At 40.8% G+C, this 72,089-nt stretch overlaps 1 long non-coding RNA gene across 1 annotated transcript; it reads left to right on the plus strand.

The window, feature by feature from the left end:
* Positions 1 to 10,138: 10,138 nt before the first annotated feature.
* On the plus strand, positions 10,139 to 39,342 carry LOC145544645 (uncharacterized). The gene is made up of 4 exons (XR_014081502.1): positions 10,139 to 10,381; positions 11,897 to 13,623; positions 15,122 to 15,226; positions 39,008 to 39,342. It is a non-coding gene; the product is annotated as an uncharacterized LOC145544645 (long non-coding RNA).
* The last annotated feature ends 32,747 nt before the right edge of the window (positions 39,343 to 72,089 follow it).

The following is a 72,089-nucleotide window of genomic DNA, read 5'->3' on the forward strand; positions in this document are numbered from 1 at the left end:
GAGTGGACCCCACTTCTCAGTCCATCTTCCAGCTGCCGAGGGCTGACAGGGACAAGAAGAGCTTTTGCTGACGTGAGTGAAATGAGCTGAAGAATCTAAGCTTTTAGACAACAATAGTTCATATTTCATCTCAATCATTTGTGTGTGTGTGTGGTGTTTTCTTTTTGTTGCCTTTTTTCCCTTGTGAAGAAACTTGCCATGTGGTATTTAAGGTGACCTAACTCTGGCGCGGAGAACGCTCAGTGTGGTTTGTCTTCCCGCCCACGCGCAACTCGCCTTGCAGACTTGACGGGGATAGATCAGCCCCACAGAGGAGCAAACAAAAAACCAAAAATACCCTCCTCCAAAAAATACCCCACAGTGTGAAACTCTTTCTGAGAAAGAGTGGCCTGTTTCCTTAAAGTAGAAAAAAAATAACAAAAATAGACTTCACTTAAGCCTCTTATTTACTCAGATGATATCAATGCTGCTTCTAGCACAACACGACTGACTGTACCTGCTGCCCAGAGATTTTTAGAAAGTCGGAGAGAAGAGACAGCAGCGGGGCTTTGCTGTGAGTTGTGCCTCTCACGTTGCTCATTAGAAGGTAAATGCATAATTAAACGGCACACTCATTCAAGAGCAAGACACTTTACGGGAATATTTATAAAACAGTTATGTTTACATCAACGGTGCTATATAAGTAACAAATAATAATAACATTGTGAAGAAAATTAGCTGCTTAGATGCATAACATTTAATATGTAGTTCTGTATAATTAATATCTTGGCAATTTAATGTGTTACACATTTTCTTTTTTTTCCCCTCCCCTTTCTTAGGTAGAAAGAAACTGAATTTGTTTATTTTCATATACCATTTTCATGGTAGTACAGAGCTAAAATGTCTGACGCCGGATTAATCTAATTTCCTACCCCATAACTTCTAAACTGACCACTGGATTATTAATGCCCACTTAGATGACATGGAAATAACTATTTGCTCTTTGTTGTTACCTTTCACCTCTCTGCTAAATGTCCAGATAGAACCTCACAAGGCACAGGGCAGCCCTCAGGAAAAGAACTATTCGGCCCAAAATGCCAAGAGTGCTGAGGCTAAGAAAGCCTGAATTAGCTCATCTATCTTTACAACCATCCTGGAAGGCAGGGATCATTATTATCCCCTTCATTTTGTGCATGAAAAAATGTAACACACAGATGAGCCAAGAGATTAATCCAAGATAAAATTGCACAGCGCAAAGAGCTTGAACTCCAGGCTTGAACTCAGGTCTTCAGAGTCTAACCGCTGAAGCACTTGCCTCCCGCCCTCTTCTTTCACAAGTCCTGTTTACACTGAGAGCTTGGCATTGGTTGCAGCATACACATACATGCTGTACAAAAGTGTGCGTGTATGTGTGTGTGCATGCACATGTATTTTCCTGACATCCAGAAGTTGATCTCTGGGAGCCAGACATGTCTGACCCCAGGCAAAAAAAGACAAAGCAAGCCACATCACCTTTGGCCCCACTCCCCAGAGCCCGAAATCAAGTAGCCCCTACAGACCCCACCCCCTGTGCATCACTTCCTGGCTGAGGATGTTCAGTCCCACCCACCAGTGGATGAGGGGTCAATGAGCCCCCATCTCTGCATCAGCTGGGTCTCTTGGTCACGGGCCACTAGGGAAAGCCGCTGGGCCTCTCAAGGGATGTCGGTTCCCATGGAGGCCCGTCCTCTTTTCTGACGCATCACAACCACCCGTAGGACGGCTTTTCAGCAGAAACTTGACACCTTGCAGACTCAGGAGAAACTCTTCATTCTGCCAAATGAGCCTTCTGTCCTCCTGCAAACACATGCTTGTGTGAAGCAGCCCAGAGCTCAGGCGCAGAGGAGACAGTGACGGACCGGGCTGACTTCTCACAAACCGCTCCCCCTCGAGACCCAAGAGAAGGTCCATCTGCTTGTGTGCGGGTCCTCTGGCCCATGGTAACCACAGCCCCTCCTCTCTGGGTGCCACCCCTGTTAATGATGCGCTTGCCTTTTCACTGGAGCATCACGTTACCAGAACATGCAGGGAAAGGCCCTTCCTTGTCACTATTTAGCTGTCACTGTCACCGCTTAATAAACAGCTAAAAGGCAGTGACTCAGACCGCAGGTGCCAGTTTGGCCTGGTGATTGTCAAATGGACCCAGCCCCGCTAATTGAGGTCTTTAAGGCCCCACTCAGGAAGCCCACAGGGAGGCACGATGCCAACCTCCCCCTACCCCCCCACCACCGCAGCAAGTTCCAGGGATGAGCAGGGCAGGAAAAGTACTTGACAAGTGAGGCTGGGCTTCCTGACATCCAGGTGTGAGTGATGGCCTGGGGTCAGGACTCAGGAAGGAGGAACATGGTGGCTGAGAGTCAGTAGGTGATTTATGCTGGTTGCTCCTGGCATACAGTGGTAACCCTTCTTCTACAGCCTCGTGGGGCAGAACACCCGGCCTGCCTTGGAAGATGTCTAACCTGGCTCCTCCACACCTGCTGTGAAGACAGGGGAGCATCGGGGCATTCCCAAGGCTGAGTCACACTGCAGGTCAGCTGGCTCATTGGTCCTGCTCAGGATGAAGGGCTGCTTCTTTCTTGTAGTGACTTAGTTTATTCCAGGAACCTGCATGTGAGGTTCTGGGCCACATCCTGTTATCCCCAGTGGCTCAATAAGGATGTGGTGATGGACATCTGCAAGTAGTTTTATGAATTTTAATAAACCTAATAAGAACTATTCTACAACATCCAAACCACACAAACTCATCAAGAGCCCCTTATGTACCAGGCATTGTGTTTGGCTCTGGAAACATTCAAGCATCCTCACTGAGATCAAGAAGTTTCAGAGAAAATAGGCAACTGCACAAACGAGTTACATGATTAACTGAGACATAATAGGAAGATGATATATGTGAACCTTTAAGGGAAGAGAGGAAAGAATGTCTATCACTCGGAATTTGGGACAGGAGGTTTGGAGTTGGTAGCAGAGAACATGAATCACAAATTGTATGCAACAGAAGGTCTCCAAGTTGTGTGACTAGCAAAAAGATATTCTTGACATCCTTGGTGTGGAACATTTGTAAGCATTGTGCTCATCACATTCACTCTCGGTCTTCACATCCATGCCTTTATCTTAATTGCATGTTTATCTTATCCTGTTATTCATCTTTATCTTATAATACAGCATTACTCTGGCTCAGGTGACATGGGTTTGATCCCTGGGTTGGGAAGATGCCCTGGAGAACGGAAAGGCTACCCACTCCGGTATTCTGGCCTGGAGAATTCCATGGACTGTATAGTCATGGGGTCGCAAAGAGTCAGACATGACTGAGCGACTTTCACTTAATCACTCATTCTGGCTCTTGAGTTTCTTGCATGCCCTGATATGATATTCTTCACACCTGCCTCACATGCCAACTCCTCCAGGAAGCTCTCCTGTTTCCCTCCAGGATCATGTAGTCTGTGCAGAAAGATTGTAAATGTTTCCTTGTACCATTTTAATGCACACATTATTTTGTACTTTATTATAAGAATTAGCTTGATTGTTGTACAACCTGTTTCATCTAGTTGACATTATCAATCATGCAAAAAATAATTGCATCTAGGAGACTGAGAAACAAGCCAAAGTTAATTTTTAGATCCATCTTCAGTGAGATCTCACTAAAGTTTTCCATCATCTACACGCAGTACCTGCCCTGTCGCCACCCCCACCCACTTTAACACCTCCTCCTCCTAGGTGACCTGAGCATCCTGGATATGCATCTTACCACTCTGCAGCTTTTTTTTTTTTTTTTTTGTGGTTCTCTCTCTGATGAGACTGATTGAGTCCTGAGGAACAGAGACTGAATCTTGTCTGCTCAGCACCTTGCATGGGACCAGATCAGTAGGGGGAACTTAGCCTTTGTGTTCAGCTCAATTAAATGTGTGTGCGTGTGTGCTCAGTCACTTCAGTCATGTCTGACTCTTTGAGATGCCATGGCCTGTAGCCTGCCAAGGCTTCTCTGTCCATGGGGTTCTCCAGGCAAGAATACTGGAATGGGTTGCCCTGGGTTCCTCCAGGGGATCTTCCCAACCCAGGGATGGAACTCACCTCTGTTACATCCCCCGCATTGGCAGGTGGGTTCTTTATCACCAGCATCACCTTGGGAAGCTCCAGTTAAATGTAGGTATCTGCTAATCATTGAAACAAGAGCTCTGAAGGGACCCATATTCAATCCCTGAGTTGGGAAGATCCCCTGGAGAAGGAAATGGCCACCCACTCCAATATTCTTGCCTGGGAAGTCCCATGGACAGAGGAGCCTGGCGGGCTACAGTCCATGGGGTCGCCAAGAGTCTGACATGACTTAGCAGCTAAACAACAACAATAAGAGCGCTGAGGAGCCAATGCTCAATTCTAATATTAATCTTATGCAGGAAATCAATGAGAGATGCAAAAACAATCAAAGACAAATGAAATATTAGGTTCAAATTATTCATTACATTGGAATATCCTTAGCATGAGTACATTGTTGTTCAGTCAGTAAAATCATGTCCGACTCTTTGTGACCCCATGGACTGCAGCACACCAGGCTTCCCTGTCTTTCACTATCTCCCAGAGCCTACTCAAACTCGTGTCCATTGCGTCGGTGATGCCATCCAACCATGTCATCCTCTGTCGCCCCCTTCTCCTCCTGCTATCAATCTTTCCCAGCATTAGGTCTTTTCCAAAGAGTTGGCTCTTCACATCAGCTGGCCAAAGTAGTGAAGCTTTAGCATCAGTCCTTCCAATGAATAGTCAGGACTGATCTCCTTTAGGATTGACTGGTTTGATCTCCTTGCAGTCCAAGGGACTCACACGAGTCTTCTCCAACACCACAGTTTGAAAGCATCAGTTCTTCAGTGCTCAGTCTTCTTTATGGTCCAACTCTCACATCCATTCATGACTACTGGAAAAACCATAGCTTTGACCATATGAGGTTTTTCATAGCTTTACTTTGTACTAATTCATTAATTAAAAACAGTTTTGAATTATAACTGGTTGCCAGACATTTGTTATAAGGTCTAAATACAAGGAATCATAATCACAGGTGTAGGAGGGATGAGTAGTATAAAGCAATGTTGTGACACAGAGCTGGGCTATGCACAAGTAATGACTGTAGGGACATTTAACCCAGCCTGGAGGGCAAGATCAGGGAAAGTGTCCTTGAGGCAGTGACTGAGTCCTAAAGGATGAAGAGAATCCTTATCAGGATAAGGCAGACAGGAAGAAAGCATCTGAGTTGGAGAAGGCCTAAATGAAATAAAAGGGAGAGGGAACATAGACTGTGGAATGCTACAAGCAGATTCATGTTTGGGGGTGGGGCTTAACCTGCATGGGTGAAGCAGGAGGAAGAAACGTGGCCAGGGACTGGGGCTGTGTGGATTCTGAAAGAGCTGCTGGTCCTGTTAAGGTGCGTGCAGTTCTGCTGAAACCATGGTACACGTCTGTTGTGACGAGCAGGTGAAGAAAATTGCATTTTAGTTAAGTCATGTGAGCAAGTTTGCGGCATGTGTCAGTTTTTAATGGCTAAGAGCAGCAACAATAAAATGCCTTCAAAGGCTGTTGTCATCGTCCAGGCAAGATTTGATGAGCATGTAAACAATGCACTAGAACTTGGGATGGAAAAGAATTTGTTACAGATTTCATGCAATTCATAACTTGTCTTCAGTTTCATCTTTTCACTTAGATTAGCCAAATAATATCATTATCTGTAAGTATAGGCTCAAATTTTTATTTTTCAGTAGTTAGATCTGAAATATCTTATTTCAAGAAATGTCAGTACTCATGTGATAGACTGTCTCTTAGATGTCCTAACATGGAAGGCACTGAGGATGAGTTAATTTATAGATAATTTATGATAGAACATAACTATTTTCCAATTTTTTCTTTTATATTAGGCACATTTATCACCAGATTCATTTTTGTGTCAATTAGATAAAATAATCAGAGAGGGTGATGGCAACTCACTCCAGTACTCTTGCCTGGAGAATCCCATGGACAGAGGAGCCTGGTAGGCTGCTGCAGTCCATGGGGTCGCTAAGAGTCAGACACGACTGAGCGACTTCACTTTCATGCACTGGAGAAGGAAATGGCAACCCACTCCAGTGTTCTTGCCTGGAGAATCCCAGGGACAGGGGAGCCTGGTGGGCTGCCACCTGTGTGGTCGTTCAGAGTTGGACACAACTGAAGTGACTTAGCAGCAGCAGCAGCAGAGAAAATAATAATTTTAAATTTCTCCAAAGGATTATTAATCTTTATCAAGAAGTGTCTCGTACTGTTGGGTCAGTAGAGGAAAAAGCAAGTTTAATTATATATTTACTTAAGAGCTAGGAAACTTAGGATGTCTGGAACTTAGAAGGTTGAAATAGTGTTTTTTGAAACCAAACAATCAGATAGATTTTCTCTGCAAATACAATAGAGTAACTGAGATCTGAAATGACAGGCAAATAAAAAAACACCATTACTAGAGTCTAAAGTGATATATATATATTTTTGTTGGTGTTCTTGGCAAAGCCATATCCTTGGGTTAATTTTACTACTGAAAGTTTCTGAGAATAATACATTGTCTTCGCAAGAGACATTGTCTCTAAAATTTAAATTAAAATATATTGGAAGTATATTGAAAACACTTGAGTGTCATTTGGGTTCACACGTAATATAAAATAATTTGAATTTCCATCCAAAGTATATTTTCCTCTCTAATGTTTCATGGAATGCATGAGTGATTTCCTTTTTGTTAATATAATAAAATAATTTTGTTTTGAAGTGTGCTTTTCACTATAAAATTATTGTAACCACATTACAGGACATCCGTGAACCACAGAAACTTAGACTTGAATGTTCATTGCAGAATTTTGTCACGGGAAAATGACTGAAGCAGCTGAATGTCCAATAGTGGAAAGATGGTTAAAAAAAATCTAGGATAAGATATAATCTGACAACTAAAAAAATGAGGCAGACCTCAACATAAAGAGATGTATTAACACAGTCAATATAGAGTACAGAAATCAAGTAACACAGCAATCTACATAACAGTGTCATTTTTGTAAACACACAACAGTATGTGTTATAAATGCACACAGAAAGGACTTCAAGAAGAAGCACAGAAAACTGATGAGAAGTTACCTCTAGGGTGTGTGTTTGTGTGTGTTTGTGCATTTGTCAAGATGTAGGAATAGGTGGGAATAGGCATCAAAGAAGGTTTAATTTTATCTGTCATGTTTAAAGTCACATTACTATACTTTGTTTTAGTTGCATGAATAATAATAGAAAACAAAAGAATAGAAAAGGAGAGAGACTGTTGGGAGCCTCATGATTTCACCACCATTATACAAAATCCATGAAAATTTTGTGCATTTCTTCCAGTCTTTTTGCCATTTAAAAATTATAGATATGATTATAGTGTATATAAAATTTTGCTCATTTTTTCATTCAATGTTTTAGTATATTGTTACACAGTATCCATAACTGGGAATGTGCCATGATTTATGTAACAATTCTTTTCATGGGTATTTAGTTTGTGTCTTATAGCCTAATAAACTGCATGAACATTTTTCATACAGCTTGATTACTTTTTTTGAAGGATTTCTTTAAGGTTTTCTGAACTATTATCAGGTCAAAAACTATGTGTATTTTCGTGCTTTTTTTTTTAATAATTTTGTATTTCATGAGGAATTTAGTTGTGCTTCAAGTCAAAGATGGACAGAAACATTTCATGAGTTGTGGCTTGTTTCAAATCCTAAGAGAATTCAGTTAACTTACTTGTTTTTGTTTGCTTGGTGAGGAACACATTGATTCTTCACCAGCTGCCAACAACATAGGAGGACATCAGATCTGAAATGGTGGAACCAGAGTCAGGATCCTCCATTAACAAGCGCACTGTTTCTGTAGATGGCCAAAGGCTATTAAGGGGCCTTATACGGTGCTTGACCGAGAGTAGTGGATGCTCCATGACTACGTATTGAACAAAACTGAAGAAAAATGGGAAATCTGAGTCAAATCCTAGTGAAAACATAAAGATGAAGGATGCCACAGCAGCCCAAGGGACACTGCACAAGGCGGGGTGCAGTTACGTGCTGACAGCAGCTCCCCCTCCCCCAGCACCTTCTGGATCCTCAGAAAAGCTCAGCAATCCGAGCTGTGCATCTGGCCATGGTTCCAAAGCACCCGAGCGTGAAGGTCCATGCTCCATTCAGGTCAAGTCACAATGTGCTCACCAATCTGTGCATCTATGTCAAACTGTCTCTAAGAGAACAGAGGGGAAATCTATGTATTGCATTACAGCATGTCAATGTATCAGTCTAGTGTTCAGGAGCCAGTTGCCCTGCCCCCTCGACAAGCCTTTTTTTTTTTTTTAATATTTGTAGACTCACAGGAAGCTGCAAACTTAGTATAAAGGAATCCTGTATATGTTTCACCCAGTGATTTCTCCCAATGGCTATGTCTTGCATAATTTTAGTACAATATCCAAAGTAAGGTTTTATATTGGTACAGTGTGTGTGTATAGTTCTATGCCATTTTATCCACCTGTGTAGGTTTGTGTAACCACCCAGCCCAATCAAGATTCAGAACTACGGAGATTCACTACAGAGATTTCCCTCATGATACTCCCTTATAGTCTGTCCCCTAAGCCCCCTCCACCACATATACAACCTTGAAATCCTGGCAAGGAATAATCTGTTTTCCATCTCTATAACTTTAACATTTTGAGAATATAAATGCAATCACACAGTATGAGACCTTTACTCACGCAGAGATTAACTTTTCTCACTGAGCATATTGCACTTGAGATCTATTCAACTTAATGTATGTAAATAATAATAATCAGTTTGTTTTCTCACTGCATAGTATTTCACTGTGTACATATGCCAATTTGTTTAGCAGTCACCTAGGGCTTTATCATTTCCTAGTTTTAGCTATTACATATAAAACTGTTATGAACAATCACATTCAAGTTTTTGTGCTGATATAAGTTTACTTCTCAATTAAATATCCATTTCTGAAACTACTGGTAAGTAATTACATGTCTAGTTTTATTTAAAAATAAAAGTCAAACTGTCTTCAGAGTGGCTATATCACTTTATATTCCTACCAGCAATATAAGAGATTCTATTCCTCTCTGTCTTTACCAGTATTTGTTATTGTCACTATTTTTTATTTTATGCATTTTTATTTATGTGTTCTTTTTTTCCCCAGTCTGCTTTGTTTTCTGATGTTAGCATTGGGCAACTTGTGTTGTCCATATTCAAGTTCATCGATTTTTCAGTCTCCCTAGTATGCTGTTATAACCCATCTGTTGAGCTTTTTATTTTGGCTACTGAATTTTTTTTTCAGCTCTGTAATTTCCTTCTAGTTCTCCTTCATAGAATCTATTTATTTGCTGATATTTTCTATATTTGTATTTGTTACAACAGTACTCATAATTGCTTGGTGAAGCATTTTTATGCTAATTTCTTTAAAATACTTGTCAGATAATTTTAACGTCTGCATCAGCTTGGCTTTGGTGTCTTATGATTGTCTTTTCTCATTCAGTTTGCTGCTGCTGCTGCTGCTAAGTCACTTCAGTCGTGTCTGCCTCTGTGCGACCCCATAGACAGCAGCCCACCAGGCTCCCCATCCCTGTGACTCTCCAGGCAAGAACCTTGGAGTGGGGTGCCATTTCCTTCTCCAATGCATGAAAGTGAAAAGTGAAAGTGAAGTCGCTCAGGCGTGTCCGACTCTTAGACTGCAGCCTACCAGGCTCCTCCGTAAATGGAATTTTCCAGGCAAGAGTACTGGAGTGGGTTGCCATTGCCTTCTCCGCATTCAATTTAAGATCTTCGTATTTCATAAGATGACCGATGATTTTCTATTGAAGTCTGAACATTTTAGGCAGGACATTGTGTTTTGAAACTCTGGTTCTTATTTACGTGTTAGATTTCAACAGACTTCCTCTTACAGAATCTTTTTTAAAATAATGTCATTTATTTATTTATTCACTTTTGGCTGTACTGTGTCTTCATTTGCTGTGTGGGGCTCTTCTCTAGTGGTGGCAAGTGGAGGTGCTCTCTAGCTGCGCTGTCGGCCTTCTTATTGCGTGGCTTCTCTTGTTGCAGAGCACAGACCCTAGGGTGCATGGGCTTCCGTAGTTGTGACTCCTAGGCTCTAGAGCACAGGATCAGTAGTTGTGGTGCATGGGCTTGGTTGCTCCATGGCATGTGGGATCTTCCCGGATCAGGGATCGAACCCACATCTCCTACACCAGCAGGTGGATTCTTCACCACTGAACCACCAGAGAAGCCAGAAGCTTGATTGGTTAAAAAGCCCCACACTGCCCGGCGGAGGTGGAAGTCCCGGTTGATCTCAGCCTCCACTGACATCCAGTAAGGTGAGGGGGCTTCCTGTTACCACAGTGAGAAGGAGAGCTCATTCTCCCAGCAGGTCTCTGAGACACCACCCAGGGTGGAAGGTGGGGGGCAGTGCTGCTGCTTTTCCCCACGTGGCCTCCACTTGCATGGGGTGGGGAGCGGCCTTTTTCCAATAGGTGATCCTGAAAGAACTAACTCTCCACTAGGTCCTCTGCAACCACTGCAGTGACGGTGGAATGATGCCAGTTTCATTTTTACTAGAGGTATCTAGGCCCCCCAAGTGGCCTTCCCTGACACCCAGGTGTCTGTACAACAGTCATTTCATGAAGACTGTGTCCTTTTTAGGTAAAACTTTACTTTCTTTCAAGGTGAAAAGCCAGTTACATGTTTGTTAAATCGGAGGCAATTTCGCACAGACATAGGCTCCTCACCATTTACAGGACAGAGTCCACTCTTCTAAGGGTACCCTCTGAGGACTCTTACAGTCTGTGCCTAGCAAAATTCTCCCTTCCTTCCACTTCTCTTTGCCATGTGCTCTGTACTGCAGTCAGGTAGGTGATTTGTGGAGATCCACCTGTGTCCAGCCTCTGCCTTCTCTTTGCTGACACTGTTTCCTTCTCCCCAGAGAGCTCTCTTCTATTCAGTCACTCCCTTCACCCATACAAGCCTTGTTTGAATATCATTTTCTTGAAAAGTCTTGCTCAACCACAGAAATCTGTCACCACTTTCAAAATCTATGCTATTACAAGCATACTTTTATAAAGCGTCTGCCTACAATGCGGGAGACCCGGGTTCAATCCCTGGGAGGAAGATCTCCTGGAGAAGGAAATGGCAACCCACTCCAGTATTCTTGCCTGGAAAATCCCATGGAGAGAGGAGCTTGATAGGCTACAGTCCATGGGGTCACAAAGAGTCGGACATGACTGAGCGATTTCACTTTAGCATGTAACATGGTACCTTATGGGCTTCCCTGAGAGCTCAGTTGGTAAAGAATCTGCCTGCAATGCAGGAGAGCTTGGTTCTATTCTTGGGTCAGGAAGATCCCCTGGAGAAGGGAAAGGCTACCCACTCCAGTATTTTGGCCTGGAGAATTCCATGGACTGTATAGTCCATGGGGTTGCAAAGAGTCGGACATGACTGAGCAACTTTCACTTTCACTTTCATGGTACATTGTAGGCTTCCCAGGTGGCGCTAGTGGTAAAGAATCCACCTACCAACACAGGAGTTGAGTCGTAAGAGATGCAGGTTCCATCCCTGGGTCAGGAAGATCCCCTGGAGGAGGCCATGGCAACCTAGTTCAGTATTCTTGCCTGGAGAATCCCATGGACAGAGGAGCCTGGTAGGCTATAGTCCATAAGGCTGCACAGAGTTGGACACAACTGAAAGACTTAGCGTGCATGCATGGTACATTACTAGTTTATTTTTTCATTTGTGTATGTCCTGGTACACAAACTATCTTATAAAATTTTTACAGAGTGTTGTGGAAGTGCCTTATTCAAGAAAATGATTTATTTTGGCTCTACTTATTCTTTCAGGTCAATCATTTGAGTGATGGGTAGGAACTGAAGAAACTCAATGAGGAGGTGATGGGTTAGGACGTAATGAAATTGAGTGATCAGGTAATCATTGAAAATGATTTCTAATAATGCGGGCATCAGTGAAAAAGAATGCAGAAATACGTTGTATGAGTGATTAGAAAATATGAAGATATCCCAAAGTTCATTTTCTTATACAATTGCAAGAAGACATTCATTGCGGGGTGCTTCTTTGGTGGCTCAGTGGTAAAGAATCCACCTGCAATGTGGGGGTCCCAGGAGATGAGGAGTTGATCCTTGGGTTTAGAAGATCCCCTGGAGGAGGGCATGGCAACCCACTCCAGTATTCTTGCCTGGAGAATCCCATGGACAGGGGAGCCTGACAGGCTGTAGCCCATAGGATCACAAAGAGTCAGACATGACTGAAGCGACTTAGCACAGCACAGCACACATTCATTGCAGGACAAAGTTTAAATTCATTTCATCATTTCCTTTATTATTATAGCTAACAGACAGCAATGTCCAGTCAAAAGTTTATACACCAGAGTAAATAATATAAAAGAAAGGTGTTCATTGTAATTACAGTTTAAACACTAATTTACATCCCTTCACTTATCAGAAATGACTACTTACACTTTGACATACTGAACATTTTAATTTGGGTTTTTTTCGTGTTTTTCTGTCGGTTTATTCATTTGCTTGTTTATTTGCTTTTTGCGCTGGAGATACTCCATAGAAGCTGCACTCTCTTGTAATTCCAAAGAAGGCATTTGAATCTGAAACCTAACTGAGGAGGCTCTTTTCAGCACAATTAGTGGTATTGGCTTCACATCTTTCTGTCACAATAGACAGGCTCCTTCTTGCTTTCTGCACTATCATCATTATCTGTGGCTTTTATCTTCCTGATTGCCTCTCAAGGCAAAAGGAATGCTCTGGCTCCAGCTCACGCCCTCATTCCAGGAAGATGATGAAGGAAGGTGATGAAAGTGACAATAAAAAAGTGGCGGTGTCTATTCCAGGCAAGTAGAATCTTCCCAGAAACTCCTGGCTCACTTACACTTACTTCTCCTTTGCCATGAGCTGTCACCCTAGCTGTAAGAAAGGTAAAATATAATCTTTGTATTTTTATCCTGGCACATAGCTGCTCCGAAGAAAACCTGTGTTGGGAGAAGGAGAGATGGATTTGGGGGTGAGAACTAGCAATGTTTGCATAATACATCAGAGTTCTTATGGTATTAGTACATAAAAATCTACCCAAGCCTTTAAGAATGAGCTCCCAGTGTCCCTGTGCACCTTGTAGAAATGTGTCTGAGCCTCTTGCCAAACCCTCTGAATGTCCAGTAGCCAACAGACCTCGGCACCCATGAGGACCTGCTGTTCTTCAAGGCTCCTCGTCAGGAGGGCATGTGTCCACACTCCTGTTCTTGGGCATCACCCTGACATCTGCATCTTCTGTTCGTGGCAAGCGCAGGACAGATGTCATATTCTCATCTGCTGTTTGTGCCACACTTTGAATCCAGGAACCTTCTCTTTTATGTGTGGATAATGATATCCATCTGCCTGCCAGTGCAGGAGACACCAGAGACATGAATTTGATCCCAAGGTCAGGAAGATTCTCTAGAGAAGGGAATGGCAACCCATTCCAGTAATCTTGCCTGGAGAATTCCATGGACAGAGGAGCTGGGCAAGCTACAGTTCATGGATTGCAAAGAGTTGGACATGACTGTGTGAGTAACTTCCTTTTTTTTTTCTTTAGCGTGTCATAACCACCCTGTAGCACATTACTACACTCACGTTGTATTATTGCATATTACAGGCAAACACATTTCAACACGACACATGAATTTTTAAATTTTAAGATAACGACAGATCGAAGAGGGAAAGACAAAAACATAAAACACAATCAACTTTTGCTTCCTTTGAAACATTTAAAGTTATGTGGTTGTGGCTGATAACCAATCTGCATTAGAAATGTTTCCTTTTGTCAGCATTCTGGCTTTTGTTTAAAAAAATAAAATAAAAGGAGAAAAGAAGTTTCTCAAGTTAGCATAGCAAAGCCCTTTTCTAAAGGACCTATAAATAAATTTAAATTCCTGGTGCTGCCTCAAATGTAGCTCTTCTGAGCTGCAATGTCGGCTATTTCTCTGAAACTGGAGTAGTCATTCAAAAATAGTTTCACTCAATTTAACTGCCTATTGAACCCTCTAAATTACAGATATTAAGCCTTTGGTTTCACAACAAACTTAATGAACAGTTCTGACAATCTATAAGCAAGGCCACTGGAAATTCATGGGCCAGATGGAAGCACAGATTACACCATTTTCCTACTGGCCTGCAATTTTCTGGCACCTGGATCGACATTCCAGGGATACATACCATGTCTGGTGCAATGGCCCCTGTCCCTAATAACTGAATTTGTGTTTCACAAAAGCTCATATCAGGCAGAGAAATGCCTGCTAACTGTCATTCATGATGCTTTGAAATATCAGGGTAAAACTCATTTAGAAGATGTAGATGATATTGATAACACAAGGTAATCTAAGGAGGGCCTTTGAGAACAAATTCACCCAAGGAAGAGGAAAGACTATGGGGACAGGCAGGGTAAAGTCATAGTAATGCAATGAAGAAAGAAACCTGCAAAATCAGCAGGGGGAGATACATAAAGCTTGTAGTAATGCTTCCTAAGGCCCACTTGACTTCACACTCCAAGATGTCTGGCTCTAGGTGTTGCAGGATGGTTGTCTCAGTCATTAAGATCTTTTGTGTATAGTTCTTCTGTGTATTCTTGCCACCTCTTCTTAATCTCTTCTCTTCTTAGGTCCTTGCTGTTTCTGTCCTTTATCGTGCCCATCCTTGCATGAAATGTTCCCCTGATATCTCCAATTTTCTTGAAGAACTCTCTAGTCTTTCCCATTTCTATTGTTAGTTAGTAAAGGAAGAGAAGAAGACAGTTTGAAAGTCAAGACGTCCTCCCCCTTACCCACCCAAGAATCTCTGAATTTCTTCCTGGGAAAATTAGCATCTGTGACACATATTTTATTCGAAATATCCCACACATCTGCTCAATTGTGATTTTGAGGGAAACGTGGTTCTTCACGGTTCTTCACTCTGAGATTCCTTTCCGTGACCTGAAACATGGCCAGGTGCCACTATAGGACTGGTTACAGTGGATGGGGTGATGCTGAGTGAACCGTCATCACATATTCCCACACTCTTATTGCTTAGGAACTGACCTCAAGAGGCCCACGCCTGCAATGGCTTGGAGCAGGGCTTGGAGATTGAGCTGGGTCACGACAGTGAGAGCACCAGATCCTGGCCACTAGACCAGCGGTAAGTGACAAGGGCCCTGGCCCTTGAGCTTTGCAGAAAAAATTCCCACAAAGATGAAAAGTAATGAAACAGATAAAGTATTTACTGAGAGGAAAAAGAGTACAGTACGTGTGGATAGAGACAAGGATGGACTCAGAGAGAGCCACTGAGTTGCAACCTTATGACGGTTTGAATCACTTTTATGGGGCATTTCGTCCAGATTTCCTTTGGCCGATCATTTTGATTTTCCTGGTTCACCGTTCATATTTGGTATATCTGAGGATCTTCCCACGTGTGCCAAGCATCTCTTAGCCAAGATAGATTCTACCCAAGAGGCCTGTGGGTACATCATCCCTTGACATTACACCCCCATTGACATCCAAGGAGCCTTTCTGTGAAAGTGTGTTCTGGGAGGTTTCCTGACTTTGGGAATGAGAAATATGTGGCCTGGGCAGAGCTCAGCCTCCTTCCTTGATTGTCCTGCTCTTCTCGTCTTGAAGTTTCAAGCAGTAGAGAAGGAATCTCCAATTGCTTAACCCAGAGGGGCCCTACCTACTGCTTCAGAACCACAGCACCTATGCCTGACCTGTTATAAAACTTCCTGCTTCCAAAGATCACACATCACTCTTTTCTTTCCCCATCTTTATATTTCTCATGCCGTATGGTTATTGTTTTTCACCAATTTTTCTTTCTGAGAGCAGACAGTGCCCTCCTTGGGAAGATTTATCTCATTTACCTCCTTATCCCTGTGTTCACAGGAGGCCTGAGACAGTGAAATCTTATGAAGTGTGGGTTGAGTCAATGGAGGCTCCGAATTCCTGGGGCAAATTGAATGATTTCCTCTTACAAGCAACAGAAAACACTGAAAATGTGGATTTTATTTAAAGGACAGAAGGGTGTCCTAAAGTGAAGAAAGAAAGACATGACTTCAAATAGTCAAGTTTGTGAACAGCAAGGAATAGCAGGGTGTATTGTCAATAGAATTGGGCACTGTTTTTTTTTTTTAATAATTTATTTATTTATTTTTGTCTGTGCTGGGTCTTCGTTGTTGCCCTTGGGCTTTCTCTAGTTGCAGTGAATGAGGGCTGCTCTCCAGTTGCGATGCTTGGGCTTCTCCTTGCGGTGGCTTCTTTTGTCGTGGAGCACAGGCTCTAGTTGTTCAGGCTTCAGTAGTTGCAGCATACAGATTCTAGGGCATGCGGGCTTCAAGAGTTGTGGCACACAGGCTCAGTAGTTGGGGATCACCAGCCTCAGAGCACCTGCAGGCTTCAGCAGTTGCAACCCTTGGGCTCAATATTTGCCGCTTGTGGGCTCTAGAGTGTGGGCTCAATAGTTGTGATGCAAGGGCTTAGTTGCCCCAAGTCGTGTAGGGTCTTCCCGGACCAGGCTTCGTACCTGTGCCTCCTGAATTGGCAGGCAATTCTGACCCACTGCACCATCAGGGCAGTCCCCTTGAGCACTGCTTTTGGAGGAATTTGTCAGCGTCATCTCATCTGAAAGGGGTTGGCTTCACTCACTGTAGATATCAGAAGTGATTCATCTGGCAAGAAGCAGGCATAGATCTCCTGGGTTTCTATGGAATCAAACACTTTGGTGGAGGTCAGGGGAAATTCCATCAGCATTATACACTCCAGACAAAAATTGTTATTAAAAATAACTGTAGAATGGTCTGACTTTAGAGGTTGAAGGGTCCCTAGAGTATGTACTATAAATACCTCATTTTACAGATGTGGAGGTGAGGACCAAGTCAGAGAAGGGACTCAACTCTATCAGACAGCTTGGGTCATCACATATCTAATGTCCTGCTTTCCAACCCAGATTCCTTGCAACCCTTGGAATGCCAAAAATTGGCAAAAAGTATATGAGGGCTTGGAGAAAGCAATGGCAACCCACTCCAGTACTCTTGCCTGGAAAATCCCATGGATGGAGGAGCCTGGTAGGCTGCAGTCCATGGGGTCACTAGGAGTCGGACACGACAGAGCGACTTCCCTTTCACTTTTTACTTTCATGCATTGGAGAAGGAAATGGCAACCCACTCCAGTGTTCTTGCCTGGAGAATCCCAGGGACAGGGGAGCCTGGTGGGCTGTTGTCTATGGGGTCGCATAGAGTTGGACATGACTGAAGCGACTTAGCAGCAGCAGCATATGAGGGCTATTATCACTTTCTCAGAAAGACTAATGGAAATCAGACTGCTGGTATTCATCTGGCAGCCAAAGGAGCTAAAATTTAAGTTGTATTGTATATGAGGAAGGAGCTGATATTTCTCAACTTTTGGTTGAAATTGCAGTGACACAATTTAGTCAAATTTATTATTTGGTGGTAAACTGATAGGGGATGATGTGTCAATAATACCTAAATTGTGAAAAGTGGCATGCATTATTTATTGAATATTCTCTTTTTGCTTTTAAGTCAACCTTAACTTTTTTTTCCTAAACAGTACTGAAGGGAGTTCTTCATGAGTGAAAATTATCATGGCCGAAAGAATGGTCATCAAACGCTCCATCTTCCCTCTGATCTCCTGGCTGCTAGGCAGGGGGTCAAAGGACTATGTTGTGGTGACATGTGTGCTCAGTCATGTCTAACTCTTGGCAGCTGACCATGTAGCCCACCAAGCTCCTCTGTCCGTGGAATTTCCCAGGCAAGGTGGGTTGCCGTTTCCTACTCCAGGGGATCTTCCTGACCTTGGGATTGAACCTGCACCTCTGCACTGGCAAGTGGATTCTTTTACCGCTGAGCCACCTGGGAAGCCCAGCTGCAACAGGAATGGGACACAATTTCTCCAGCCCCCATTGTCCATGCACTTTGCACCATCCATGCATGAGGATGAACAGATAACATCTACTGAAGTAACAGAGTCCTCCTGAGTTCACATCCACTACCCTGTGGCGGTTTTGCTTCCTAAAGCTCTGCATTTCTGCCCTTTGGGAGATTCCAGTCTTCCTAGGTCCCCAGTTTGTCTTCTGTCTACACACTGAAATCAAGACTTGAACCAGCTCTTTCTTAGAGGTTCAAAGGGAACATCCACGGTCATCACCACTATTGCCATGAGAGATCAACTAATACTTTTCTCATCACAAAAGTAACACATAATAGATGCCTTTTCCTACACTTGACCTTCAGTTTTATGTCAAGCCTATCAATCACAGTGTTGACTTTTACAGAGGAAGGCTAATGGAGTGTACTGAGGCGTTTTCTATGACGTGCATCACATCAGATGCAAAGAATCAGATTTGCATACGTTTTGCTGATTATCGAAAGGGGTTTTTCCTTCTCCTCCCACATCTCCTGTTCAACTGTGTCTGTATGTTCTTTTCCTTCAAGGAGGTCAGGTATTGCACTGCAGGTGAAAAGTGGACGTCAGCAGTGTCTGGTAGAGATTCGTCTGGAGATGAGCATGGTCTGTGCTGTTCTCAGACTGATTAAATGATGGATGCCATGGGAGCAGAAGGAGACGGCATGCAAGCTTCAGTAAACGAAAGTAACGCATTAGAATGTAGCTTTAGGGTCTCATTTAAAAATATAATTCAGGCATCAGCAGAAGCCTTTAAAATATTGGCAGATGTCTCTATGCCATATTTCATATAGAGGACAAAGTGGATTAAAAGACAAATGTAATCCACAGTATAGTGTAGCTTTTCTTATGTTCACTAGTGCTTTAATTTCTTTCCAATCCATTTTCTTTAAAGAGGATTTTATGTCTATTTTTTCCTATGCTACTGTAAAATTACTATAAATTAACCTCAGAGATAATATAAAGCTATTAACTCATGTATAAGTTGTCCCTTCCCCCATCCTTTCAGTTCAGTTCAGTTCAGTGGCTCAGTCACGTGTGACTGTTTGCAAACCCATGGACTATAGCATGCCAGGCTTCCCTGTCCATCACCAACTCCTAAGCTTGCTCAAGCTCATGTCCATCGAGTTGGTGATGCCATCCAACCATCTCATCCTTAACGTCTCCTTCTCCTCCTGCCTTCAATCTTTCCCAGCATCAGAGTCTTTTCAAATGAGTCAATTCTTCACATCAGGTGGCCAAAGTATTGGAGTTTCAACTTCAGCATCAATCCTTCTAATGAATATTTAGGACTGATTTCCTACAGGATTGACTGGTTTGATCTCCTTGCAGTTCAAGGGACTCTCAAGAGTCTTCTCCACCACCACAGTTCAAAAGCATCAATTCTTCAGCACTCAGCTTTCTTTATGGTCCAAGTCTCAGATACATTGCATAACTACTGGAAAAACCATAGCTTTGACTAGAAGTACTTTTGTTGGCAAAGTGTTATCTCTGCTTTTTAATATGCTGTCTAGATTGGTCATAGCTTTTCTTCCAAGGAGCAAGTGTCTTTTAATTTTACGGCTGAAGTCACCATCTGCAGTCATTTTGGAGCACAAGAAAATAAAATCTGCACTGTTTCCATTGTTTCCCCATCTACTTGTCATGAACTGATGGGACCGATGGCATGATCTTAGTTTCGTGAATGTTGAGTTTTAAGCCAACTTTTTCACTCTCCGCTTTCACTTTCATCAAGAGGCTTTTTAGTTCCTCTTCGATTTCTGCCAGAAGGCTGGTGTCTTATGCATATCTGAAGTTATAGATATTTCTACTGGCAGTTTTGATTCCAGCCTGTGTTTCATCCAGCCTGGCATTTCTCATGATGCGTATAACTTAAATAATCAGGGTGACAATATACAGCCTTGACGTACTCCTTTCCTGATTTGGAACCAGTCCATTTTTCCATGTCCGGTTCTTTCATCCACCATTTATTTAGAATCTACTGTTTGCAGACTGTGGAATGGGGATCATTATCCTCAGGGGTGGGATTCCCAAGTGACTCAGTGGTAAAGAATCTGCCTGCAAATGTAGGAGATGCGAGAGATGTGGCTTCAGTCCCTGGGTGGGGAAGATCCCCTGGAGGAGGAAATGGCAAGCCACTCCAGTATCCTTACCTGGCAAATGCCATGGATAGAGGAGCCTGGAGGACTACAGTCCATGGGGCTGCAAAGAGTCAGACACAACTAAGCACCTAAGCATGTGCCTGCATGCACAACACACACACACACACACGCACACACACACATCTTCGGGGGAGAAATGGAATGATCCTGGAAGCTTATCACCCCTTTGGAATCTCATGGCTTCATCCAAGGGGTAGATTCTGGTAAACATACTTCCATTTCCGTCTTGAGTTGATGATGAGGTGACAAGGGCAAAACAGCTATTGTTTTCTGCTTCTAGCTTTAATTCCCTGCCCCCATTTCCCAGTGCTATTTATCAGGCTCTCTATTTCTGAGTCTGTTTCTCTTTTCCCTGATTGTCCTGTTTTGAAGTCAGTTCAAACGCCAAGCAAAGTGCTGATTCAAGCACCATCGTGCTATCTGTTTGGAGATGAATTTGGAAGATTTATCAGTTGGGGAGGTTTTTGTGATCCTTAAGTAAGGAAACTGTTTCCAGAGCTACCTATTGTGTAACATTGAGATGGAAGGATTGCCAGCCTTTCCCATAGAGTGTAATTCCTGCTGACTGAAGGGAAATATTTAGAGAGAAGATCACTGCTGACCTGAGGATTTAGGGGAACCATGGCCCCCTTGGACACATTACCTTGACTTGTGATGAGGTTTTTTTTCTGAGACGTTTGTAGGATGAGGCATCTTGAGGGAGTTTGCCCCTAGACAAATCTGACTGGGCATGGTGTTCCTTAGCAATCTCCAGCTGCCACTCACGTATTTAGGAGAAAAAAAGTAAAACAGAAAAGTCACTTTGAAAATTTATTTCCTCCTAACCTCTAATGTCTTAAGTGTAGGAAATGCCCTTAGTCTGTTTCCCTTAAAAATGAATCAGCAAGCTAAATGGAAAACTGTTGAATCTAATTCTGAATGGGATTACGGTTCAATCCATGGAAAGTATAAGGAAGTGGTTGTTATTGAAAGAAAAAACCTAAAACAAGAGAGCCAGCCTCACTAGGCCACCACCTGCAAACCTGGAATGGCCTTAAACATGATGGACTACGTCTATTTCTCATTTTGAAGAGACATCGCAGAGAAAAGAAGGGGCAGGCCAGAGGTAGAAGCCACAGAGGTGGGATCAACACTTTGTCTCCTGGTCCCTGGTCCCCTTCCTCTGCTTTTTTCAGACCTTGGAAATCAATAGATTCCTAGGAGCATGACCTTTGTCACAATAAGAGCGACTGTTAAGTTCTATCAAGTACTCATCAGTGTGTAAGCCCTGAACTTGAACGTTATCAATCAAAGTTTGAACACACAGGAAATGCACACTTCCATGGGGCAGTGAATATTTATAGAACTTCACCATCTGCAGAGAAGGAGAGAGAAAGACTTCGCACAGTCACTCATCTTGTCTGCCTCTTTGTGACTCCGTGGATTGTAGCCCGCCAGGCTCCTCTGTCCATGGGATTTTCCAGGCAGGAATACTGGAGTGGGGTTGTCATTTCCTACTCCAGAGGATCTTCCCGACTCAGGGATTGAACCTGTGTCTCTGGTGTCTCCTGCATTGGCAGGCAGATTCCTTTATCACTGAGCCATCGGGGAAGTCCATCAGCAGAGGACCATGTAATAAATATCACTTGTGACTCCTCAGATGGGTACATAAGAAATATTTGTCCATTCTCTGCATCTGGTCTCCATTCCTTCCCTGCAAATAGGGAGAGAGTGAGACTAAGGGAGAAAGTAGCGTCAGTGTATATACACTTTCAGGTGTAAGATGGATAGCTGGTGAGAAGTTGCATTGTAGCACAGGAAGCCCAGGCTGGCGCTCTGTGATGACCTGGAGGGGTGGGGTGGAGAAGGAGAGGGAGGCTCAAGAAGGAGGGATGTGTGTATGATTATGGCTGATTCTCCTTGTTGTATGGCAGAAACCAACACAACATTGTAAACATTAAAAAACAAATTAAAATGCAAAGAAAAGAAATACTCTGATAATAAAATAGAATTGCCCTCTGAGATTTATTTTAAAAACATATATTTGGGAAAAACATTATTGTGGAAATGAACAGACCTTTATTATTTTTCTTGGAAACCTTTGTTTAGAGGTCACAATATTTTATGAATTGAAAAAAATATACTTGAATTTCTGTTGCTGGCTGCTTCTACCCTGACTTTTCTGAATTATCAAGAAAGGCGGTAAAACTATCTGGCCTCAAAGTTTACTATTGTTCATGTATATTAGGGTCCCACTGCTTTCTTTCTTGGTCTCAGGAACAGAGAAAAGAGACTACCCATTTAATTATTTAAGAGGTATTTTTCAATGGATCTGTCTGTCAAAGATGCAAAGTGAATTTCCCTCTTGAAACTTCTGCTACTGAAGGAGGATACCTGTCCTTTCACACGTTCTTACAGTTGCATGAGGAAATGCAATGTCAGGACCAAAAGCACTAAGAACAAGGTGGTTATAAAATACAGAAAGCAGTGACCTATAGCTGGAGCCTACTGGGGGTGAGTGGGGGATTATTGCTCTATCTCCTGATGGGTGAAGCCGCAGAAGGTCAGAAGAGGGATGAATTCACTTCTGTTCTTTCCAGACAGGCTGTGAGCTAAATTTGCTTTTAGTTGTATAGATTTATTTATTTTAATTAATTTATTTATTTTAGTTGGAGGCTAATTACTTTACAATATTGTAGTGGTTTTTGCCATACCTTGATATGAATCAGCCATGGGTTTACATGCGTTCCCCATCCTGAACCCCCCTCCCACCTCCCTCCCCATCCCATCCCTTAATGTTTCTTTAATATCAGGACCCAAAATTGCTTCTACTTACATTTTCTTATAATCTTCTATATAAAAGTTAAAAATAAGCCAAAACAACTGTTATAAGTTTAATTGTGTTCGTCCAAAACTCCTCTTAATTAGTGTTAAGGTACTAATCCCTTTAACCTCTGATTGTGACTTTATTAAGAAATATGGTTGTTGTGGATGTAGTCAGATGAGATGAGGTCATATGGGGCCCCTAATCCAATATGACTGTTGTCCTTAGAAAAAGAAAATGTGGACACAGATACTCACACAGGAAAAGCATCACGAGAACATTAGACAGAGATCACGGTGTCCTACAAGCCATGAACACCAAGGGTTGCCAGAAATGAGGTTGTTCTAGCCCTCTGTACATTTCAGCCCCAGAACAAATGCATGGTCACATCACAAACCTACTCTGGAGTGAAGAATCATCTTCTCTCTTGTGAAGACTTACTATGTTACATCTTTTCACTCTTAACCTATTGCCTGTACTTTTAATATTTTCCCCTTTGTTGTTGGAAAAGCTTCTCTACTTCATAGCTCTGCCCTTGTCTGTAAGAGCAGGTTTTGCCATTCGAAACAATCCCCTCCTCCCATATTTAGGGAACAAAGACTATCTTCCAACCAACTTCCAATGGTCTAGGCTATCTCCTTCCCTCCCCTAAATAAGTGGGAGCCACTCATTCCATGAGTTGTGAGTCTCAGAGCAAGAATTGCACTGGGAATAGAAAGTACATCAGAAAAGAGTTCAGAAATATTATCCCCATTACGTCTTGTTCTTGTTTTGCAGAGGAAGGTTGAAGGAGGCAGGTACAGGATTGTCCTAGCAACCTTAACCCTGGGAATGCTGCCAAACCTAGGGCAACTGGGTTCATGTATGAATAGTCATTCTGAGAGTCACTTGTTTGACTTCAGCTCTCTTGTTGCAAAGGGATGAGCCCTACTGATCTCTCTGCAGTGCCTGGGCCTCCCTGGAGAGGGGCACAGATCTGGGCAGCTGGTGGGAAGCCCTTTAATGTAATCTGGAACTCCACCTGAGCGCAGGTATGGCAGGTCCAGCTGGGACTCCCAGGGCCCAGATTGAGAGCGCTAAGAAGCTGGGACCGTGCTGTAACATGGCCAGGCTGGAGGGTCACACAGCGACTTCCTTCTCCCATCTTCCCTGAGTGAACCAAGAGAGAAGCAAGCTCAGGTGAGGAGTGCCCCAGCCCTTCAGACTGCATATCTGACCGGAAAGGTGACAGAACCCCTGAGGAACAGCAGCAGGGGGTCTCCTGACTCACCGCTCTTGACCAAGAGAAAATAGTAGCAAGTGTATCAAGGAAACGTTGATAGCGTTGGTTTATTTTTCAAATAATTAATTTATCTTTTACCCCACAGAATAAACTTTGAAAACCATGTATAGGACCTAGAAGCTCCTTGGAAATAGGTTGAAGGAAAATAAATTATCATTAATTTGGGTTTTTGAGTCTCTCCACATCACAGTAACAAAATATGTAAATAAAAAGCCCATCCTCTAATCCACTTTCTATTCTACCAATCCTGGATTCAAGAGTCATATCAACCTCGACCCTCTCACATGTAGACAGAGATGGAGTGTAGTTTCAGAAAGTGTTTTATTTTTTGTTTTTACAGGAGGACTCTGTAATATTTTTTTCCAGATTTATGCCAACTATTGGAACTCTACCAAATGAAAAGTCAAGTATTAGAAGCCCACAAAATAAAAAGCCAATACACTAGTTTCCTTTCCTTAATTTTATAAATCTTGAAGTGTCTTTCACTAATTTTTTCCCCTTATTTACACGTGATCTGCCTTGATTAACCTGTTTTTTCACAAAGGCAGCATATAATAAAAGAACAGGCATGATGAACACTCTTAAAGACAACACACTACATGAGAAGAAAGAGAATAAAAACAAGAAATTAGGGATGAAGAAAGGATGATGAAGACAGAAGCAGAGTTACTGAGCTTCCTATCAACCATGGCAAAAGATAAAGTTCCATGAACTATGTAACATTCACTCTTTTTAAAAAAACTTTTTATTTTGCATTGAGGTAGGAGAAGCATCAATAACCTCAGATGTGCAGATGACACCACGTTTCTGGCAGAAAGCGAAGAAGAACTAAAGAGCCACTTGAAGAAAGTGAAAGAGGAGAGTGAAAAAGTTGGCTTAAAGCTCAACATTTAGAAAACTAAGATCATGACATCCGGTCCCATCACTTCATGGCAAATAGACGAGGAAACAGTGGAACAGTGGCAAACTTTATTTTTCTGGGCTCTAAAATCATTGCATATGGTGATTGCAGCCATGAAATTAAAAGACACTTACTCCTTGAAAGAAAAGCTATGACCAACCTAGACAGCATATTAAAAAGCAGAGACATTACTTTGCCAACAAAGGTCCATCCAGTCAAGGCTATGGTTTTTCCAGTAGTCATGTATGGATGTGAGAGTTGGACTATAAAGAAAGCTGAGTGCAGAAGAATTGGTGCTTTTGAACTGTGGTGTTGGAGAAGACTCTTGAGAGTCCCTTGGACTGCAAGGAGATCCAACCAGTCCATCCTAAAGGAGATCAGTCCTGGGTGTTCATTGGTAGGACTGCTGTGGAAGCTGAAACTCCAATACTTTGGCCACCTGATGCGAAGAGCTTACTCATTTGAAAAGACCCTGATTCTGGGAAAGATTGAAGGTGGGAGGAGAAGGGGACAACAGAGAATGAGATGGTTTGATAGCATCACTGACTCAATGGAAATGAGTTTGAGTAAACTCCGGGAGTTGGTGATGGACAGGGAGGCCTGGTGTGTTGCAGTGCATGGGGTTGCAAAGAGTCGGACACGACTGAGCAAATGAACTGACCTGAACTGATAGCCAATTAACAATATTGTGATAGTTTCAGGTGAGCAGGGAAGGGACTTAGCCCATAGATGTGTATATATGTATACATGCACATTCATACATACATACATTCTCCCCCAAACTCCCCTTCCATCCAGGCTGCCACATAACATTGAGCAGAGTTCCATGTGCTGTACAGTAGGTCCTTGCTGAAAATCCATTTCAAATATAGTAGTCTGTACATCTCCATGTCAAACTCCCTAACTACCCCTCAGCCCCATCCTTCCCCCACCCCAGCAACCATAAGTTTGTTCTCTAAGTCTGTGAGTCTCCTTCTGTTTGATGAGTTCATTTGTGTCATTTCTCTTTAGATCTCACATTAAGGGATGTCATAGGATACTTCTCCATCTGACTTACTTCACTCAGTACAACATTCTCTAGTTAGTCACTCTTTAATAAAGAATGCATTCCATTTCACAGAAGAGAGAAATTGTATCAGTCCCAAAGTCCTGGGGATAAATATGCCATGCAAAAATGTTTAGAATATGATAGAAACAATTTTCACTAATCATTCTTCAACAGTGCAGACAAGCTTCATGGGTCTATTTCTTAACTGGCCTCCAGTGAGAGCCGATGGACAATGGTCAGGGCACAATGACCCTGTCAAGAAAGTTCTGGAGCTGGTGCTGAAGGTGCTCTATGTTGGGATGAAGGGTGTGAAGGTAGCTAGGGATGTCTGCCTCTGGAGGGTAGTTGTTTCTCTCAAATGACTTAAGTTACACAGAAAGGCTAGAGAATCTGGAAGAGTGGAGTCAATGTGATTCTCAGATGATGCCTTTGGGACACCAGTTGTCTCAGATGGGCTTGTGACAAGAATAGCATGCCAGACTCCTCAAATGGCTGTCACTTGGGAGAACCAGAAGGGCAGGCATTTTGTGTTATTGATAGAAAGAAGATCAATATGCTCTCCCAAGCTGAGAGAAAACAACTCGTTCTTTTTGTGGAAAATGGAAGATTCTGACACACAGTCTTGCTTGATGGAAGGTTGGGAGATGGAAGCTTTGCGGGGAGGGATGAGGGTGTCGGCAGTAGAACCAGATGGCTTCAAGGAACAGATATCAAGACCTTTCACCCCATAGCAAAGCTCCTGCGTTGAAGGGAGGGTGAAGGTGAAGACACTGTCAACCTCTGATGCTCAAGCAGAAGGGGAAAATAAACCAAAAGCCAGGGCAGTAAAAGTAAAAGCAGACACTATTTTATTTCTCTTTGATTTTTTAAATGAAAAGTCTAGCTTAAAAGAGGAATACTAAGCCTGTAACAGAGTATTTACCAAAAACCAAGACCAGCTATGGTATTAAATGGAGAATTGTTAAAAAAAAAAAAAAAGGCTCCATTAAAATCAAGAAAAATAAAAGAACACCAATTATTCAAGATTACATAGAAGTAAGGCTTGTCATTCTTGTCTTCTTTGTATTTCTCAGTAAAATATGTTTCATTTCAAATGGTAGGTACACAATTGTTGTACTTTAATAAATAATTTTAATAATTAAAAGTAGCAATAAATGTGTACCTCTGATTTGAAATAAAATATATTTTATTGAGAATACAAAGAAGATGAGGGTGACAAGTCTTACTTCTAATTAAAATGTCAATTCTCCAAAGGAATATAATCTAATAAAAATTTCAATCATAACATTAACAAGGGTGTATTTGGGAAATAAACAAATTGAATATAAAACTTAGATGGAAGAATACATATGTGAAGGTTGCCAAGAACAATGTGAAATACATGCATAATTGAGTTGGATTTGTCCTATCAGATATTAACATATGCTAAGAAGCTACATTATAACAAAATGTGATTATTTCAGAAGGACAGAGGATAGACCAAGTTATCTGTAGTTCAGCTGGTTAAGAATCCGCCTGCAATGTAGGAGACCCTGGTTCAATTCCTGAGTCAGAAGATCCACTGGAGAAGGGATAGGCAACCCATTTCAGTACTTTTGGGCTTCCCTGGTAGTTCATGGTAAAGAATCTGCCTGCAATGAGGGAGACCTGGGTTCGATCCTTGGTGTGGCAAGATCCCCTGGAGGAGGGCATGGCAAACCACTCCAGTATTCTTGCCTGGAAAATCCCTATGGACAGAGGAGCTTGGTGGACTACAGTCCATGGGGTCGCAAACAGTCGGACATAACTGAGCAATTAAACACAGCCCAACAAGAATGCATAGGATTTAATATATAGTACCTTACGTATTGCAAATAAATCAGAAGAGAAACAGGCTTTTCAAAGTTGATGTGTGAAAATAGGCTGACTGTCAAATAAAATAGGAAAAGTAAGTTTTATACTTATTTTATACGATACATAAACAAGTTATAAAAATTAAACTATTCAAAAAGTGGCATACTGCAGCTCATGGGGCTGCAAAGAGTCAGATACAACTTAGCAACTGAACAACAGTGAACAAAAATAAAAGTAATATATGAGATTATTTTAAAGAATTTGTGGGAGTTTTCCTAAACACAATAGGAAAACCGAAAGCTATTGAACAAATAATGGCCGATTTAATATTTATACATTAAAATTTCTGAAAATCAAAGCACAGCAAGAACATAATCAAAGATAGTGGTAGAGAAAACGTTCATAACATAGGGGATAAAGAATTAATATCCCTAATATATGTAAATTCCTAAGATTAATTTTAAAAATGCAAGTATAATTGGGAAAAAAGCGAGATAATATGAGAGGCGTTTGATGAGAAAAGAAATCAAGGTCTGTAAGTAGCCAAGGAAGCTCAGCATAGTGAGAAAGCAGGGAAATACAAATGAAACCATAGGTTTGGTGCCATTGTCTGCCTCCCAGAAGGAAGCTCAGATGATCGGTACCATCCAGTGAGTGTACAAGGAATCAGCATTTTCATACACTGTGGTTGTTGTCGCTCAGTCGATCAGCTATGTCCAACTTTTTATGACCCCATGGGTTGCAGCATGCCAGGATTCTCTGTCCTCCACTGTCTCCTAGAGTTTGCTCAGATTCATGTCCTTTGAGTTAGTGATGCTATCTAACAATCTCATGCTCTGCCACCCCCTTCTTTTTGCCTTCAATCTTTCCCAGAATCAGGATCTTTTCCAATGAGTCGACTTTTTCCATCAGGTGGTCAAAGTATTGAAGCTTCAGCTTCATCATCAATCCTTCCAGTGAATATTCAGGGTTGATTTCCTTTAGGATGGACTGGTTTGATCTCCTGCTGTCCAAGGGACTCAAGAGTCTTCTCTAGCACCATAATTCGAAAGCATCAATTCTTCGGTGCTCAGGTTTCTTTATGGTCCAACTCTCACAACCTTACATACTACTAGAAAAATGATAGCTTTGCACTACACTACGGAGGGGAGTATAAATAGCCTCACTTCCTCCTTGCTCAGCCCCTTACTTCTCTAATACATCTTCAACTGTACTGCACCTTCTACTTTTGTTGTATTCTCTGCTGTAAACCTAAACTGAACTTCCCATTAAGTCCAAATCTGCCTTGTCCATGGCTGCCCCTGTACAGATGGATTTTGTTGGATGAAACCCGCATGCACAGACACACAGACATCCAGAAACAGAGGTATACACAGACACACACCACACAGAAACACGGAGACATACACAAACATGCACAGAGATACACATGTACATTTTGATGGATTTTGTTCTCACCCTCTGCTTCCTCATCCTTTTTTCTGGCATACTACCCCTCTCCAGTAAATGACCTCATCAGCTTTCACCATTTGTCCCACTCCTTATTGCCTCACTTCCTTCCTTAGAGTCTAATGTCCATCATTATAATTACTCCATTGACACAATTTCAAAAGTCTCAAGAGGGTCCCCATCATCCTCATGGTTTAGCAGTCATATTTACATTACATTTTCCTAGGTAATTTGTTCTAATACTCTCCAGGAAGTGTTAACACTTAACACTCAGGCTTCCCAACACACATACACACACACACACACACATGCATGCATACTCACAGTAGTTATGGTTCTACATAGAGGAAATAAAAACAATTAAGCAAGAATCTTCACTCACTATGTCTGAAACAAATCTACACTTAAACTCTGTTTTAGTTAGGGTTTTCTAGAAAAAAGAACTATCAGAGAAAGAGAGATGACTATATATTTTATATATTACATGTTGTATATATTATATACAATATATGTGAGAGAGAGAAAGATTGGTTATATATTGTATATAGTACATAAGACAGAGAGAGGGAGGGAGAGACATAATGATGAATCAGCTCACACAATGGTGGATGTTGAGAAGTCACATGACCTACCATCTGCAAGCAGGAGACCTAGGAGAGCTGATGGTGTAATTTAGTCTGAGCTCAACTATAATGTAATATGAGGACACTTATTTAAAAAACTAACTAAACTGATCACATTGACCACAGCCTTATCTAACTCAATGAAACTATGGGACATGTCATGTAGGCCACCCAAGATGGATGGGTCATGGTGGAGAGTACTGACAAAACATGGTTCACTGGAGAATGGAATGGCAAACCACTCCAGTATTTTTGCCTTGAGAACCCCATAAACAGTATGAAAAGTCAAAAATATATGACACCAAAAGATGAACTCTCCAGGTTGGCAGGTGCCCAATATGCTACTAGAGAAGAGTGGAGAAATAGCTCCAGGAAAAATGAAGAGGCTGAGCCAAAACAAAAACAAAGCCTAAGTCTGGATGTGACTGGTGATGGAAGTAAAGTCTGAAGCTGTAAGGAAAATATTGCATAGGCACCTGGAATGTTAGTTCCATGACTAAAGGTAAATTGAAAGTGGCCAAAAACGAGACAGTAAGAGTGAACATTGACATTTTAGGAATTAGTGAACTAAAATGGACTGGAATGGGCAAATTTAATTCAGATGACCATTATATCTACTACTCTGGGCAAGAATCCCTTAGAAGAAATGGAGTAGCCATCATAGTCAACAAAAGAGTCCAAAATGCAGTACTTGGGTGCAGTATTAAAAACTATAGTATAATCTCTGTTCATTTCGAAGGCAAACCATACATCACAGTAATCCAAGTCTATGTCCCAACCACTAATGTAGAAGAAGCTGAAGTTGAATGGTTCTATCAAGACCTGCAAGACCTTCTAGAACTAACAACCCAAAAAGATGTTCTTTTCATCATAGGGGACTGGAATGCAAAAGTAGGAAGTCAAGAAATACCTGGAGTAATAGGCAAGTTTGGCCTTGGAGTACAAAATGAAGCATGGCAAAAGCTAACAGAGTTTTGCCAAGAGAACGCACTGGTCATAACAAACGCCCTCTTCCAACAACACGAAAGATGACTCTACACATGGACATCACCAGATGGTCAATACCAAAATCAGTTGATTACATTCTTTGCAGCCAAAGATGGAGAAGCTCTATAGAGTCAGCAAAAACACAGAAACACGGAGGAAGCAGAAGGTGAGAACAGAATCCATCAAAATGTACATGTGTATCTCTGTGCATGTTTGTGTATGTCTCCGTGTTTCTGTGTTTTTGCTGACACTTGCTCCCTGGAAGAAAAGCTATGATGAACCTAGACAGCATATTAAAAACCAGAGATATTACTTTGCCAACAAGGTCTGTCTAGTCAAAGCTATTGTTTTTCCAGTAGTCACGTATGGATCTAGACTTGGACCATAAAGAAAGCTGAGTGCCTTAGAATTGGTGCGTTTGAGCTATGGTGTTGGAGAAGTCTCTTGAGAGCTCCTTGGACAGCAAGGAGATCAAACCAGTCAATCCTAAAGAAAATAAGTCCTGAATATTCACTGGAAGGACTAATTCTGAAGCTGAAGTTCCAATATTTTGGCCACCTGATGTGAAGAACTGACTCTTTAGAAAAGACCCTGATGCTGGGAAAGATTGAAGTTGGGAGGAGAAGGGCACAACAGAGGATGAGATGGTTGTATGGCATCACCAACTTGATGGAGATGAGTTTTAGCAACCTTCAGGAGATTGTGATGGGCAGGGAAGCCAGGCATGCAGCAGTCCATGGGTTCACAAAGGGTCAGACATGACTGAGCGACTGAACTGAACTGAATTGATCATATTTCTGCAACATCCATACTTACTTTAGTTCATTTTCTGTGACTTTCCATTTCATTCAGACTAAAATCCTACAAAATCCTTCATGATCTCAACCCATTGCCTCTCTGATTTTATTTCCACTTTCTTTCTCCCCTCATTCTCTTCCAGATATCAGCATGACTTTCTTCAAGTCTTTACTCAACATGTCATCTTATCCATGACCTCTATATAACCATATTCAAAATTGCACACTCAATTCAAAATTGCCTATTCTTTCCTGGGTAATTTATCTCTTTAACACTTACCAGTAGCTAATATGCTTTATATTTTCCTTTTTATTTTGTCTATATGCCTTCTCCCTCTAGATTATAAGCTCCTTGAAGATAAAAATATGCATTTGTTTGGTTGACTATATCCCCAATGCCTGGAAAAGAGCCTGACCCAAAGAGACAAGTTTGTTAAGTATTTCTGAATTAATGTTGTTTAGAAGAATAGTTGCATGAAATGCTTTTATCTGTATGTTCAGAGGGACCCAGGGCTAAATAGTATGTGTATCAGCACGAGTTACTCAGCTCAGTACAGCTAAATGGAATTTCCTGTTTTTCTGACAAGCATCTATAAATTAGGAGCCCTTAGGAGACTATCAGCTTGACTGTACATTGGTAAAATATTTTCACAAATTGGCTTTGACACCAAGTGGATTGTAGACTGAATGTGAAGCTTTAAAGTATAAAACTTCTAGAAGATAATAAGAAGGAATCTAGATAAACTTGGGTCTACCAATGATACCAAATGCATGATCCATGGAAAGAATGAATTGATAAATGGAACTTTACTAAAAATAAAAAAAAAAATAGTTGGAAAATCACTCTAAAAAATGGGATAGATGAGTCCCCTGGGCAGAGCTGCTGATGGTGGACAATGATGCTATTGCTGAAATTGTCTCCATCTGCTTATGCACCCAATGTTGCCATTGCTGCTGCTGATGCCATTTCTGCCAGATTGAAACCTTCCCTCTGCTTGCTGTTGTTGTTCAGTCACTCAGCCATATCTGACTCTTTGCTACCCCATGGACTGCAGCACCCCAGGCTTCCCTGTTCTTCACTATCTCCCAAAGTTTGTTCAAATTCATGTCCATGGAGTCGATGATGCTATCTAAACATCTCATCCTCTGCCAGTCCCTTCTCCTTTTGCCTTCGATCTTTCCCAGCATCAGGGTCTTCTCCAATGTGTCAGCTCTTCACCTCAGGTGGCCAAAGTATTGGAGCTTCAGCTTCATCATCAGTCCTTCCAATGAATGTTCAGGGTTGATTTCCTTTATGATGGACTGGTTTGATCTCCTTGCTGTCCAAGGGACTCCCAAGAGTCTTCTCTAGCACCACAGTTGAAAGTCATCAGTTCTTAAATGCTCAGCCTTCTTGATGGTCCAGCTCTCGCATCCATACATGACTACTGGAAAAACCATAGCTTCATTTATACAGACCTTTGTAGTCAAAATAATGTCTCTGCTTTTTAATACGCTATCTAGATTGGTCATAGCTTTTCTTTCAAGGAGCAAGCATCTTTTAATTTCATGGCTGCAGTCACCATCCACAGTGATTTTGGAGACAAAGGAAATAAACTCTGTCTCTTTGCTTGGAGAAGAAAATGGCAATCCACTCTAGTATCCTTGCCTGGAGAATCCCATGGATGGAGGAGCCTGGTGGGCTGCAGTTCGTGGGGTCACAAAAAGTTGGGCACAACTGAGTAACTAACACACACACCCTGCTTGCTTCTCTGCATTGCTCTGTCCTGATTTAAATTCCTGAGTGGCTGTGTCTTGTTGGCTAAACCTTATCACATGCTCCTACCATTGCAACAAGGAAGTCCAGGAAATTGAGTGTAACAGTCGCATTTTCTACAGAAAGACAAACTCTACCTCCCAAACAGATTGACGTGGTAGAGAATTTTGCAACTTAGAAAATAATTCAGAAACAAATCAATAAACAAAAAAATGTGACTATCTTCACAAGTGTCTGTCACTTCCTGTCATAATAAGGTTTAAATATATTATTTAAATATGTCATTATAATATATAAATATACTTACATATTTATATGTAATATATGAAATAAATATATAACATAAAATTATTAATAAATTATATAATATAAAGAATGCAAGAAAAGAATAGAAATAATTCCCAGATGGGAAAATCCAGGTCCAGCTTATTTGGAAATTTAGATTTGTGTTAAAATTAAGTGTAAGTCACATCTGGTCATGCATAAGAGGGTGAGTCTGGGTCTTTGAAGATAAAGGCAAACTGTATGGACAGTGGTTTGGTCTTTAAACATATTAACATATATACTGAAACGAGCCAAATAATTTTTCCAAAATAGATCACTCAGGAGATAACTGAAAAAAGTGAAAATTGAGTCTGGAAAGATAACTTGTAGCCAAGTTGCAGGATATCTTTAATTTTATATTAAGGACTTAAGGAACTTTTCAAGGATTTTAATTTGGAGGTGGAATTGAGGACTCTTATTTAAAAATATGCAGCATATCCTGAGAAAAAGTGGCAGACTCTTTAGTGCTTGTGTGCAATTTGGGGGAAAGGGACATCAGAGAAGACATTTAAGCAACTGAACTCTGAAAACGACCTTACAGCAGGACCATGCAGAATCCCCATCAGGGCTGTACTTTCACTACATCACTGGGTCATTGCACAAAGGCTCTAAGGTGGATATTAATGTGCTCACCTGCATATTAAGAAAGTGAGGCTCAGAGAGGACACGCGATTTGTCTAAGTCATTCATCTTGCATGGATTATTTATTAACATTCTTATTAAGCATCCAGTTTATTCCACAGTGGGAAGATAGTATTTAGAGAAATTCAGGATATAGCAAGTTGCCTGGGATTTGAAAAATAAGGAAAATAATTAAATAACAATAATAAAAAAAAAAAAAAACCCAGAAATGACCCTTAAAATTAAGTTTTAGATCATTATCTCAGATGATATATCTGACTTTATTGATGTTTCTGGACTCAGATTTTGTTGCAGTCTGACACACTTTCTTGTTTCTCTCCTGCAGAGGATAACAAGGTAAGGAGGCAGAGGAGAGGAGAGGAGAGATGAGCCTAAGGACACTGAGATTGTGGTTATTAAAGGTAGTGGATATGAAATACTGTCTCAGTAGCTGGTAAACACTGGCTGTAGAGCCACAGAATTTCCTGAGGTCCTACTTCTTTTAAACACTGTAACCTATTAAGACTACAAAATTTCTGTATCGTCTCTTAAGCAAAATCTCACAAATGCCATGAGCCACTATTTGAAATTTTAAAAAGCAGTATCCATTTCTTCTCAAACAGTAGGAGGTGTCAGGATCTCATAGATCTTGGGAAATCAGGTACTTTTTCTATTTGATTAAAACTCTCATGCCCATGTCCAGTTTGGTATGTATACCAGAATGCAAATGTTTCCTTGGCACTTTCTAAGAAATCTGGAAAGATCCAAATGAACATAAGAACTGGTGGGTGATAAGTGTGTCACAACCAGAATTATAGATTTTAGAGCTGGGAGGAAGCAGAGTTGCCTATTTTTAAAATATAAATTCCAACTGTTCAAAACCCTGTGGTTTCCAGGATTTAATTAATGCTCTCTTTGAGGGCCCGTTAATGAGGTGTAGAGACTTCTGGGTTAGCCTTTATTGGCACTCTAATAGAATGTAGTACATATTTAAAGACTATTTTGGAATATGTCATTCCTTCCAACTTCTGCAAAAGTGTGACTACAGGCACAGATCATTATCCAGTCCGGATGGTTCTAGGGATGGTTCTAGAGAGGGCTTTTTCTAACAAAAGTCCCTGAACAGCCACTGTGTCCTAGAGGCAAGGGGTGCCCCTGCCTCTCTGTACAGATATGCCAGGGCTGGTGTAAAGAAGAGCCATGGTCTGGTTGGCTTCAATATTAGAAATTTACCCCCTCACAGTCTGGAGACCAGAAAGCAGAGATTTAGGGGGTCCTTCAGAGGTTGTGGGGAGAGCCTGCTTCCTTCCTCGCTCCTACCTTGGATGGTTTGCTGACCATCTCTGGTTTCCTGGACTTGTAGAAGCAGCGCCCAGTTTCTGTCTTCATCTGTATATGGTGTTCTCCCTGTCCAAATTTCCCCTTTTTATAAGGACTTTTGTGGTGGTTGTTCAGTCTCTAAGTAGTGTCCAACTGTTTTGAGACTCATGGACAGTAGCCTGCCAGGCTCCTCTGTCCATGGAATTCTCCAGGCAAGAATACTGGAGTGGGTTGCCATTTCCTTCTCCAGGGGATCTTTTTGACCCAGGGATCAAACTGGTGTATCCTGCTTGGCAGGCTGATTCTTTACTGCTGAGATACCTGGGAAGCCTTTTATAAGGATATCAGTCATATTGAATTACAGGTCTACCCTATTCCAGTAGGACCTTCTCTTAACTAGTTAAATCTACAACAACCCTGTTCCTAAATAAAGTCAAATTCTGCAGTACGGGACATAAGATGTCAACATGTGAATTTTGAAGGATCATAATTCAACCTATAACAATTCCAGTGGCTCCCTGTCTCTTGCTAGCTCGGTCTCTTTAGCTAGACTGCCCTTTCTAGTCTTCCCTCCCCCCTTTTCTCCCTGCTTCTTGTCATGTAGAAAACCACGATTCTCCTGAAGTAGGTTTCCTTATAATCTCCTGAAGCCTTTCCAGAAAGCTACAGATCAATATTAATCTCTCCTTTTTTTTCTGTCCGTTCATTTCGTTAATGGATTTAACAAATCTTTATCATTACGCATCTTTAATTCTTTATCTCAAAAAGTTGCTTATATCTCAAGAGTGGCAAACATTATGTTTTTAATCTAGTGTGTTCTGTGCTGTGTTCCATAGATGGATTTGTGATTCTGGAGCTCAGGAAAATTTGACTGTTCTACAGAAGAGAGTATGCATTTGCTGTCTTGATTAAAGAGAAAAAAAAAAAAACCAGGAGAAATGAAGAGGGGGAGAAGAAAAGAATAGAAAAACGAAAACACAAACTGTTTCTCAAGCGAAAGCTAAAGAAGGTGCTGGACATATGTTCTTTTGGAACATTCTGCCTTTCAGTTGAGAAGGTGGTTGCATTGCAAATTAACATAGATATATTTAGCACAAAGAATACACTCTGATACAAGAAGCCTTCCGTGACAACCACAGCTCTTAGCCATTGAGCCAGTTTAGAGGGCAGAGGTGTTGTTCATTCAGCTTTGCTAAAAGCTTTTGGTTGCTAACTGACTTTCCGTTTCTTGCTATATTTGCAGCCCTAGATTTTCCAAAGGAATCTCTGCATAGCAACTAAGGCATCTTGGGTGATGAAGTTCTAGGTAGTATTGCTGTAGAGAGAGGTTTGTTCTGAGTAATACAGCCAATATTCTGGAAACTGGAAGAACAGTGAGTGGCCAAAGAGTGTTAGCTAGATTCTCCAGGGTACAGAGAAAGGCATGTTACCTTTAAAATTCTTCATCAATCTCTTGCTTCAGATAGTGAGTAATCTTCATTCCTTTTATTCTCAGCCTTGAGAGCTTTCAACCAGAGTCTTATTTTAATATCGTTTTATACTATGCTTATTGTACATGTCTTCCCTCCAGACTGCAAGCTCTTTGAAGCCAGGGGTAGACTACTTTTTTTTTTCCTTTGCATCTTCATAGATCAGCATATTCTTGGCATATGTAAGTGCTCAATAAATATTTGTGAAGAAGTGAATGAATGAAAGTGTTTAAAGAGAGTTAGGTAGTATTTTTTAATTCGGTGCCAGTGTATACTTAGCAATGTCACAGAGGAAGCGGTTTGCTAGGAAAACTAATTTGAAAATGTCTTATGTTCAAAGATTAAGAGTAAAATGACATTAAATAGTTTTCACTGGTGAGTCTCTGGAGGTGGTAGGTGAGCCTTGCTAGTTAAATTGTCTGAACACAAAACATTACAGCATTAGACTGGAGCCTGTAAGCAGCCCTTGCTGGAAGCCCGTATCAACATTTCTGTGTTTCTTGCCAATTCCTTGCCAATCCTTTAAAAGGGTGGCTTAAAAACAAGGCCAATGTTCATATTACGTAGGATCATTTATGGATCCCAGTTATTCAGATTTCACTCTACATACTGTGCTTGCCAAAAAACTTTAATTTCAGAAATGTTTAATTGATTGATTATGCTGTAAAGCATAGATGGCTGAAAAGTAACATTCTATTAGAATAGGATTGTCATTGCTGAGTTACTAAGTCATGTCCAACTCTTTGTGACCCCATGGACTGTAGTCTGCCAGGTTCCTCTGTCCATAGGATTACTCAGGCAAGGATACTAGAACGGGTTGTTATTTCCTGCTCCAGGGGATATTCCTGATCCAGAGATTGAACCCATGTCTCCTGCATTGGCAAATAGATTCTTTACCACTGAGCTACCAGAGAAGAACATTAGTACACTATATATTATTAATAGATATGCCAGGTTTCTTTTTGACAACTATGATGATTTTGACTCAAAACTAGTCTTTTCTTTTATTCTTTTTTTTAAAAAAGTTGTTGTTGAAGTATAATTGCATTATAATCTTGACTTAGTTTCTGCTGTACAACAAAGAGAATCACCCACATGTACATCATACTATAACCTTTACGTATCATCTTTCATTTCAAAAATAAGATAAGGTTTCAGTTATTGACCCCAGCGACAAAGGCATTTAAGGGTAGAAAAGTGGTCCCCATTAGCCCACGTCCTCCCCCATATCTTTCAGTTGTGACAGAAAATGTTATGAACTTTGATAAAGAACTTGAAACATTCACTACCAAGCATAGATTTTGAGATAGGCTTTGAATTTTTATTCTAGGGTCACCTGATCACATTAATAGATTTTCCAAGTTGATAAATGGCAAGGTCATCATCATATCAACTAAAAATATAATGGATCATTTTTGAAACTCTTAGAACATTAATAAACATTTGAAAAAACCTCTGGCAACAAATAGAACACTCTGTTGTCTCTTTATCATTGGAAATAGAACTCTAGACCCTTGAATTGAATTTATAAATTGATGTACATGAGCTAATGAGGGGATTGGAACATTGAAAGAATGATTTTTGTTTTCATAATTGATAAAAATAATAATGGTGCATTATTTTATTTATTTTTAGTTGGTAAGATAATTTCAATGCAATGAGAATCCATTGCATGAATCATGAACCAGAATCCTGGGGAATGACTTCTTCATGGAGCTACAGTCATTTAGGAGAGGAAGGCAGAAACACAGAGAAGAGACGCCAAATGTTGTTTTAATATTTTTTTTCTTTCAAACCATAATGCTCATGAGAGAAAATTTACAAGAATACAAATAAATATCAAGAAGGAAATATGAGATTATTTCTATGAGAGATAATTTTTATTAAGGTGTTCATATTTTGGTTATATACATGTGTATGTGTGCCTGTGTTTGTGCAGAATAAAATACGTTCTTACTTTTTAACTTAAACTCATTATTTTGTGGGTTTATCATGTGTTATTGGGCTGCTATTGGGCTTCCCTGGTGGCTCAGCTGGTAAAGAATCCACCTGGAATGTGGGAGACCTGGGTTCAATCACTGCGTTGGGAAGATCCCCTGGAAAAGGGAAAGCTACCCATTCCAGTATTCTGGCCTGGAGAATTCCATGGACTGTATAGTCCATGGGGTTTCAAAGAGTTGGATATGACCGAGCGACTTTCGCTTTCACATGTTATTAGATTTTCATTTCCATGGTGGCTCAGATGGTAAAGAACCTGCCTACAATACAGGAGATGAGGGATTCAATCCCTGGGTCAGATCAGGAAGATCCCTTGGTGAAGGGAATGACAATCCACTCCATTATTCTTGCCCTGAGAATCCCATGGATAGAGGAGCCTGGCAGGCTACAGTCCATGGGGTTACAAGAGTAGGAAACAACTGAGCGACCTTCACATACACATGCACACGTTAGATTTTCATAAATACTTATTCATGGATGTTTAATAATTTATTTTGCACCCATATCAGAGTTTATTTAACTGTTACAGAAAAGTTTCAAGATAAGTTAGAATTCAAGTATGTTTTTTCAGGGTAGCAATGTGCTGGATTAGGCTCTTCAGGAGTTAGTGGGTTACATGCAACACGTTGTTGGTAGAGAGATCCATTTTCCTTCATTGTGCAGTGGTATCTGCCTGTGATTTTCATGGGAGTGTTGTCAATGCCTGGCATAGGATACCAGGACTTAAATGTTCCTTGTGACACCCGAGGTCTGTTGCGACAATGGCAGCACTTGTTGGAAGAGTGTCCATCTCATAGGTGCCAGGTGAGCAGTATCAGCTCCTTCTGAGAAACTGCACCCTCATTCACAGAATTCCTGGGGGACTGGTGGTATTGCTCAGTGGAATAGTGTTTGAAAAAACAGTGGAGTATAGACACCAAGTAAATGCCAAAACTCATTTAAGTTAACAAAATGGATAAGCATTACATGTAAGAGGCAAAAGATGAGATAGAAAGTGAGTGGTGAGTGTACTGCTTGCGGATTTATTGTTATTCAGCTCCAAATTCAAACTTTTTGCCTGCCTTGTGAAAAATGAATCTGGGCCCTTTAATTTTTGCTTTTGCTGGCTGGCGTGGTGCTAAGCTTTTTCTGTAGAAGGTGTTGAGCAGATATTGCAGGAGGAAAGGACTTTGCTCTCTGGTCCTTGTGTTTGCTGGGCAGCCTCTTGCAGGGCACCTGGCTCACCACTGGGTCCTGCAGTGCACAGGAGCTCATGGCTTCCCCTGGCACCCCCCCCTCCCTGGGCATGTTTTAGCAGTGTGCCTCTGCTGAGCAGTTTACCACAAACAGCTTTCTCCTACAACCCAGTGGGTGCATGCACGGCAAGTCCCTGAGGACAAATGTCCAGCGAGTCCTGCCAGCACAGCATCATTGTGAGTCTTCTGTCACCCAGTGGGCCACAGCTATGTCCTCTCTAACAAAGTCTGCATCTCAGCCTGGGGGAAGGAGGCACTTTTCACTGGACACTCAGCCTAAGGGTCAGAAATGGTTCCCTGTACCTTCTATTTTTATATTCTTCTGAGTCCTCTTTATCCCCAATTGAGGGCTTCCCAGGTGGTTCAGTGTTAGAGAGTCCGCCTGCCAAAGCAGGAGATGCAAGGCAGGAGACCTGGGTTCGATCCCTGGGTTGGGAAGATTCCCTGGAGGAGAAAATGGCAACCCACTCCAGTAGCCTTGGCTGGAAAATTTCAGGTACAGAGGAGCACGGCAGGCTACAGTCCATGGGATCTCAAAGGGTCAGACACCACTGAGGAACTGAACACACATACATGCATTATTCCATGCCTTTATTATAGTTAATAATTCTTTATATTATACTTCTCTGTTCAAATTACAATGTGACTTTTCTTATTTAATCTTTACTAATATAATGAGTCACTAGGGATTCAGGAAAAGACATAACAAGAGCAAGCAAAAAAATAAGAAAACAATGCCTCGAAATGGAAACTGAAATGGAAAATTTAGATCTTCTTGTGAAATAGTAAAGAACATATAAAGCACAACATAAAATCAACATTATAAGATGGGCCACATACAAGGGAACCGACAGACCCATCACCTACAGAAACTCAATGTGAATTAAGATCTGCCTATGGTTGAACAAAACAATAAAAATCTTTAATGAGTAAATTATTTATTTAGAGATTAATATTTCACTTTTCATTTTAAAATTTTTTATTTATTTTTATTGATGGATAGTTGTTCTACAATATTAAAGCAATATTGTGAATTATAGGTATACAGTATGTTTAAAATTTTTTAATTTTATTTTAAATAAATTTATTTCATAATTATTAAAAGTTATACTCTATTTATAATTATTAAAATATTTCCTTGTATTGTATAATATATTCTTATAGCTTATTTTCTACCTAACTTTTTGTGCATCTTACTCCCCTACCCATATATTGCCCCTCTCTTATTGCCTCTCCCCACTGATAATCAATAGTTTGTTCTCTATAACTGTGACTCTGCCTCTTGTTCTGTCATATTCACTGGCTTGTTTTTTTTAGATTTCCCATATAAGTGATATCATACAGTATTTGTTTCACTTCTTTCACTTATAATAAGTAAATCATTTTACATCAGTGTCAGAAAGTATCTTATGCATAGTAAAAATAAAGCTAAATAGTGTTTAATAAAATTCATATTGAGGCATGCTTAAGAAATTATAACAGCCTGATTTTGAAAAGTATATTTTTTCCAGCAAAAATAGAAGTTAGAGAGTCAAGATATTTATTTTTTATTTGTTGTCCTAGAGCAAGGGTGGACAAACTGTGACCTAAAGGCCAAATCTGACTTCCGTCTTCTTTGTTAATAAAGTTTTATTCGAACACAAGCTCTCCTGTTTGCTCATTTACTGTCTATGGATGCTTTCACACTGCAGCAGAGCTGAATACTTGCGGCATAAATTGTATCACCTGCAAAACCCAAAATGTTTACTCTCTGACTCTTTACAGAAAAGTCTGCCAGCTCCTGACCCAGAAGCAATCATGTGGCTCTGTGTCCTGTGAAGGCCATACTTCATCTCAGTCCATCTAGACAGTGGCCCTCAGAGGTGGGCACTCTCACTACATCAGGTGTGCAGAGGTGGAGGTAGCTCACAGAGGACCACAGCTGGTGGGAAAGTTAGGCTTGGGAGTCGCACCCATGGGGTTAATTTCTGCCTTCACTCTTTCATTTGTTGTGTCAAATGCATGCTCTCTCTGAGCCTCAGTGTCTACAAAGAGGATATGGAGGAAAAGCGATTGCCACATAGAGCTACTATAACTAATAATTTAGATAAATTAAATGAAGAACTTAGTTTAGTACCTGGAAAATGCTCAAGAAATGTGTTTGCATTATTAGAGAAGTGGAAACACTTGGCCAAGACACCACAGTCAGTAATAGAGCTGGCGTTCCAATGCAGTATGTATGAGTCCAGAGCCTGGATTCATAATCATTATGGGAAACTACTATGTGTTAAGGGCTTCTGAGACACTCTTTTTTTTTTTTTTTTTTTTAATATTTACTTATTTATTTATTTGGCTGCAGTGGGTTTCATTTGTGGCATGTGGGATATTCGCTGCAGTGTGGGCAACGCTAGCTGTGGCATATGGACTTAGTTGCCCTGTGTCATATGAGATCTCAGTTCCCCAGCCAGGGATAGAATCCATATTCCTCTGCATTAGAGGGTAGATTCTTAACCACTTGACCACCAGGGAAGTTCCCTGAGATACACTTTTTCCTCCCCCTTGAACTCTCTTACTTTCTCCTCTTTAGGAACAAGAGATATGGCAATCGAGTTATGTAACTGACCTAGAGATAGTAATCCTACTGATTCCAGAATTCCTTAATTAAAATTTCATCCATCATACAGGCATACCATGGAGACATGGTGTGTTCAATCCCAACCACTTCAATGAAGTGAATATCACATTAAAGGAAGTCACATGCATGTAAAAGTTGTGTCTACTCTATTCTGTACTTATTAATCGTGCAATTGCATATCTTAATTATTACTAAGGAATGCTATCATCTGAGCATTCATCAAGATGGAGGAGTAATCAAAGATCACTGATCACACATCACCATAATAAGTATAATAATAATGAGAAAGTTAGAAACATTGTGAGAGTTGCCAAAATGTGACACAGAAACAAGAGATGAGCAAACGCTGTTGGAAAAATGAGGCCCATGACATGCCACAAACTTTTAATTTATTAAAAAAAAAAAAACACAGTTTCTGTGAAGTCCAATAAAGCACAATAAAGTAGATACACGGTTATTCTGAAGGGGTTGTTATTACTCTGGAAACGTTCCTTTCTAGAGGTTCTCCTCAGTTATGGATTAGGTGGCTTCCCCAGTGGCTCAGAGAGTAAAGAATCTGCCTGCAATGCAGGAGATCTGGGTTCGATTCCTTGGTTGGGAAGATCCCCTGAAGGAGGAAATGGCAATCCACTCCAGTATTCTTGCCTGGAGAATCCCATGGACAGAAGAGCCTGGCGGGCTACAGTCCATGGAGTCGCAAAGAGTTGGACACGACTGAGTGACTAACACACACACACACATGGATTAGGGAAGATGTGGTAGGGCTCTTGTGAGTTGACCATTTGGGAGTTGAACTTTGTGTTTAAAATACATAATGTCTTAATCATGGCAGATGCAGCTCTGCGATAATGAAACAGATAAATCCTGGGAAAGGGAGGAGGAAGAAAAAAATCCAGCAGGGGGACCAAGTCTGAGCTATTAACTGGTTGGGAGGGGGCTGTACACGAGGCTTCCCTGACTCAGAGAGTAAAGAATCTGCCTGCAATGCAGCAGACTTAGATTCGATCCTTGGATCAGGAAGATACCCTGGAGAAAGGAAGAGCACCCCATTCTAGTATTCTTCCTGGAGAATCCCATGGACAGAGGAGCCTGGCAGGTTATAGTCCATAGGGTCGCAAAGAGTCGGACATGACTGAGTGACAACACACACTTTCACAGGCTGCTGAGCAGTCTCCTTTGCTACTGTTACAAATCACCACAAATGTAGTGACTGAAACATGTAGACACGCTATCTCACAGCCTGGATTGGCCCCTCCCTATACTCGCTTCCGGTTTCTTTCTGCTGGAATTGAGGTGTCAGCTGAGTGTCAAGAGACTCTTGAAAGAATCTGCTCCCAAGTTCATTCACATCATTGGCAGAGTCCATTTTCTTCTGATTTTAGGGCTTAGATCCCTGTGTCCTGGATGGCTGTCATCTGAAAGACAACCTTTGCCCTTGGGGAGCTTCTCTCTAGTCCTTGTCCACTGAGCCCTCTATCTCAGAGCCAGCAACCCTGCATGAAAAACTCATCAAACTCAGAATCTCTGTGACTTCTCCTTCTCCTCCCCTTTCTGATTTCAGCCAGAGAAGCCTCTCCACTTTGAAGGGCTGATGTGATTAGAGGAGGCCCACTGGGTCATCTAGGGCAGTCATCCAGTCCTGAAGTAGACAAGCTAATTATACCTGCAAAGTCTTTTTTCTCCCATGCAATGTAGCATATACTTACATTGCAACACAGACATCTTTGAAGCCGTTATTCTGCTCAGCAAGGATGCATTCCAGAGAGGCAGTGGTCATGTCTAGCACAAGATTCCCAGATGTGTTTGTTCATCATGATTTAGAGCCAGAGGCAGGGGTGGTGGACATACCCTCCCACATGGGAAACAAAGACTTAGCCCAAGCCATGTAGTTTACTGTGTCATCAAAACCCAAGTTAGATTCCGCTTCCTCTGTGGCTACAAACCAGCCAAGTGTGGATGTTGATGTCGACACAAACTTGTTTGTGTGTATCTTTGGGAAATGAATCTCCTATTCTTTCAGATAAAATGGAGGTAAGAAAATTCAGTAAGTGATAACCTAAAGAATAATGGTATACTTTACAGATGTCTTACATGATATGATATATACCTAATATGCCCTGGAGAAGGAAATGGCAACCCACTCCAGTATTCTTGCCTGGAGAACTCCATGGACAGAGGAGCCTGGTGGGCTATAGTCCATGGGGTCGTGAAGAGTTGGACATGACTAAGCGACTAACACTGTATACCTAATATGATAATGCATGTAAAGAATCTTATATTGAAAAATGGTAACAATAACCCTATGCAAGACAGAATAAGAGACACAGATGCATAGAACAGTCTTATGGACTCTGAGGGAGAAGGTGAGGGTGGGACGTTCTGAGAGAATAGCATTGAAACATGTATATTATCATATGTGAAACAGAACACCATTCCAGGTTCGATGCATGAGACAAATGCTCAGGGCTGGGGCAATGGGATGACCCAGAGGGATGGGATGGGGAGGGAGGTGGGAGGGGGGTTCAGGATGGGGAACACATGTAAACCCATGGCTGATTCATGTCAATGTATGGCAAAAACCACTACAATAAAAAAGAAAAAGAATCTTATACATAGTGGGTGCTAAGTAAATCTTCGAAATTTAGAAAGTTGAGCACAGAAGAATTGATGCTTTTGAACTGTGGTATTGGAGAAGAGTCTTGAGAGTCCCTTGGACTGCAAAGAGATCAAACCAGTCAATCCCAAAGGAAATCAGTCCTGAATATTCACTGGAAGGACTGACACTGAAGCTGAAACTCCAATACTTTGGCCACCTGATGCGAAGAAATTACTCCTTAGAAAAGACCCTGATGCTGAGAAAGACTGAAGGCAGGAGGAGAAGGGGATGACAGAGGATGAGACGGTTGGATGGCATCACTAACTCAATGGACATGAGTTTGAGCATGCTCCAGGAGTTGGTGATGGACAGGGAGGCCTAGCGTGCTGCGGTCCATGGGGTCGTAAAGAGTCAGACACGATTGAGCGATTGAACTAAATTGAAGCAATTAGCTCCTTCTCATTTTCTCCTTCTCTTTTCTCACAAGAATCCAATTATTATTTTCTTCCATGAAATAATTTTTTAATATGGGAGAAATAATACAGATGCCTACTCAGTAGGGAGATGTATACCACTTAGTTGGAGAAGGAAATGGCAACCTATTCCAGTATTCTTGCCTGGAAAATCCCATGAACAGAGAAGCCTGGTGGGCTACAGTCCATGGGGTCACAAAAGATTTGGACATGACTGAGCGACTAAACAGCAGCATACTACTTAATGTCCACCCGGTGATTCTCAAAGGTTCTGAACCTACCTCTGGACACTAATAAATATACACGATTGAAATGTTGAATAGTTAAGCCTATGACACATAAGATGTTATAATTTGTACACGTGAAATGCTATGCTGAAATCACACTATGAAGTGTAAGTAAATCACGTGGAAAGAATTTTGATAATTTTTTTTCTGTGTGTGAAATGGTTAAAAGTGGTTTATTCATAGTTTACAGATGTGTAAAAGTTCATAAATAATTCACACAATAGGACAATTGAGAATAATTTGAAGTCTATTACATCAAGCACTATTGTTTGTTATAAATATCTACATGACATTGAAAGTCCAATTTCTTCTACGACCAAGCATTAGAATTATTACTTAGCAATTAAACCAGTATCTCAACGATGTTTGCTCAGACAATACATGTAAGGAAGGATTTCATGAAAACAGAAAATCTCAATAGCAGCTGGAGAGTTCTTGATTCGTGAAATCATGAATCAAAGATTCTTAGGGAGATCATAAGTTAAAGAGTTGGTCCCTCTCTGAGACCAGCTCTTCTCCATGAAGCTGGCCCTTGTTTCTCTCTTCCCAAAGACCCAGCCTCAGGTCACTCCCCTTTCCTTGGTGTTCTCATTATACATTGACAATTTCAGTGGGAACTTTCCTCGCTGTATTTTTGGGGTGTTTGGTTTGTTTGTTTCTGTTTGCTTCATTGGACTATGAGCTCCTCAAGTGTAAAAACCACATATGTCACTTCTATTTGTAGGTCTTGTTTGGTTTTCTGAGTTAGGCATGGCCCACAGTAAAGCCCTGCAGTTAGAGGCATTGAAGAACCTAGCTGCAAGTGGGGAGTAAGAAAGTAATTTAAGAAGATGAAGGCATATCTGGGATAATACACAGTATAAGAGGAAAAGGAAGATTCAGGACAGGATAGGAGAAACGTATCTTTGATTTCAAATATCTCACCCTGGCCTTTAGGTGTATTCAAATTGAGTGAGTCTATTGAATTGGAATACATACCACCACATTTTTTCAGAAATATTTTCCGTTGTTTAACAATTCAAAATCATCAATAATCCTAATAATTTGAAGAAGAAAGAATAATTTTTTTAAGAAAGAAGAAAAGATACTTGTGCTAATGATCTACTGATTTGAGTGTGTGATCCAAATATTAAACTTAAGAGCTGGATATCCAGTAAAGCATATACTTGCCTTGTGCATCATTTTTTAAAAGAAAATTCAGCAGTTTTTTCCCAGAGTAATTGCTTACTGAGGCTGAGGACATACACTATACACTGGCTCCTGGCTATGAAACTGAAAACCCAAATCTTAGAATTAAAAATATTTCAAGTTCACCATTCCATTCAAATGGACAATGTAACTGAACCAGTGATCTGGGCCATATTAGAAGTTGGTTCTAACTCGAGCTAATTATACATGGACAATGAGGAAGACATGAAGTTGAATTTATTCGGAAAAAGTGTCATGATAGTCACCCTTAATAAAAACCTATGAGAATATTCTTACTTCCTGAGGCTTTCATAAATAACTAACAGACGATACCTGATGATAAACAGAAACCACCATTGAAATCAATTATAAAATGTTCTATATTATGCTCAATTCAGTGAAATGGACCACTGAATGCCTTTCTCTCTCTCTCTCTCTCTCTATATATATATACATATATATATATATATGTTTATTTTTCTAATTTAGTTTCTTGCCACTGGTTCTGGATTCTTTCACTACATAGCATTTGTAATATATTTACTTCACACTTCTTTACCATCTTCTCAAAATTTAGATTGAACATATTAAACCATAGTTAAAATAAAGTATCTAGTTTACTTATTGTAATTCTCAGTTAAAATATCTTCCACCAGCAAATATATTCAAGATGTTATGTAGCACTCATAAAATATTAATATGTTCAAGATTAGTCATTTTATGGGACTATCCAGAGGTTGAATAAGCTTATTGGTTCAATTTCTATTAAATATTTGAAGAGCTCATGCTCTGTACTAGCTAACTTCTTAATAAAGGCATTTGAATAAGAGTGCAGTATTCTTTCAAAACCAGACATGACTTTAGGCCTTATGCCCTGTGACTCATGGCAATAGTTTAGGTTAGTTATACAAAATTTACTGTTTATTTTATGACTGGAATGGTCAGTTGATTTTCCAATGTGAATTGTAGCTTCAGGTTTAACAAGGCTCACATTTACAGATGCTGTACAACAAACAATCTTCCCTACCACAATCAAAACATGATTGTGATTTCTCTAAGTGCACAGAAATGCAATAATTCACTGGAGTCAGTACACCAGTGCATGTCCGAAGCCACCTGATACTGAAATGGCATTAACCAGATACTGCCAAATGACAAAACATCAAGCAAAAAAAAAAAGCATGGCTTCTGTTTGCAAGTCTCTCACTGTTGACTAAGATGAAAATCAATAATCACTCTGCATGTGATACAGGTCCTAATAGAGTTTGTAGAAAGTCCTTTGGGAACCTGGGGCAAGGAGGAGCTAGTTCTGCCTAGAAAGAGGGCAAGGGATTTTCAGAACTGACGTTTCTTGGAACATTTACAAAAGGGTAAAACAATTAGAAGTCTCTACTTTTTTTGGCCTCACCACATGGCTTGCTGGATCTTCATTCCCTGGCCAGGGATTGAACCTGGGCCCTATGCATTGAACTTGAAAGCTCCAAGTCCTACCCCTGGACTGCCAGGGAATTTTCATGGGTGCAACAGCTAGGGTGTGACATGTAGACTGCTTCTCCCTCTGATTCTCAATGCAACATTGAGTAACGTAGCGATGTAGACTTGTGGATTTCATACTGCTTTGTGTGCATTCATTTGCTTTGTCATTCATAAAGTGGAATCATAAACCAAGGTCACAGGTGCCAGCTCAACTCACAGGGCTGAAATAATTATTAAATAATACGATGTTTGAGAAAATGTCTATGAAGCCTATGACAGTACACTTGGCAGAAGATTATATTACTAATAGAGGTTGTATTAGAGAGATAATTTAAGGACAAATTATACTAGAGATCTAGCCTGTCCTATACTTGAGGACAGATCTGGATGACCCTTAATACCACCTACGAAGTATGTACTTTTTCTTGTAGATGATCTTTATTTTGCAGATCATTTTTGAAATGGACAATGAATGTGGAAGTATGTGTAAAACAAAGTATAGAAGGTGAGATAAAAAGGTCCAGGGACTAACTGGGGACTACTGTAAAAGTATAGGTTAGATGTTGTCAGATGGCATCAAAGTCCCTCACACTGCATTTTGGAATTGAGGGCATTTTTTCTTGATTTTGGAACAAGTTTTACACAAAGTGGGCAGGATCTTCCCTGGTGGCTCAGTGGTGAAGAATCCTCCTGTCAATGTAGGAGACACAGGAAAGATCCCGTGGAGAAGGAAATGGCAACCCACTCCAGTATTCTTGCCTGGGAAATCCTATGGACAGAGGAGCCTGGTGGGCTACAGCTCATGGGGTTGAAAAGAGTCGGACACAACTTAGCTACCAAACAGCAGCAAAGCAGGAGATGAGCCCTGGGAAAAGACTGGACATTATTAAGGTACAATATTCAATCTTCAGATACAAGGAGCCAAGATATATCCTCTCCTGGAATGCAGAGGAGCCTGGATTTCAGGATCAAGCAGATAAAGATCCATTTATCACATTGAGAAGCCAAGTGCTGAGTCACAGAGGGTTCAGCCTTATGAACTTGCTTGCTGCTCAGTGTGTAGTTGATGGTTGAGCACCACTGGTATCCCTGAGGGCTGGCTGAAAATGGAGAAGGAATGAAGATCAAGTACTCCTGGTGGTTCCTTCCAGCTGTAATCTTGCTGTTTAAGAACTGGGTTGGAGTTTATAACGGGGCATATTGGAAAATAAGCATGGGTCTGTTGGATCCCCCGGAGGAGGGCATGGCAACCCACTCCAGTATTCTTGCCTGGAGAATCCCATGGACAGAGGAGCCTGGTGGGCTATGGTCCATAGGGTTGCAAAGAGTTGGACACGACTGAAGTGACTTAGCATGCATGCTGTTGGATCCACCTTTTATGAACAAGGCAAATAAAGAATGAAGACTGGGTATGTTAAAAGCTCCGAAAGGAGGCAGAAGGCACATTTGATGATGGACCCAATCAAGTATGAGAAACGTAAGAGAGAGGGAGATACAAGGGCATGAGAGTGCTCGGCCAAGGTCATCATCAGTATAAGGATGTATGTACAGAGAGAAAAGTTTGTTTAGAGGAGAATTATTAACTTTATAATTCATTATTTAAAAAGAATTTGAAATCAACATTCTGCTATAATTTACAGTGACACATTATAACACAGCAACCTAAATGTTTGGGGTAATGTTTTTTGTTTTTGTTTTTTTTTCCACAAAATGCTGACTTTTTTCAACTTTCTCACCCAAGGTCCAAAAGGAAATATCACACGTTATAATATTTATATCTATATACATATAGCATTTTATATGCTTAAGAATTCGGTCCCCTATAAAAGGTAAAGAAGAACACAGAAAAATGTTTTTATTTTCTTTTTTGTCTAAAATGAATGGGGATTAAATATCATTCCTGGGAAACAGTGTATTTCTATTTTTTTTTTCTTTTTTCTTATTTTTCTCTGCTATTTCACTGTAGCAGAGAACAGACTTCAAATATAAGTGGCATTGCACTAAATATGGTAGGGCCAGAGGGAAGGCATTATAAAAAAAAATAAGTCTGTGGAAAACAGTTTGGATGAATCAGCCCTCTGCCTTCCTTCCAAGTCTGAATGCTACACTGCATCTCGGCACTTTTCAGCAAGCCCCTTATGAGATTCCAAATCAGATTTTCTAGGCTCTTGTAAAATCTCCTCTTCCACACTCCAAATTATTTAACACAGACATATATCTTCCTTTGTATAGTGGAGAACCTGGCTCTTAATTCTGATCTACCTGGAGAGCTTTCTATGACTTAATTTTGAGCCAAGAGCATTAAAGCAGAAATGTCTGTGCAAAAGGTGACCTAAATTTTTCAAGTCCAGAGCTAGGCTCCTCATGGCTTCCACTACTGTCAGACTCTAAAGAACAGTTTTCTTTGCACAAGTGTATAGGCAGCAAGACCACTGTGGCTGCCACGTTTAGGGATGATGGTTTCGTCATTTACTGTAGAAAACTAGTGATTAGACCACAATAGCAGCCTTAGCTTAGTGATTTGCTTTTAATTTTTTTTTTAAGCAGTGCACAGAAACCAGCACCTGGAGAATGTATTTTCCATCTAATCATCGTCAAAGAGAGGGTATTCAATCTGCCAGGTCAAAGATAACTCTACTGAGAATTGCAGGTTTTTATCTTAAGGATGTATAATGGTTTGTCATTTTCTGGAGAGGAAATTTGTTTCCAAGTTTCATGTCACAAAGTTGCGTCTGGAGTGGTCATCTTCTCCTTTATCCGTCTGTCCATCCATCCATCCATCCATCCTGGCAGTGTTTGTCGTGAGAGGGCGGAGAATGTGGCACACCAGTGCTTGTACGGATGTCTGATCTGTGATCCCCTAAGATGTTCCTCTGCCTTGTGATCGCTTCTATTTGCTCTGAAACTTTAATAATGTTAATACTGCTTAAACATGCTTATACCGCAGGATTTAATTAAACAAACAACACAAAAACAAGAAATCCAGCCCACCTAACAGTAAAAGTTGATTAAGTTATTACTGAAGAAACACCTTGTAGTTACATGCACAAGTGAAACAAAAAAATACTGTATGAAACAAAAATTTGAAAATACTTTGAAAAGAAGTCCCTCATTTTAGCAGGAAGAAATTTGAGGCTAAGAAAATTGCAGGGATTTTCCCAGATTAAAATGTCAGTAAGTGACAATTTGGCACTGCAAATATTTGAATGCCTTCCGTGCAGTATGCCCGGGCCAGAGTTCTGGGGCACCAAGAACGAAAGTCCTCCTGCCACTCATCAGCATTCAGAGTCCTGGCCAGGAGACAGAGCCCTGCACAGACAATGTCCACATGCCCTGGACACGGAGGGATGGGAGCTGGGCCTCTTCCCACTGTGCCATGTGGCCTCCATCATCCACTACTCTGCTCACAGAATCTCATCAAATCTGTTACCACATATTTATTTTCATTAATAAATATGCATTAACAGCTACTAAGAAAAAGAAGCTGAGCTTCAGGATATAGAGCGAACCCAAATCAGGAATCCACAGTCAGGAAATGACACCAGAGAAGGGCGCAAGCAACGCAGAGCAGAGGCAGCAGAAGGTTCCAGAAGGCACACCCTGAGCTCTCTAAGGCTTGACTTTATTAGTATTTTTATTTATCTGTGATTTTTTTACTATTGGAGTAGATTTGCAACTCTTGAGAGTCCCTTGGACAGCAAGGAGATCAAACCAGTCCATCCTAAAGGAAATCAACTCTGAATATTCATTGGAAGGACTGGTGCTGAAGCGCCAATACTTTGGCCACCTGATGAGAAGAACTGACTCCTTAGAAAAGACCCTGATGCTGGGAAAGATTGAAGGCAGGAGGAGGAGGGGACGACAGAGGATGAGATGGTTGGATGGCATCACCGACTCGATGGCCATGAGTTTGAGCAAGCTCTGGGAGGTAGTGATGGACAGGGAGGGCTGGGGTGCTGCAGTCCATGGGGTCACGAAGAGTCAGACATGACTTAAAGACCAAACAACAGCAACAGTAATAGCAATGCGATTCAGTTATATGTCTGTCTATTCTTTTTCAGATTCTTTTCTTTACAGGCCATTATGAGATATTGAATATAGTTCCCTGTGCTTTTCAGTAGGTCCTTGCTGTTCATCTATTTACTGTATAGTAGTGTGCATTTGTTAACCCCAAATTTCCAATTTATCCCTCCCCTTGCCTTTCCCCTTTGGTAACTAGAAGTTCGTTTTCTGGGTCTGTGAGTCTATTTTCTGTTTAGTAAATAAGTTCATTTGTGTCATTTTTTTTTTTTTTTAAGATTCCACATACAAGTGATATCATATGATATTTGCCGTTTTCTGTTGGGATTTGAAAGAAGAGAAAAAAATACTTCTGGTTGGAGAGTCAGGAGCTTCTTCAGGAATGAATGATATTTGAAATGGATCTTGTACGATCGGAAAATAGCAAAGATGGACAGCGACAGTGTATGGATTCGGGCAGGATGAAGGAGGTGTCTTGGGGGAGACTATAATTAGAGACTATAATTAGTTCTTCTTCATCTGCAGAAGAACTTGGGGGGTGTTCAGGAGACACTGTGTTGCCCTGTTTGGCCGGAGGACCTGGAAAACATGGAGTGGAAAATCGAAGCCGAAAGCCAGATTTATGTTCTGCTGTGGTAGAAGGTCAAGGCAGGACTGTGAGCTCATTTTTGGAGATTCATACGATTTTTTTTTTTTTTTTGACATTTACAAGCAGGAAAATAGATATTCTTAACTTTCAGATTTAGGGAATTTGAACAGACCCTAGTAGGAAGGCCAAATTGGACTGGTCGAAATAGATAAATCTTCATTATAGCCTTTTAGCCGAAGTGCCTAACCTTCTCACTACATAAATCATACAGTTCTGCTCTCGGTCCTCAAATGATCAGTTCCATATACTCCAAGGATCACAGTCTTATAGCTGTTACTGCACAGGCACTTCAAGGATAACTTAAGCCAAACTGCTCGAATCAATAATGAGAAGATGAAGCCAAAGGTAAGTGGGAGTAGCTTTAAATGGTATTTCCTTTTAAGCCTGTAAAATAAAAGTTTTTACAATATATAACACATTCCACCTAGAGAATGTTGTCTGTGTTCTTTGGCCAGCAGTTTTTTTTTTTTTTTGCTCTGTCCACAGTATGGCCATAAAAAGGATGCCGTCCCACTCCTTTTCTTGGGAAAATTAATTTATTGATGTTGCTTTGGCCAAAATGTGAATTTATTACACATCTTATGTACGTTTTAGAAATATACTTAATTGCTATTTATCTCTTTGGATTCTCTGACATATGTAATATTTCATAGTTTATCTAAACTCATAGAAGATCAGGGCTTCCCAGGTGGCTCAGTGGTAAAGAATCTGCCTGCCGATACAGGAGTCACTGGATACATGTGTTCGATCCCTGGGATGGGAAGATCCCCTGGAAAAGGAAATGGCAGCCCATTCCAGTTTTCTTGCCTGGGAAATCCTATGGACAGAGGAGCCCGGTGGGCTACAGTCCATGGTTGCAAAAAGTTAGACACGACTGAGCATGCACCTATAGCCTAGAAGACCAAGTATTTAACCTACATGTGTATGGTCAATAGGCCGACTTCAAACTTTCACTTACCCTTTGTTTTAGTGTCTTGCCTGTGGTGTAGGCAGCCACTTTAGTACTCCTTCCTTACATTATGACACTGTGAGGAAAACTGATGCTGTTAAGTGTCTTTAAAGAAGTGTCCTCTAAAAGCCAAGGAAGGCATGATGCAGACAAAATTATGTGTGGATAAGACATGTAATTCTCTGTATTAAAAAATACCCGCACCTCTCCCCTCTTACATAAAAACAATCTAAATAAACCTCCTGGAGCAGAAGGAAACCTCTGGGCCAGAAACAGATACCACAGGACAGCAAATATGATGCACCTGAAAACTAATGCTTCAAATGTGAACGGTGTGTCAGGTCTCAGCTGCAAATTTAGCCAGATAGATGAGAGAAGCACAGAAAAAAAAAGGAGTGGCTTCTTTTAATGACACCTACAAGCAGCATTTCAGACTGGGCCTTTGAACCTTGACTCCTGTTCTTTCTGAGCCCCTGTTTGCTGTTCTTGCATATATCTACAAAGTCTCTGCTCTGGGTTGGGGGTGGAGGGTAGTTAGAGGTAACAGAAGGGATTCCATTTACTTGGAAGGTCGTTAGAATCAGAATACAGGATGCATCCATCTCTGAGCATGAGCCAAAAGCCTGCTCATCCAGACCTCAGATCACAGTGTTTGGGGTTGAGAAATGTACACCTGGCAGACTTGATTTGACAGCTAATTATGTCACCATCACTGCCATTCTTCCTACAATGCATCTACTATTACAGCTTTTCTTTTTAAAGCCCACCCTCCCCCTGAAGTGAACATGGCAATTCAACCTCATTCAGGTTGGGAAAAAAAGTGAAATATACAGGACACAATGTAATCCTACATACCCACCAGCCAGCTTCTGACCTGCTGAGCAATTTATCTGCAGTCTCCCAATCAAGCTTATCGTTACTCTTATATTCTAGAGTGATCCTATAATATTCATAATATTAAGAGTAAATTATTTTATATTTCTTCACTGGAGGAAAAAAAATTAAAAAGAAGAACATTGTGCAAAAGCAATATCTTGTTAGCAGGACTGTTCTGAGAAATGAAGAATAGGCCCCAGAGGTAGGTCTTTAATTCTATATGTGTTCAGTCCCTCAGTCATATCCAACTCTTTGTGGCCCCATGGACATTAGCCCACCAGGCTCCTCTGTCTAGCTAGTAAAAAGCACTCAATTGGCTTGCAGCCTGGATTTGTCCCCAGAGTCTGGGGAAGAAGTAATGGCAAATGTCAAGAAAAGACCTCAGTTCAGTTCAGTTCTTGGTTCTTTCCTGGGGCACTCTATGTCCTTGATGGGATGGGACTGAGCGGAGGGGCTAGACTGTTCAGTTGACCCATGGCCAATGTGAATGACGGACGAGGTGCACAGGGAATGCTTGGTTGATATTTTAATTTGAACTGCATTCCTTTGGATTCTGCACACAGTGTTTTACTTTATTTCATCAATTTGTAATTTACTATAGTGACAATATGAGTTGTCATATTTTGGCTTTTAATTATTGCAAAGAAGAAGGCTTCCATAGAGTCAGCTTTCTCTAGAATCAGGATTCAGTCATTCATGTCTTCACTTTAATCAGCTTCATTCTTCCTTAGGCTTCCTTGACAGTGAAAAAGGTCAATCGTGATTTTTATGACGTTACCAAAAGTATCAGAACTGCCTTCTCAAAACCTACAGTACGTTAAGGAACATACATGCTGTATTTGAGGGGAAATGGGAGCCGACGGGGTGTGTTTAAACCAAGTTGACTCTACTGTCGTTCACTCCCACTGAGCCACCAAGAATCTGCAGAGTCATCTGCAGCTCCTCCTGAAAGTGTCTTGAGAAACTATGCCCTCGTGATCAGTTCAGTTCATTTCAGCTCATTTGCTCAGTCATGTCTGAATCTTTACAACCCCATGGACTGCAACACACCAGGCCTCCCTGTCCATCACCAACACCCAGAATTTACTCAAACTCCTGTGCATTGAGTGGGTGATGCCATCCAACCAGTGCATCCTCTGTCGTCCCCTTATCCTCTTGCCCTCAATCTTTCCCAGCATCAGGGTCTTTTCAAATGAATCACTTCTTCACATCAGGTGGCCAAAATATTGGAGTTTCAGCTTTAGCATCAGTCCTTCCAATGAATATTCGGGACTGATTTCCTTTAGGATGGACTGGTTAGATCTCCTTGAGGTACAAGGAACTCTCAAGAGTCTTCTCCAACACCACAGTCCAAAAGCATCAATTCTTCAGTGCTCAGCTTTCCTTATAGTCCAACTCTCACATCCATACATGACTACTGGAAAAACCATAGCCTTGACTAGATGGACCTTTGTTGGCAAAGTAATGTCTGTGCTTTTTAATATGCTATCTAGGTTGGTCATAACTTTTCTTCCAAGGAGCAAGTGTCTTTTAATTTCGTGGCTGCAGTCACCAGCTGCAGTGATATGGGAGCCCCCACAAATAAAGTCTGTCACTGTTTCCTTTGTTTCCCCATCTATTTACCATGAAGAGATGGGACCAGATGCCATGATCTTAGTTTTCTGAATGCTGAGTTTTAAGCCAACTTTGTCACTCTCTCCTTTCACTTTCATCAAGAGGCTTTTTAGTTCTTCTTCACTTTCTGCCCTAAGGGTGGTGTCATCTGAATATCTAAGGTTATTGATATTTCTCCTGGCAATCTTAATTCCAGCTTGTGTTTCATCCAGCCTAGCATTTCTTATGATTTACTCTGCATGCAAGTTAAATAAGCGGGGTGACAATATACAGCCTTGACGTACTCCTTTCCCTATTTGGAACCAGTCAGTTGTTCCACGTTCACTTCTAACTATTGCTTCCTGACCTGCCTACAGATTTCTCAGGAGGCAGGTCAGGTGGTCTGGTATTCCCATCTCTTGAAGAATTTTCTGCAGTTTGTTGTGATCCACATAGTCAAAGGCTTTGGCACAGTCAATAAAGCAGAAGTAGATGTTTTTCTGGAACCCTCTTGCTGTTTTGATGTTCCAGTGGATGTTGGCAATTTGATCTCTGGTTCCTCTGCCTTTTCTAAATCCAGCTTGAACATTTGAAAGCTCATGGTTCACGTACTGTTGAAGCCTGGCTTGGAGAATTTTGAACATTACTTTACTAGTGCGTGAGATGAAGGCAATTGTGCGGTAGTTTGAGCATTCTTTGGCATTGCCTTTCTTTGGGATTGGGATGAGAACTGACCTTTTCCAGTCCTGTGGCCACTGCTGAGTTTTCCAAATTTGCTGGCATATTGAGTGTAGCACTTTCACAGCATCATCTTTCAGGATTTGAAATAGCTCAACTGAAATTTCATCACCTCCACTAACTTTGTTTGTAGTGATGCTTCCTAAGGACCACTTGACTTCTCATTCCAGGGAGTCTGGCTCTAGGTGAGTGATCACACCATCGTGATTATCTGGGTTATGATGAATCTTTTCTGTACAGGTCTTCTGTGTAATCTTGCCACCTCTTCTTAATACCTTCTGTGTCTGTTAGATCCCTATCTTTTCTGTCCTTTATGTGTCCTTCTTTGTAAGAAATGTCCCCTTGGTATCTCTGATTTTCTGGAAGAGATCTCTAGTCTTTCCCATTCTATTGTTTTCTTCTATTTCTTTGCATTGATCACTGAGGAAGGCGTTCTTATATCTTCTTGCTATTCTTTGGAACTCTGCATTCAAATAGGAACATATTTCCTTTTCTCCTTTGCCTTTTGCTTCTCTTCTTTTCACAGATATTTGTAAGGCCTTCTCAGACAACCATTTTACCTTTTTGCATTTCTTTTTCTTGGAGATGGTCTTGATCCCTGCCTCCTGTACAATGTCATGAACCTCGGTCCACAGTTCTTCAGGCACTCTATCTATCAGATCTAATCCCTTGAATCTATTTCTCACTTCCACTGTATAATCATAAGGGATTTGATTTAGGTCATACCTGAACGGTCTAGTGGTTTTCCCTACTTTCTTCAATTTAAGTCTGAATTTGGCAATAAGCAGTTCATGATCTGAGCCACAGTCAGCTCCTGGTCTTGTTTTTGCTGACTGTGTAGAGCTTCTCCATCTTTGGCTTCAAAGAATATAATCAATCTGATTTTGGTATTGACCATCTGGTGATGTCCATGTGTAGAGTCTTCTCTTGCGTTGTTGGCAGAGGGTGTTTGCTATGACCAGTGTGTTCTCTTGGCAAAACTCGATTAGCCTTTGCTCTGCTTCATTCTGTACTCCAAGGCCAAATTTGCCTGTTACTCCAAGTGTTTCTTGACTTCTCACTTTTGCATCCCAGCCCCCTATAATGAAAAAGACATCTTTTTTGGGTGTTAGTTCTAGAAGGTCTTATAGGTCTTCATAGAACCATTCAACTTAAGCTTCTTCATCTTTACTGGTTGGGGCATAGACTTGGATTACTGTGATATTGAATGGTTTGTCTTGGAAAGGAACAGAGATCATTCTGTCATTTTCGAGATTGTATCTCGAACTCTTTTGTTGACTATGAGGACTACTCCATTTCCTCTAAGGGATTCTTGCCCACAGTAGTAGATATAATGGTCATCTGAGTTAAATTCGTCTATTCCAGTCCATTTTAGTTTGCTCATTCCTAAAATGTCGATGTTCACTCTTGCCATCTCCTGTTTGACCACTCCAATTTGCCTTGATTCATGGACCTAACATTCCAGGTTCCTATGAAATATTGCTCTTTACAGCATCAAGACTTGCTTCTATCACCAGTTCCATCCACAACTGGGTGTTGTTTTTGCTTTGGTTCCATCTCTTCATTCTTTCTGGAGTTATTTCTCCAGTGATCTCCAGTAGCATATTTGGCACCTGCCGACCTCGGGAGTTCATCTTTCAGTGTCTTTTCTTTTTGCTTTTTCATACTGTTCATGGGGTTCTCAAGGCAAGAATATTGAAGTGGTTTGCCATTCCCTTCTCCAGAGGACCACATTTTGTCAGAACTCTCCACCATGACACATCTGTCTTGGGTGGCCCTACACGGCATGACTCATAGTTTCATTGAGTTAGACAAGGCTGTGGTCCATGTGATCAGATTGGTTGGTTTCTGTGATTGTGGTTTTCAGTCTGTCTGCCCTCTGATGCAGAAGGATAAGAGGCTTATGGAAGCTTCCTGATGGGAAAGACTGCCTGGGGCGGGGGGATACTGGGTCTTGCTCTGATGGGTGGGGCCATGCTCAGTAAATCTTAAATTCAATTTTCTGTTGCTGGATTGGGAAGTGTTACCTCCCTGTTATGCCCTGGTGATGCTCCATCCTAAACAAGCTTCCGTCCTTCCCCTCATCCCTTCTTCTCTGTGCTCACTCCCATTGGCCTGGGCATCTTCCATTACTTAGCTTGCTTTCACCAAGTCTTCAACCTGGAACTCCCTTCTCCACTCCATCCTCCTCTCTGACAGCAAAAGTGATTTTATAAAATAAAGATTCACTTACTTTTACCCACTCACCCTTCTCTGTGTCCATAGGATCAAGTTCTACCTCTTTGGCATGGCCGATAAGCCTCTTCTAAACTGACTTTGCATTTTCTTTCACTAGCTTCTTCTGCACACCTTCTCCTCTAAATCTGCACTGTTTCCCAAATCATCACATATTTCACACCCTTATGCCTTTGTTTTTACCTTTTTTTTTTTTTTTTGGCCTGCTTTCTTCTCTCTTCCTCAACTCAGATCCTTGCCTCTTTTTCCACATGTTGAATAATTATTTACCTTTGAGGACTGATCAGCAAAATCCACAAATGTGCCCCTTTCTGTGATAGCTCATGTGAAGCTCTATGAACTGTCTTCCTGCAGGGCTTTGGGAGCAGCAGTGTGTGCTGGACTCATGCTGGACTCACTCTAACAGACCTGGGTTTGTGTCCCAACTTGGCCACTGTATCAGTCAGATGATCATAGCAATTTATTTATCCTTATTGGTCTCTGTTTCCTTACCTACAAAGTAGGATGATAATAATGACTGTTTCTAGGGTGCAACAAGAATTAAATGGAGATAATACAAACAAAACACTTACCTCAGCACCTAGAACAAGGCAAGTTTCTAGTACACAGAACTCATTGCTATTATATATTTCTGTTATTGTAGTTATGTCATATCTATCATTGTAATTATGTCATAGTATACCTGTCTAACATGTCTCTTTCCCTGCTGGATGGTGTACTTTCTAAAGGAGGAAATGTACTTTTTTCATCTTTCCATTTTTCTAGCATATAAAAGCAGGTTGCTTACAAAGTTGTTATTAAGATCACCAGATAAAGTACAGATGCCTAATTCAGTTTGAATTTCAGATAAATACAGAGTATGTTTTAGTATATGTATGTCCAAAATATTACACGAGACATACTTTTATTTTAAAAAATAGTTTTAGATATCTGAAATCTGAATTTAACCAGGTGTCCTGCATTTACTTTTGCTAAATCTAGCAACCCAAATTGATATTCTTTATCTAAATTGTCAGTTTTTGGAGATGAGGATTCATAAAAGACTCTCATGATGGTGTGAAGTATCTATTTATGACAGGGTGAGACATCACTCATTTCCTGTGTGACTCTCCTAGGATTAGAAGTGCTTCACTGGAGATCTCATCGTTGTGAAATTAACACAAAGAAGCCAAACTGGGAAAAAAAAATCTGTCATTGGTACACATCCTCCTTCATCCAAATAGGGAAGCTAACAAAATAAAGTGAGGACAAGGGATGATTTATCTTGAACCTCAGTTTCTCCATCCGCAAAGTGGTCTAATTATAACACCTGCTACATATCTTAACATTGATAAATAAGTCAGTTAAGTATAAAGAATAATGGAAAGAGAGGAAGGAATAACTACATACGGAATGTTTTTTTATTTTTTAGCATAACATATATTTAAGCCAAATCTTTCTTGCAGATTTGTCTGGGTATTCATATTTATATTTTCTGTATACATAAGAGTTTACTGTTGCAGACTAAATATTCGTCATGGTGTGGTGGATGTAAGCAACACTGATTGTGGCATTTAAGAAGACAAAGTGGAACATGAAGAGACAAGGACAAAGATCAGGGCAGAATGGTTCAAATTCCAGCCCGTCCCTTATTGTAAGTGAACTGCTGAGAAAGTCTCTTAGCATCGGATTCTCAGTTTCCTCATCTGTAAAATGGGGGTTGTAATATGGACCTCACAGCACTGATCTGAATTCAATGTAAATGTGAGATAATATGGAAAACGTCTAGAACGATGCCTGGCCCTATACAGACACTCACCAAAGGCTAATCTAGTACTCTCTGAAGTCCAGAGACATAGATCAATTGTATTGGTTTTCTATTCATGCACAACAAATCACCTTAACATTAGCGTCTTAAAATCAAACTCCTTCATCAGCTCACAGTTCTATAGGCAAGGAGTCCTGCACACTGTGGTCACACATTCTGCTCAGGCTATTGTAAGGCTGAAATTAAGGTGTCAGCTGGGCTGAGGTATTGTTTGCAGGCTCTGGGGAAAATCCATTTACAAGTTCATTTTTACTGGAGAAATTCAGTTTCTTGGAGGTGTAGAATGGAGGCCACTCCTTTCCTTGTGGCATGTCTACTGGAAGCCTTTCTTCTTTAGCGGTCACCTGAATCCCTTTCTATTCATCCCCTTCCCTCCTCAATCCGGCAAGCGAACAGAACTGTATTGTGCTCTGAATCTCTGTCTTCCTTTTCTGCAAGTAACCAGAGGAAACTCTCTGCTTTTAAAAGGCTCATGTGATTAGGTCAGGCCCACTGAGGGAATCTTTCTGTCTTACAGTAAACTATGCCAAAAAGCATTACCTGATTATGAAAACGATAGACCAGCAAATTCACAGGAGTGGGGATTATGCAGAGCTTGCACACCGGGGAAGCAGGAAGTGAGGTGGTCTTTGGAATTCTACCAACTTGCTACTTCATTGTTCTTGTTGTTCAGTTGCTGAGTTGTGTCTGACTCTTGTGACCTCATGGACGGCAGCACGCCAAGCTCCCCTGTCCTTCACTATCTCTTGGAGCTTGCTCAAACTCATGTCCACTGACTTGGTGATGCCATCCAGCCATCCCATGCTCTGTCGTCCCCTTCTCCCCCTGCCTGCAATCTTTCCCAGCATCAGGGTCTTTTCCAATGTGAGCTATTCGCCTTATGTGGCCAAAGTATTAGAGCTTCAGCATCAACACCAGTCCTTCCAATGAATATTCAGAGTTGATTTCCTTTAGGATTGACTGGTTTGCTCTCCTCTCAAAGGAAAGATACTCTCAAGAGTCTTCTCCAGCGCCACAATTAGAAAGCATCAATTCTTTGGTGCTCAGCCTTCTTGGCAAAAGGACTCCTCAGCTGTCAATGTTTCTGCCCCCTGCCACACTTTTACAAGTGGGATGGGTTGGAGTGGGGAGACCAGCCTATTTCAAAAGATTACTGTGGGTTCCAAACAAGAGAGAAGGTTGAGTATTTTGTAAGCTGTAAAATACCTTGTCTGAATCACACATTTCTCTTTGCTTAGCATTTTAAAATTCTTACATCATATTGCAAACGTTTGTTTACATATCTGTCATTCTCTCTTGAATCCTGAAATGGTTGGCAGCAAGGTTGTTGATGTTTACTTCAGTATTTCCATTTTTAAAAAATGGAAATCATTGCTCATGTTATAGCAAGTGCAAAGTGTTTATAAAGTGAATGGATACCACATTTTATCCCTAACTTTTAAAAACTCACTTGAGGACTCCAAACGGGAACTCCAAATTCTTTCTGGAAGTACTGAAAAATGGAATGTATACATAGTATGGAACAATTTAATTTTTTATTATGTACTTTGGTAAAGATACTACCAAGTAGCATTTATCTTGAAATTAATCAGTCAATAGATGTGATGCTAGTATAAAGTTCTAGGTTAGTAAATTTACATTAAAAATCCTGCTTTCCTGCTAATTTCAATGTCTTACAGCATCTCAGAGATTGATGATAACAAGTGGTCCTCTTAAAGCAAATGCTTTAAATTGCTAATTATTAATATCACCTATTCTAAAGGAATAATTACAGGAGAGCTTACTCTAATTTTTTCCTTCAATTTATCTTTTTTATGTTTCTAGAATTAAGGGTCAAGACACATTAAAGATAGTAAAGACATACAGCACAATACAATAAAACGAGTGTGGATTTGGAATCCAGATAGACTGGTTTGGAATTTTATTATTTCCATTTGACTTGTTGTTATTCAATCATTAAGTCATGTCCAACTCCTTGCAACCCCATGAACTATAGCATGCCAGACTCCTCTGTCCTCCGTTATTATCTGGAGTTTACTCAAATTCATGTCCACTGAGTTGGTGAAGCGATCTAACCATCTCTTCCTCTACCATCCCCTCTCCTTTTGCCTTCAGTCTTTCCTAGAATCAGGGTCTTTTCCAATGCTGCTGTTGCTAAGTCGCTTCAGTTATGTCCAACTCCGTGCGACCCCATAGACGGCAGCCCACCAGGCTCCTCCGTCCCTGGGATTCTCCAGGTAAGAATACTGGAGTGGGTTGCCATTTCCTTCTCCAATGCATGCATGCATGCATGCTAAGTCAATTCAGTTGTGTCCGACTCTGTGCGACCCAATGGACAGCAGCCCACCAGGCTCCTCCATCCACAGGATTCTCCAGGCAAGAGTACTGGAGCGGGCTGCCATTTCCTTTTCCACTTTTCTGATGAGTTGGCTCTTTGCATCAGGTGGCCAAGGATTGGAGTTTCAGCTTCAGCACCAGTCTTTCCAATGAATATTCAGGACTGATTTCCTTTAGGATGGACTGGTTTGATCTTCTTGTTGTCCAAGGACTCTCAGGAATCTTCTCCAGCTCCACAATTTGAAGCATCAACTCTTTGGTGTTCAGCCTTCTTTATGGTCCAATTCTCACATATGTACATGACTATTGGAAAGCCATGGCTTTGACTATGAGGACTTTTGTTGGCAATGTGATGTCTCTGCTTTTTAATAACATCTAGGTAGGAAATGGCAACTCACTCCATTGTTTTTGCCTGGGAAATTCCATGGACAGAGAGTCTACTGGGCTAAAGTCCATGGGGTTGCAAAGAGTTAGACACGACTAAGCAGCTTAGCACACACACACAAAGTCTAGGTATGCTCTAATAGTCATTCCACCAAAAGTCTAATGAGACTTTGAAAGAAAAAGTGATTTGTTCAAATAGTCCAGGGATTCATATGAATTCAGACTTGAAGCCCTTCACCTTACTGACCAGCCAACCCAGGCAACCCACAGACCCAGGGCTCGTTGCCCTTCAGTCAGTGTGGTATCATCGTTTGTGTAGTCATAAACTTTCCTACAAGTTTAAAAATGTACTTTGAAAAACTGGAACATGGAATCTTTTTCAAAGATATTTATTTTTCCCCCTCAAGCATCTTCCTGAAACAGCCAGCTAGAAGAGACACATCCCCCTACACAAAACCCACACAAGAATATCAAAATCTGTTTGATAATGAATTTAAATTAAAAAAAAATCCATACGCTAAAATCATTTTTATTTTTAATTTTTCCCTCTTTTTTTCAAATTCATGGACATAATGTTTCTCATTGCAACTCAGAAACATCCCAAAATAGCTGCCAAAATCTTACAAATAAACATAAAACCAAGGCTTTTGCAGTACAAAAATAGTCCTCACTTCTGCTCTAAAGGTTGGTTGCCCTTCTAAATCTTAGTTAGGGCTGGGCCTCCATCGGCAGCTTAGGCACGAAGCCACATTTAAATAAGGCTAACTTTTCTATCTGGAAAATTCATACATATAGGAGCATGTGCCTCCTATACATCTCAAATATGTATGTGCATTACAAAATTCTAAAAAGAAAAGTGGATTACAGCTAGAAGACGGAAATGTATTGATGAAATAATTTCAATTGCAAGGTAATTCATGCAGAGTTATGTTACATTATGAATTATTGTCCCCAAAGTGTACCATGATTAATTGTAATTTTTAAAGTGCCAACAGAAATTATTACCCTTTTATTTAAATTGCTCCCATAATTAAATAAGGAGTTTCCTTCATCACAACTAACATTTATGATCCCTGGCACAAGGTATAATAGATCTTCTCTCCCACTCTCTGTCCTTGAGGTATTGAAATTCTATATCTGATTAATCTTCTGAAATGAAAAGACAGGTCATTCTGTTAGCATGTCATTGAATTCAAGCCCTGGAACACTCATCTTGGTTTCCATTTTTCCACCAGTTTTTATGATGCATGGTAGAAGAATATCCCAGTTTGGATTTGAGTAAAACAAGTGAAAATTAAATTGATCACAGTTAAATTATTGGAATTTTATATGAGAGAGCAAATCTTTTTCAGTCTCTGCATTTAATATACAAAATGAAAGGCAGAAAATTACATTTCTGTTTTTCCTTATTACTTAGGGCCTTAGAAGATAGTCCATGATTTGGACTCTGCTTCATCTCTGATCACTTGTCCTTTAGTTCTGGAAAGACTGGCTGCTTCTTATTCCTGCAACATGCCAGTTTTTCTGCATCATTTAGCCTCCAAGTGTTCAGACTTGCTGTGCTTTTTGACATAAGGTAGGTGATTCTCAACAGGTTGCTTGAATCATGCATATTTTGAGCGAGGCACAGACTGTCCTGGATCAGACCAACATTTCACGGATGTTTGTGTTGCAAGTAACTCTGGAATGTAGAGAAAGTGTCTCTCTCTGGGGAAAACGGCAGGCATGTTTACGGCCCATTATAAAAATGTGGGTTCCCTAAGATCAGAATCACTCTTCTGTAATTCAAGACAATGCATTTTCAGGTGTTCTCCACCCTTCTTTGCATTGTATTATGGGAATTGGAGCTCGGGCCTGTTAATTTGCAAAAGAAGTATCATATCTTTCTGAGGGCTTAACAGTATCATTTATAAGAAGGAAGCTGACCGATATACAACCTTTCAGAAGAGGAAGGATAGTAACCAATCAGCTTTGTTTGTCAAATGGAAATGGTGCACAGTGTTGAACAGCACAGCTGACCCGGCCCCAGCAGTAGACACAGAAGTGGCAGCTCTCCATTCAGCACGTAGATGCCTAAAGTAAGGGCCTGCTCCTTACTGATGATACTAACTGGGATGGTTTAGCTACTGGTCTAGGAAAGGCAGATTTGGTGCAGTGCACCTGAGGTGGGAACACCCCAACACCAGGTAGGAATAGGGGAGAGAAGGGCTTCAGTGACTTGTGTCCCATAATTGTACTTGGAACCTTCCTCACAAGGCAGATGACTCGATGCGGGTCTCCCAAACTCTTACCTGTGCCTTAGATTTAAATGATTGCTGGGTCTGCCACCTTCCACTAGGCAGTTCTGATGATTGTAGGACTGCTGTTCTCCTTAACCTGACTGAGAAATCTGTCAGAAACAAACAGAGGAGCCCGATCCTGCACCTCTCAAGCAGAGCATCTGCCAACACCTCCGTTCAAACATCTTCCACACCCCTCATTCCCTTAGCTGTTTCTTAGTCACCAAGAGCAAACACACGCCCTCTGGCAAACAGGACAAGCTAGACCAGCTTCCCTCCTTCAACTCTCCCCAGAAAAGCATGAAGCATGATTATTTAACTAAACTGGGCAGTCTACTGCCTTTGAGTTGGTTTTAAGGTCATTTTGGATTCATCCTAAGCTGACTTATGGAAATGTCGGGGTTCCTAGCAATTTTAAACAGCGCTTTCTTTCCAGCGACGTCATGTGCACCCCAGCCTATAGCTATGTGAGATGGAGGCACTAATTTGCCTTCCCCACAGAAGCATGGTGACATAGGGTGGTCATGAGAGACCATCAAGTGCCTAAGAAAACCAGCGTGGGTCAGTGGCACTCAGAGGACTGCAGGCAGGGGACTTCATGGAAGGGCACCTGAGGCTACTTATGTGCAGCTTGTAGGCTGTAAACCTTTAATGGGAGTCATTCAGTCAGAAAAAAATCGCATAAAAATCATCCCTCACTTTAGTTGAAGCGGTCAGTGACATCCCTGGAGCCCTGGAAGGCTTTCAAGCTAGTCTCAACTCGCTGACCAAGGGTATAACTGATGATAAACAATTTCCACTGTCTTCTTCCTTGCAGACTAGGGCAGTTTGTGTGATTACTAAGATGTTTTGCTCTATCTATATATAGGACTCAGTTGAATGCAAAGGTCAATGCAGAAACTTAAGAGTTTTTTTTTAAGAACTCTTTTTAGAAACTTGGTTTTCTTTTTTTTTTTTTATAACTAGTTTATTTATCTATTTTTTAACTTTACAATGTTGTATTTGTTTTGCATACATTGACATGAATCCACCATGGGTGTACATGTTTTCCCCTTCCAGAGCTCCCCTCCCACCTCCCTCCCCATCCCATCCCTCTGGGTCATCCCGATGCACCAGCCCCAAGCACCCTGTATCATGAATCAAACCTGGACCGGCAATTCGTTTCACATATAATAATTTACATGATTCAATGCCATTCTCCCATATCCTCCCGCCCTCGCCCTCTCCCATAGAGTCCATAATACTGTTCTATTTATCTGTGTCTCTTTTGATGTCACACATACAGGGTTATCTTTACCGATTAACTAAATACCATATATATATGTGTTAGTATACTGTATTGGCATTTTTCCTTCTGGCTTACTTCTGGATTGTGATGGTTTACAGAATTTGCTCTATTGGTTGTATCCAGAGTCATTTACCTTCTTCCAGCATCTGTGAAACTGTGAGAAACTAACACATGAGTTTACAAGCAAGGTTATTTCCAGACTTTTTACTGCAGTTCTTCATCATTCAGATCTCAACCTGAGTGATGTCTCCTAAAAGAGGCCGTAGCACCTCAGCCTCAGTTATCCTCTTTCCTATGAATGGTCTTTCTCCTCACTGTAGCCTTTATCTTCAGAAGTGTTAATAATTATGTATGTGTACAGATGGGCCTTGGACAACGAGCATTTAAACCCCGTGGATCTTCATACACACAATGCTTTTTGAATAACAGTTCAGGTGACCCTCTGGATCCTCGGATTTGGAACCAAGAATGTGGAGATCTGATCATAAGAGACTTTTGGTATCCACGGGGGGTCCTGGAATCTGGATAACAAGTGACAATTCTATATTATCTACCCCCTCTAATTGAATATATACTGTGTGAGGGCAGTAAATGTGAACTCTATGTCCATTCAGTTTACAGAGCTCAGAATAACGCCAGATTTAAAGTAGTTGTTCAACAAATGTTGGTTGAATTTATGCGGATTTCTTTAGAGAATCATGGGGATTTATAAGACAAACATTTCATATGTTCTCCCTTTTCTGTCTGGCTGAATCACACAAGAAATAGATAAATACCTTTTGTTTCAGATATCTGCATTAGGTAACATTTAACTTACTACAGAAGGAGATGGTTTTATTAAAGAGGCTTTAACCAAAATATGAAGCATTTCTTATACCATAAAATGTTGAAACAATTGTAAGAAATCAATTCACAAAAGAAACTATTATTCCATAACTTTACCCTCAATCCTACAAATCCACATGGATACCCAATAACAGCATAATTTTTCCATTGAAATGACTTTTACTGGAAAAAAACATATAAATTTTCATTGAAGTTAAAAACCCTTATTGACCAAATAACTTGCTGGGCTACAATTACATGTTGTAATCAGAAGCAGAGGCTTGGATCATTTCAATGGAAAGAGTGGATAAAATCAGGGATTCACATCATAACTAAAACAAAACAGCATATTTGATCAAAATCAGCTTTACAGGAAGACATGGGCTGTGTAAGAGTCCATGGCATGATTCAATTCAAGAAACAAAAATGTAGATAGAGTTGGATGAAGACCATTTTTATTTGACTGACTCTGCATTTGTTTTTATCTCATCTTGACTTCTTAACAATTATAGTAGTTCTGTATTTTGAAGAAACACAGGCATAGAACAAATAACAGATAGCTCATAATTATGTCTAATGCCAAAAATATTGATAAAGACAAAGCTCAAGTTACTATACCTTAACAAAAAAAAGATGACAGAGACCCATCTTTCCAGTATCCAAACTGCACTGTAACAGGTCACTTGAAAAATCTAAAATAAATCTTTACTATCATGTTGATAGTGCTTCAGCTCACTCACTAGCTGTTTTTCTTCACTAATAGAGATTATCTCTTAGAGAAGTTTTAGATTTACAGAAACATTTAACAAGAGCAGGGAGTTCCATTTGCTTTCACACCCACACACCCTTGCTTCTATTTCCCCTGTTATCAGGATCTTGTTTTGGTGTGGCATGTTTGTTACACTTTATGAACACATATTGATACTTCATTTACAGATGAAGTCTATGGTTTACCTTAGGCCCCCTCTTTGTGTTTCTATTATATGAGTTTGCTAAATTGTACGATATCACATATCCATTGTGACAACATCATACAGAATAATTTCACTGGGCTAAGAACGTTCTGAGCTACACCTGTTCCTCTGTCTCCATCCTCAATACCAGTCCCCCAGATCCTGACAACCACTGACCTTTTTAGTGTCTCCATTTTTCCTTTTCCCAGAACATTTGTACAGTTGGATACAAACAGTATGCAGCCTTTTCTTACTGGCTTCTTTCACCTAACAATATGCATTTAAGACTTCTGTGACTCTGAGTGGCTTGACAGTCACTGCATTCCTTTCCAGTTTAAATAGGAATTGCATAATTCTAGGGAAATTTTTTCTTACTTTGTGTTATATATGAGTGGGTATATGTATATATATGACTGAAACTGTCACAACATTGTCAATTGGCTATACCCTTGTATAAAATATTAATAAAACGTTTAAAACATGTTCATATGCCAATATGAGGATTCTCCTATACTAACATGTGAGAATTTTTTAGCAGTATTTTAGCAGGAGAGTGCTTTGGTCTAATTCATCTTTTTAAAAGGTTGCTTGCTGCTGGTGAGGCTGGATAATCAGAACACTTGTGCGCTGTCGGGAGGATGGGAAAATGGTGCATTCACTATGGAAAACAGTAGTTCCTTGCCTCAAAAAATTAAAAATAGAATCGCTGTATGATCCAGCAATTCCATTTCTGGTTGTATACCCGAAAGAACTGAAAGCAAAATGTCAAAGAGATATTTGTGTCTCCGTGTTCATAGCAGGATTATTCACAATAGCCCAAAGGTGGAAATAATCCAAGTGTCCCTCAACTGGTACATAAACTAAATGTGGTTGATATATATAATGGGATGTTTTTCAAGCTGACTCATACTACAACAGATGAACATTGAGGACACAGTGCTGAGTCAAATAAGCCAGTGGTTTATTCAGTGGATAGTAATTTTCCACTTATCCATATAAATGGCAACACTATGTTTCCATTTATATGAGTTACTTAGAGTAGTCAGATTTATAGAGACAGAAAGTGGGCAGGGGCTTGGGGGAGAGGTAAATGAAGAGCTCTTTCATAGGTACAGGATTTCAGTCTGGGATGGCAAAAGTTCTGAAAATAGATCACAAAGATGGCTGCACAATGATGTTAACCTTACTGCACTGTAGACTTGCAAATGTTCAAGATGATAAATTTCATGTTTCGTGTCTTTTACCATAATTAGAAACTTTTTTAAAACTGAAAAATAAAGGATTATCCTCTGGGTTTTGTTAGTTTGTTTTGGCACAGATTGCAAGGCTTTTATGTTGGCTTACATGAAAGAACGGAGACCTGATAGGAAGGAATGCATGTCTCATTTCCAGCCCAGATACGAGGTAGACTGGACTAGTATGTCTCCAGTAGTCTTGTCCAGACAGAAAATGCAGACAGAGGCTATAGACGGCCCATCCTAGGTGCTTCATGGTACAGGCAAGCAGAGAATTATAGCAGCATTCTAGCTAGTAGGATGCTGAGTGAAGGAATGTGTGTATGTGTGTGTGTGTGTGTGTGAAGAGAACTATCTGAGCACTATATGATGCGGCCAAGTGTTGATGGGAGTATCTACTAGAATGATAACTCCTGATGCTTCAGAAAAGAGGGAGAAGAATAAAGAAGCAACATCTCTCATTGGGCACTTGGGAAGTGAACCTTTGGAGGAGTCATCCTAGAAGAGTGAGGATGCATGCTCATTTATGGTGAAATCCAGGGTAAAATATGAAGAAGTCAGAGTATGGGGGCCAGTGCTGTAGGTCAGTAGTTTGAATTTCAGAAAGCTGATATCATTCTCATGAAGGTTTTCTGCTTCATTAGTGAAATAAGTGAGGTTATTATTTGGGAGTGGAGAAGAA

The sequence above is a fragment of the Giraffa tippelskirchi genome, chromosome 4 (genome assembly GCF_054371585.1).
Source record: "Giraffa tippelskirchi isolate mGirTip1 chromosome 4, T2T-mGirTip1v1.2.pri, whole genome shotgun sequence".
In the NCBI taxonomy this organism is placed as follows: Eukaryota; Metazoa; Chordata; class Mammalia; order Artiodactyla; family Giraffidae; genus Giraffa; species Giraffa tippelskirchi.